The sequence below is a fragment of the Mustelus asterias genome, unplaced genomic scaffold (assembly GCF_964213995.1).
Source record: "Mustelus asterias unplaced genomic scaffold, sMusAst1.hap1.1 HAP1_SCAFFOLD_1983, whole genome shotgun sequence".
Taxonomy (NCBI): domain Eukaryota; kingdom Metazoa; phylum Chordata; class Chondrichthyes; order Carcharhiniformes; family Triakidae; genus Mustelus; species Mustelus asterias.
This window is the reverse complement of record NW_027591928.1, coordinates 2,729-65,000: the sequence shown is the minus strand read 5'-3', so window position 1 is coordinate 65,000 and position 62,272 is coordinate 2,729. Positions and strand designations below refer to the sequence as shown.

The 62,272-nt window shown below is 49.1% G+C and overlaps 1 protein-coding gene across 1 annotated transcript; it reads right to left on the bottom strand.

Moving 5' to 3' along the window:
* Nucleotides 1-15,366: 15,366 nt before the first annotated feature.
* Nucleotides 15,367-29,649, bottom strand: LOC144489072 (AP-1 complex subunit sigma-1A). The gene is made up of 5 exons (XM_078207020.1): nt 29,471-29,649; nt 24,556-24,664; nt 21,022-21,159; nt 19,017-19,933; nt 15,367-18,091 (listed from the first exon to the last, which is right to left on the bottom strand). Exons 1-4 carry the CDS (start codon nt 29,647-29,649, stop codon nt 19,886-19,888), a joined length of 474 nt encoding a protein of 157 aa, XP_078063146.1. The 3' UTR covers nt 15,367-18,091; nt 19,017-19,885.
* Between the last annotated feature and the right edge of the window lie 32,623 nt (nt 29,650-62,272).

The window sequence follows — 62,272 nt, the reverse complement described above, 5'->3', positions numbered from 1 at the left end:
AGAACAAAGAACAGTACAGCACAGGAAACAGGCCCTTCGGCCCTCCAAGCCTGTGCCGCTCCTTGGTCCAACTAGACCAATCGTTTGTATCCCTCCATTCCCAGGCTGCTCATGTGACTATCCAGGTAAGTCTTAAACGATGTCAGCGTGCCTGCCTCCACCACCCTACTTGGCAGCGCATTCCAGGCCCCCACCACCCTCTGTGTAAAAAACATCCCTCTAATATCTGAGTTATACTTCGCCCCTCTCACCGTGAGCCCGTGACCCCTCGTGAATGTCACCACCGACCTGGGAAAAAGCTTCCCACCGTTCACCCTATTTTTCCCTTCATTATCTTGTACACCTCTATTAGATCTCCCCTCATTCTCCGTCTTTCCAGGGAGAACAACCCCAGTTTACTCAATCTCTCCTCATAGCTAAGACCCTCCATACCAGGCAACATCCTGGTAAACCTTCTCTGCACTCTCTCTAACGCCTCCACGTCCTTCTGGTAGTGCGGCGACCAGAACTGGACGCAGTACTCCAAATGTGGCCTAACCAGCGTTCTATACAGCTGCATCATCAGACTCCAATTTTTATACTCTATACCCCGTCCTATAAAGGCAAGCATACCATATGCCTTCTTCACCACCTTCTCCACCTGTGTTGCCACCTTCAAGGATTTGTGGACTTGCACACCTAGGTCCCTCTGTGTTTCTATACTCTTGATGACTCTGCCATTTATTGTATAACTCCTCCCTACATTATTTCTTCCAAAATGCATAACTTCGCATTTATCCGGATTAAACTCCATCTGCCACCTCTCCGCCCAATTTTCCAGCCTATCTATATCCTGCTGTATTGCCCGACAATGCTCTTCGCTATCCGCAAGTCCAGCCATCTTTGTGTCATCCGCAAACTTGCTGATTACACCAGTTACACCTTCTTCCAAATCATTTATATATATCACAAATAGCAGAGGTCCCAGTACAGAGCCCTGCGGAACACCACTGGTCACAGACCTCCAGCCGGAAAAAGACCCTTCGACCACTACCCTCTGTCTCCTATGGCCAAGCCAGTTCTCCACCCATCTAGCCACTTCTCCTTGTATCCCATGAGCCTTAACCTTCTTAACCAACCTGCCATGTGGGACTTTGTCAAATGCCTTACTGAAATCCATATAGACGACATCCATGGCCCTTCCTTCATCAACCGTTTTTGTCACTTCCTCAAAAAACTCCACCAAATTTGTAAGGCACGACCTCCCTCTTACAAAACCATGCTGTCTGTCACTAATGAGATTGTTCCATTCTAAATGCACATACATCCTGTCTCTAAGAATCCTCTCCAACAACTTCCCTACCACGGACGTCAAGCTCACCGGCCTATAATTTCCTGGGTTATCCCTGCTACCCTTCTTAAACAACGGGACCACATTCGCTAACTTCCAATCCTCAGGGACCTCACCCGTGTCCAAAGAAGCGACAAAGATTTCCGTCAGAGGCCCAGCAATTTCATCTCTTGTCTCCCTGAGCAGTCGAGGATAGATGCCATCAGGCCCTGGGGCTTTGTCAGTTTTAATGTTCCCTAAAAAACCTAACACTTCCTCTCTTGTAATGGAGATTTTCTCTAACTATAGTTAAGAAGGCCCCACCAACGCCTCCACTTTCTCAGAAGACTAAGGAAATTTGGCATGTCAGCTCCAACTCTCACCAACTTTTACAGATGCACCATAGAAAGCATCCTTTCTGGGTGTATCACAGCTTGGTATGGGGCTTCTGCTCTGCCCAAGACCGCAAGGAACTACAAAAGGTTGTGAATGTAGCCCAATCCATCACACAAACCAGCCTCCCATCCGTTGACTCTGTCTACACTTCCCGCTGCCTCGGGGAAAAGCAGCCAGCATAATTACGGACCCCACGCACCCCGGACATTCTCTCTTCCACCTTCTTCCATCGGGAAAAAGATACAAAAGTCTGAGGTCACGTACCAACCGACTCAAGAACAGCTTCTTCCCTGCTGCTGTCAGACTTTTGAATGGACCTACCTCGCATTAAGTTGATCTTTCTCTGCACCCTAGCTATGACTGTAACACTACATTCTGCACTCTCTCCTTTCCTTCTCTATGAATGGTATGCTTTGTCTGTATAGCGCGCAAGAAACAATACTTTTCACTGTATACTAATACATGTGACAATAATAAATCAAATCAAATCTTAACTTTACTCAGTGACTTGGCCTCCACAGCCTTCAGAATCCCACAGGGTCAACACCCTCTTAGAGGGAGGCAATGGCCTAGTGGTATTATCACGAGACTATTAATCCAAAAACTCAGCTAATGTCCTGGGGGACCGGGGTTCGAATCCCGCCACGGCAGATGGTGGAGTTTGAATTCAGTAAAAAATATCTGGAATTAAGAATCTACTGATGACCCATTGTCAGGAAAACCCATCTGGTTCCTTTAGGGAAGGAAATCTGCCGTCCTTACCCGGTCTGGCCTACATGTGACTCCAGAGCCACAGCCAATGTGGGTGACTCTCAACTGCCCTCCAAGGGCAACTAGGGATGGGCAATAAATGCTGGCCCAGCCCAGTGATGCCCATGTCCCAGGTATGAATAAAAAACGCAGCTAGTCCCATAGAAACTGGAAGCAGGAGGAGGCCATTCGGCCCTTCAAGCCTGCTCCGCCATTCATTTTGATCATGGCTGATCATCGAATTTAATATCCAGCTCCCCCCATATCCCTCGATCCCTTTCGCCCCAAGAGCGAAATCTAATTCCTTCCTGAAATCACACAACGTTTTGGCCTCAGCTACTTTCTGTGGGAGTGAATTCCACACATTCACCACCCTCTGGGTGAAGAAATTTCTCCTCACCTCAGTCCTAAAAGGTTTACCCCTTATCCTCAGACTGTGACCCCTAGTTCTGGACTCCCTCACCATCGGGAACATTCTTTCTGAATCTACCCTGTCTAACCCTGTTAGAATTTTATAAGTTTCCATGAGATTCCCCCTCTCACTCTTCCAAACTCCAGTGAATATAGAAGTCCCACCCCTGCCTTTCCCACATAGCCTGATAAATATTTCCCGTTTGATAGTTATCTACCCCCCATTTGAACAATGTGATTGAATCTCCCTCCAGCCTGCTCAGATAACACATTCCACATCCCAGCCACTCGCTGCGTAGACAAGTTTCTGCTCGTGTGGCTGACAATTCCTTCACCAGTTGTTTTATATCAACGTCCCCGATTCTCCACCTTTCTGCCAATGGGAAAACTATCTCCCTGTCTCCTGTGTCCAGTGTCCCCAGGGTGTTGGATATCTTCCTGCAAGATATTCTTCAGTGTAACCCAGTTCCCTTGCTACAGAGCCTCGACGTGTTTTTGCTGGAGGATAGCTAAGCTACCCACAGCGGCAGGGTTAATGCATTGCACCAGTAGTCAGCCCTCCGGGTGCTCTGGTTTCCTCTCACAGTCCAAAGATGTGCGGGTTAGGTGGATTTCACATGCTACATTGCCCCTTAGTGCCCAAGGTGTGCAGCTTAGGTGGATTGGCCGTGCTAAATTGCCCCTTAGTGTCCAAAGATGTGCAGGTTAGGTGGATTGGCCATGCTAAATTGCCCCTTAGTGTCCAAAGATGTGCAGGTTAGGTGGATCGGCCGTGCTAAATTGCCCCTTCGTGTCCAAAGATGTGCAGGTTACGTGGATTGGCCATGCTAAATTGCCCCTTAGTGTCCAAAGATGTGCAGGTTAGGTGGATCGGCCGCGCTAAATTGCCCCTTCGTGTCCAAAGATGTGCAGGTTACGTGGATTGGCCATGCTAAATTGTCCCTTAGTTCTGAAGATGTGCAGTTAGGTGGATTGGTCCTGCTAAATTGTCCCTTCGTCTCCAAAGATGTGCGGGTTAAGTGGGATTGGCCATGCTAAATTGTCCCTCAGTTCTAAAGATGTACAGGTTAGGTGGATTGGCCATGCTAAATTGCCTCTTGATGTCCAAAGATGTGCAAGTTAGGTGGATTGGCCATGCTAAATTGTCCCTCAGTTCTAAAGATGTACAGGTTAGGTGGATTGGCCATGCTAAATTGCCTCTTGATGTCCAAAGATGTGCAAGTTAGGTGGATTGGCCATGCTAAATTGTCCCTCAGTTCTAAAGATGTACAGGTTAGATGGATTGGCCATGCTAAATTGCCCCTTAGTGTCCAAAGATGTGCAGGTTAGATGGATTGGCCATGCTAAATAGCCCCTTAGTGTCTAAAGATGTGCGGGTTTGGTGGATTGGCCATGCTAAATTGTCCCTTAGTGACCAAAGATGCACAGGTTAGGTGGATTGGCCATGCTAAATTGCCCTTTAGTATCTAAAAATATGCAGTTAGGTGCATTGGCCATGCTAAATTGCCTCTTAATATCCAATGATGTTCAGTTAGGTGGATTGGCCATGTTAAATTGTCCCTTAGTTCCAAAGATGTGCAGCTTAGGTGGATTGGCCGTGCTAAATTGCCCCTCAGTGTCCAAAGATGTGCAGGTTAGGTGGATTGGCCATGCTAAATTGCCCCTTAGTGTCCAAAGATGTGCAGGTTAGGTGGATCGGCCGTGCTAAATTGCCCCTTCGTGTCCAAAGATGTGCAGGTTACGTGGATTGGCCATGCTAAATTGCCCCTTAGTGTCCAAAGATGTGCAGGTTAGGTGGATCGGCCGTGCTAAATTGCCCCTTCGTGTCCAAAGATGTGCAGGTTACGTGGATTGGCCATGCTAAATTGTCCCTTAGTTCTGAAGATGTGCAGTTAGGTGGATTGGTCCTGCTAAATTGTCCCTTCGTCTCCAAAGATGTGCGGGTTAAGTGGGATTGGCCATGCTAAATTGTCCCTCAGTTCTAAAGATGTACAGGTTAGGTGGATTGGCCATGCTAAATTGCCTCTTGATGTCCAAAGATGTGCAAGTTAGGTGGATTGGCCATGCTAAATTGTCCCTCAGTTCTAAAGATGTACAGGTTAGATGGATTGGCCATGCTAAATTGCCCCTTAGTGTCCAAAGATGTGCAGGTTAGATGGATTGGCCATGCTAAATAGCCCCTTAGTGTCTAAAGATGTGCGGGTTTGGTGGATTGGCCATGCTAAATTGTCCCTTAGTGACCAAAGATGCACAGGTTAGGTGGATTGGCCATGCTAAATTGCCCCTTAGTATCTAAAAATATGCAGTTAGGTGCATTGGCCATGCTAAATTGCCTCTTAATATCCAATGATGTTCAGTTAGGTGGATTGGCCATGTTAAATTGTCCCTTAGTTCCAAAGATGTGCAGGTTAGGTGGATTGGCCATGCTAAATTGCCTCTTCGTATCCAAAGATGTGCAGGTTAGGTGGATTGGCCATGCTAAATTGCCCCTTAGTGTCCAAAGATGTGCAGGTTAGGTGCATTGGTCATACTAAATTGTCCCTCAGTATCCAAAGCTGTGTTGGTTAGGTGGATTGGCTGTGCTAAAATCTGAGTGCCAGGGGGATTAGCAGGATAAATATGTGGTGTTATGGGGATAGGTTTTCACTGGGATTGCGTTCGGTGCAGGCTCAATGGGTTGAATGGCCTCCTTCCGTACAAAGAACAAAGAACAAAGAACAATACAGCACAGGAACAGGCCCTTCGGCCCTCCAAGCCCGCGCCGCTCCCCGGTCCAGGATTGAATCCTGAATCCAGGATCCCCGCCCAATTTTCCAGCCTATCTACATACCAATATCCTATCTACCGAGCTGTCCCTCACAGCTACGATGCTTTGTTCATTACAACCTATTAACTCACCCCCACCCCCCCATTCCAGACCATGTGATCTCCAGGGAGAGGCGAAAACCCAGAGTGAAAAGCCCCAGGGCCAATATGGGGAAAAAAAATCTGGGAAATTCCTCTCCGACCCCCTGAGGCGATCGAAACGAGTCCAGGAGATCACAATGGCCCCGATCGGAAAATGCTTCCCAACCCTAGTCATTTCCACTTCCACGAACACCATATGAATTCCCTGCCCCCGAGACAGGTTCCCAACTATCCGCAGTCTCACTCTGTACTGGCACCAGCAAGATGATCATAGAATGAAGCCTTGAAACGAGAAACCAGGAACAATTAGCCCGCGCCGCTCCCTGGTCCAAACTAGACCACTCTTTTGTATCCCTCCATTCCCACTCCGTTCATATAGCTGTCTAGATAAGTCTTAAACGTTCCCAGTGTGTCCGCCTCCACCACCTTGCCCGGCAACACATTCCAGGCCCCCACGACCCTCTGTGTGAAATATGTCCTTCTGATATCTGTGTTAAACCTCCCCCCCTTCACCTTGAACCTATGACCCCTCGTGAACGTCACCACCGACCCGGGGAAAAGCTTCCCACCGTTCACCCTATCTATGCCTTTCATAATTTTATACACCTCTATTAAGTCTCCCCTCATCCTCCGTCTTTCCAAGGAGAACAACCCCAGTTTCCCCAATCTCTCCTCATAACCAAGCCCCTCCATACCAGGCAACATCCTGGTAAACCTCCTCTGTACTCTCTCCAAAGCCTCCACGTCCTTCTGGTAGTGTGGCGACCAGAACTGGACGCAGTATTCCAAATGCGGCCGAACCAACGTTCTATACATTTGCAACATCAGACCCCAACTTTTATACTCTATGCCCCGTCCTATAAAGGCAAGCATGCCATATGCCTTCTTCACCACCTTCTCCACCTGTGACGTCACCTTCAAAGATCTGTGGACTTGCACACCCAGGTCCCTCTGCGTCTCTACACCCTTTATGGTTCTGCCATTTATCGTGTAGCTCCTCCCTGCATTATTCCCACCAAAATGCATCACTTCGCATTTATCAGGATTGAACTCCATCTGCCATTTCCTTGCCCAAATTTCCAGCCTATCTATATCCTTCTGTAGCCTCTGACAATGTTCCTCACTATCTGCAAGTCCTGCCAGTTTTGTGTCGTCCGCAAACTTACTGATCACCCCAGTTACTCCTTCTTCCAGATCATTTATATAAATCACAAACAGCAGAGGTCCCAATACAGAGCCCTGCGGTACACCACTAGTCACAGGCCTCCAGCCGGAAAAAGACCCTTCCACTACCACCCTCTGTCTTCTATGACCAAGCCAGTTCTCCACCCATCTAGCCACCTCCCCCTTTATCCCATGGGATCCAACCTTTTTCACTAGCCTACCATGAGGGACTTTGTCAAATGCTTTACTAAAGTCCATATAGACAACATCCACGGCCCTTCCTTCGTCAACCATTTTGGTCACTTCTTCAAAAAACACCACCAGGTTCGTGAGGCATGACCTCCCTCTCACAAAACCATGTTGACTATCGTTAATGAGTTTATTCCTTTCTAAATGCGCATACATCCTATCTTTAAGAATCTTCTCCAACAACTTCCCCACCACGGACGTCAAGCTCACCGGCCTATAATTACCCGGGTTATCCTTCCTACCCTTCTTAAATAACGGGACCACATTGGCTATCCTCCAATCCTCTGGGACCTCACCTGTGTCCAGTGACGAGACAAAGATTTGCGTCAGAGGCCCAACGATTTCACCTCTCGTCTCCCTGAGCAGCCTTGGATAGATTCCATCAGGCCCTGGGGATTTGTCAGTCTTTATATTCTCTAACAAACCTAACACTTCCTCCTTTGTAATGGAGATTTTCTCCAACGGTTCAACACTCCCCTCCGAGACACTCCCAGTCAACACATCCCTCTCCTTAGTGAATACCGACGCAAAGTATTCATTTAGGATCTCCCCTACCTCTTTGGGCTCCAAGCATAAGTCCCCACTTTTGTCCCTGAGAGGTCCGATTTTTTCCCTTACAACCCTTTTGTTCCTAACGTATGAATAAAATGCCTTGGGATTCTCCTTAATCCTGTCTGCCAAGAACATTTCGTGACCCCTTTTTGCTCTTCTAATTCCCCGTTTGAGTATTTTCCTACTTTCATTATACTCCTCCAGAGCTCCCTCCGTTTTTAGCTGCTTGGACCTAACATACGCCTCTCTTTTCCTTTTGACCAGTCCCTCAATTTCCCTGGTTATCCACGGTTCTCTAATCCTACCCTTCCTATCCTTCTTTTTTACAGGCACATGCTTGTCCTGTAGCCTTAACAACCGTTCCTTAAAAGACTGCCACATACCAGATGTGGATTTACCCTCAAACAGCCTCTCCCAATCAAGAGCTGCCAATTTCTGCCTGATCCCAATAAAGTTAGCCTTCCCCCAATCCAACACCTTACCCTTGGGACACCACTCATCCTTTTCCATCACTATCCTAAAGCTAACAGAATTGTGGTCACTATTTGCCACATGTTCCCCAACCAAAACTTTGAAGACCTGACCGGGCTCATTCCCCAGCACCAGGTCCAGTATAGCCCCCTCTCTAGTTGGGCTGTCCACATATTGTTCCAACGAACCCTCCTGTACACATTTTACAAATGCCTCACCATCCAGAGTCCCTGCCCTCAGCGATTTCCAGTCTATACCAGGGAAATTGAAGTCTCCCACTACAACAACCCTATATTTCCTGCACCTATCCAGTATCTCCTGACATATCCATTCTTCCACTTCCCTTGGGCTGTTGGGGGGCCTGTAGTACACCCCCAACATAGTGACTGCGCCTTTCCTGTTTCTAAGCTCCACCCAGAGTGACTCGCTACACGACTCCTCCGAATTGTCCTCCCTCTGCACCGCTGTAATATGCTCTCCAACCAATACCGCTACTCCCCCACCTCTTTTGGCCCCTCCTCTGTCTCGCCTAAAACACTTGTACCCTGGAATATTCAGCTGCCAGTCCTGTCCCTCTTTCAACCAAGTCTCTGTCACCGCAACCACATCCAAATTCCTCGTGCGCATTAAGGCCCCAAGTTCGTCTGTTTTACCTGCTACGCTCCTTGCATTGAAGTATAAGCACTCCAGACCCCCAGGCTCAGTGAGGTCGTCCTCCCCCAGAGTGCTCTTCTTCTTTGCCAGCCTTGTCCCAGCCCCAAGCTCGTCCCCAGCCACCACACTTATAGACCTAATAGTTTGATCCCCACCCCCCTGCCATACTAGTTTAAACCCCCCCGAACTGCATTAGCAAAGCTCCCAGCCAGGATATTTGTGCCCTTCCAACTTAGTTGTGACCCCTCCCTCTTGTACAGGTGCCATCCTCTCCTGAAAACCTCCCATTGGTCTATGAAAATAAAGCCCTCCCTCCTGGACCAGTCCTTTAGCCAGGCATTCATTTGAACCAACTCCCTATTCTTATCCTCACTGGCACGAGGCATTGGGAGCAGCCCAGAGATGGCCACCCTAGTGACCCTACTTTTTAACCTATTTCCCAACTCCCTGAATTGCTCTCTTAGGACCCCCCTACTCTTCCTATCTACGTCATTTCCACCAATGTGTATAATGACATCCGTTTCTTTATCTTCCCCTTTTAAAATGCCTCCTATCCGCTCGGAGACATCCGTGACCCCAGCACCAGGTAGGCAGACTACCATCCTGGAGTCCCGTTCGCCCCCACAGAATCGCCTGTCTGTCCCTCTAACTGACGTATCCCCCACCACTATCGCTCTCCTAACCCCTCTCTTCCCTTTCCGGGCCACAGAGCCTGACTGTGTGCCAGTGACCTGGTCACTGTGTCTTACCCCTGGAGAGGCACACTCCTCCACACTATCTAAAACAATGTACCTGTTTTGGAGTGGGACAACCACAGGTGACCCTTCTTCTAACTGTCCACTCCCCTCCCCTCTCACACCTGTCACCAAGCCCTTCCTATTTTGAGACACCTCTGGAGACCTCCCTTGTACTTTACCCTTCTGCCCTTTACTCCTCCTAACTGTGACCCACGTGTCATTCTCCCGATGCCCCGGTGTAACTAGTTGCCTATAACTGCTGTCAATTTTTCTCCCATTTTCCCTGACTAGGCTAAGGTCAGCGATCTGCAGCTCCAGTTCCCTAACACGGTCCCTCAAGAGCTGCAGTTCCACGCACCTGGCACATATGTGAACCTCTGGGAAGCTCGGTGTTTGCAGGAACTCCCACATCCCACATCGGAAGCACTGAACTGGCCGATCACTCATACCTGCCCTTATCCTTTATAGGGTTGGGTAAAAAATAACTAGCCTTGCCTCGCCCTTTTAGCCCAAGCCCTGTGAGCCAAAGCCCTTATAATGCACACTCTGCTCCCCACTCACTCCACTGCCCGCTCCCGACGCTGCCCGCTGTATAGTGCAGACGGCTTTTTATGCTCCCGACGAACCCCCCAAGTAACTGCCTTTTATACTAAGACTCAACCTCCCAGAATCCCCTTCAGCTGACCTCACTTCCTCAATTCAAAACCCTGAAAAAAGCCCGCGAAATATACTAGGAATACCCTTAAATGAATAAATGAATAATTAAATCACTTCTTAGCTTACTCTCAGCACTCCTGCTAAGACTCTCTCCCCCACTCTCACTCCAGTTAAACAAAGTTCAGTCGGGCAGCTTGGTGGGCCGAAGGGCCTGTTCCTGTGCTGTAATTTTCTTTGTCCAGTGCCGTTTAGGTTAGATGGACTGGCCATGCTACGATACCCCTTGGTGTCCAAAGATGTGTAGGTTAGGGGGACCAGCCATGGGAAATGTATGGCTTTACTGGGATAGGGCCTGGGTAAGATGTCTATCAAAGAGTCGGTGCAGGCTCGATGGGCTGAATGGCCTCTTGTAGGGATTCTATGATTCTCTGATATTCTGTCAACAGCCTGAAAATCACAGTCCAAGCTTGAAAGAAGTCACTCATATGTGAAAATTGATGACATGGGTTGTAGATCATTCGCTTCGGAAGATATTATTAAACTAAACTAGGAAGAGTGCGGAAAAGATTAACTAGGATGCTACCGGGACTTGAGAGTTTGAGTTATAAGGAGAGGCTGGATAGACTGGGACTTTTTTCTCTGGAGCGTAGGAGGCTGAGGGGTGATCTTATAGAGGTCTATAAAATAATGAGGGGCACAGATCAGCTAGAAAGTCAATGTCTTTTCCCAAAGGTAGGGGAGTCTAAAACTAGAGGGTGAAAGGGGAGAGATACAAAAGTGTCCAGAGGGGCAATTTTTTCACACAGAGGGTGGTGAGTGTCTGGAACGAGTTGCCAGAGGTAGTAGTAGAGACGGGTACGATTTTGTCTTTTGAAAAGCGTTTGGACAGTTCCATGGGTAAGATGGGTATAGAGGGATATGGGCCAAATGCGGGCAATTGGGATTAGCTTAGGGGTTTAAAAAAAAAAGGCAGCATAGACAAGTTGGGCCGAAGGGCCTGTTTCCATGCTGTAAACCTCTATGATTCTAAGAGTAATGGGTGTTGGAAATCCATCTGACGTTCTTTGTGTTTTGTTTTGCGTCCGTAGTTTTTCTCGTCTCCTCCTGAGCCACGGCCCACTAAGATGGCCAATCCACCTAACCTATACACCTTTGGGCACTCGGGGGCAATTTAGCATGGCCAATCCACCTAACCCACACATCTTTGAACACTAAGGGGGCAATTTAGCATGGCCAATCCACCCAACCTACACATCTTTGAACACTAAGGGGGCAATTTAGCATGGCCAATCCACCCAACCTACACATCTTTGAACACTAAGGGGGCAATTTAGCATGGCCAATCCACCCAACCTACACATCTTTGAACACTAAGGGGGCAATTTAGCATGGCCGATCCACCCAACCTACACATCTTTGAACACTAAGGGGGCAATTTAGCATGGCCAATCCACCCAACCTACACATCTTTGAACACTAAGGGGGCAATTTAGCATGGCCAATCCACCCAACCTACACATCTTTGAACACTAAGGGGGCAATTTAGCATGGTCAATCCACCTAACCTACACATCTTTGGACACGAAGGGGACAATTTACCATAGCCAATGCACCCAACCTACTCACCTTTGGACACTAAGGGATAATTTAGCACGGCCAATCTACCAAATCGACATCTTTGTGAATGATTGAAGCCTCTGCGCGGCTGGATAAAGAGAGACAGACAGACACAGAGAGAGAAAGCAAGTCAGATTCTCCGTCCACTCCACGCATCGGCACACCAGCCAGCACACAGTGTTCCAGGCCTTACCTGCACATCATTGGACACTAAGGGGGCAATTTAGAATGGCCAATCCACCTAACCTGCACATCTTTGGACACGAAGGGACAATTTAGCATAGCCAATCCCACTCAACCTACAGATATTTGGACACTAAAGGGCAATTTAACACGGCCATTCCACCTCACCTGCACATCTTTGGACACTAAGGGGGCAATTTAGCATGGCCAATCCACCTAACCCGCACATCTTTGGACACTAAGGGGCAATTTAGCATGGCCAATACACCCAACCTGCACATCTTTGGCACTAAGGGGCAATTTAGCATGGCCAATCCACCTAACCTACAAACCTTTGGATACTAAGGGACAATTTAGCATGGCCAATCCACTTAATGTAAATATCTTTGGGCACTAAGGGGCAATTTAGCATGACCAATCCCCCTAACCTGCACATCTTTGGAGTGCGGGAGGGAACCGGAGCACCCGGAGGAAACCCACGCAGACACAGGGGAGAACGTGCAGACACCGCACAGTCACCCAAGGCCTGGCGCTGTGAGGCAGCAGTGCTAACCACCATGGATGACCAAATGTCTGCACGTTCTTCCTAAATGTCGTTGCTTCGCGGTCGCTGGGTCAAAATCCTGGAATTCCTTCCCTGATGGCATTGTTGGTCAACCCACAGCACGTGGACTCCAGAGATTCAAGAAAGCAGCTCACCACCACCTTCTCAAGGGGCAACTAGGGATGGGTAATAAATGCTGGCCAGTCGCGACGCCCATGTCCCACGAATGAATTTTTAAAAAATGTGGTGCCCAGAACTGTACACAATACCCCAATTGAGGCTGAAAAGTGTGTTATGCAGGTTTACCCTTGCCTTTGTACTCTGCGACTCTATGGATAAAGACCGAATAACCTCTTTCTCAAGCCATCATCTTCAGTGAATTGGCGAAGGGTCCTTCTGATTCAGAAGAGGTGGCTGGTGACTTTGCCATGAGTTGGGCTTCTGAATCATGCGAATTATGAGCAGGAGTAAGGCCACTCAACCCCCTCAAGCCTGCTCCGCCATTCAATAAGATCATGGTTAATCCGATTGTCATCACAATCCCGCTGAACCTGCTCACCTTTGACCCCGTGACCTTTGACCACCCCCCTCGTTAACCAAGAATCTATCTCGCTCTGGCTTAAAAAGTATTCACAGTCCCTGCTCCCACTGCCTTTTGAGTAATTTATTCGTGTCACAAGTCGGCTGACGTTCACACTGCAATGAGGGTGGGTGGCACTGTGGGTTAGCGCTGCTGCCTCACAGCGCCAGGGACCCGGGTTCGATTCCCGGCTCGGGTCACTGTCTGTGCGGAGTCTGCACATTCTCCCCCCCCATGTCTGCGTGGGTTTCCTCCGGGTGCTCCGGTTTCCTCCCACAGTCCGAAAGACGTGCTGGTTAGGGTGTATTGACCCGAACAGGCGCCGGAGTGTGGGCGACTCGGGGAATTTCGCAGTAACTTCATTGCAGTGTTAATGTCAGCCTTACTTGTGATTGATAAATAAATACACTTTAAGTTACTGTGAATATCCCCTAGTCGCCCACACTCCGGTGCCTGTTTGGGCAACGTTGAGGGAGAATTTAGCACGGGTAACGCAACTAACCAGCACGTTTTTCGGACTATGGAAGGAAACCGGAGCACCCGGAGGAAACCCACGCAGACACGGGGAGAACGTGCAGACTCCGCACAGACAGTGACCCAAAGCTGAGAATCGAACCCGGGTCCCTGGTGCTGTGAGGCAGCAGTGCCAGGGGACAGTATAGAGGGGCCTTTACTCTGTATCTAACCCCGTGCTGTACCTGTCCTGGGAGTGTTTGATGGGGACAGTGTAGAGGGAGTTTTACTCTGTATCTAACCCCGTGCTGTACCTGTCCTGGGAGTGTTTGATGGGGACAGTGTAGAGGGAGCTTTACTCTGTATCTAACCCTGTGCTGTACCTGTCCTGGGAGTGTTTGATGGGGACAGTGTAGAGGGAGCTTTACTCTGTATCTAACCCCGTGCTGTACCTGTCCTGGGAGTGTTTGATGGGGGACAGTGTAGAGGGAGCTTTACTCTGCCAGTGCTGTACCTGTCCTGGGTCTGTTTTATGGGGACAGTGTAGAGGGAGCTTTACTCTGTACCGAACTCTGTGCTGTACCTGTCCTGGGAGTCTTTGATGAGGACAGTGTAGAGTGAGCTTTATTCTGTATCTAACCCCGTGCTGTACCTGTCTTGGGAGTGTTTGATGGGGGACAGTGTAGAGGGAGCTTTACTCTGCCAGTGCTGTACCTGTCCTGGGTCTGTTTTATGGGGACAGTGTAGAGGGAGCTTTACTCTGTACCGAACTCTGTGCTGTACCTGTCCTGGGAGTCTTTGATGAGGACAGTGTAGAGTGAGCTTTATTCTGTATCTAACCCCGTGCTGTACCTGTCTTGGGAGTGTTTGATGGGGACAGTGTAGAGGGAGCTTTACTCTGTATCTAACCCCGTGCTGTACCTGTCGTGGGAGTGTTTGATGGGGGCTAGTGTAGAGGGAGCTTTACTCTGTATCTAACCCCGTGCTGTACCTGTCGTGGGAGTGTTTGATGGGGGCTAGTGTAGAGGGAGCTTTACTCTGTATCTAACCCCGTGCTGTACCTGTCCTGGGAGTGTTTGATGGGGACAGTGTAGAGTGAGCTTTATTCTGCATCTAACCCCATACTGTACCTGTCCTGGGAGTGTTTGATGGGGGACAGTGTAGAGGGAGCTTTACTCTGTATCTAACCCCGTGCTGTACCTTGTCCTGGGAGTGTTTGATGGGGGACAGTGTAGAGGGAGCTTTACTCTGTATCTAACCCCGTGCTGTACCTGTCCTGGGAGTGTTTGATGGGGGACAGTGTAGAGGGAGCTTTACTCTGTATCTAACCCCGTGCTGTACCTGTCCTGGGAGTGTTTGATGGGGGACAGTGTCGAGGGAGCTTTACTCGGTATCTAACCCTGTGCTGTACCTGTCCTGGGAGTGTTTGATGGGGGACAGTGTCGAGGGAGCTTTACTCGGTATCTAACCCCGTGCTGTACCTGTCCTGGGAGTGTTCGATGGGGGACAGTGTCGAGGGAGCTTTACTCGGTATCTAACCCTGTGCTGTACCTGTCCTGGGAGTGTTTGATGGGGGACAGTGTCGAGGGAGCTTTACTCGGTATCTAACCCCGTGCTGTACCTGTCCTGGGAGTGTTGGGGACAATATAAATTTCACAACATGCGTTTGCTTCACCTTAGAGCTGCTGACAAGACGGTTTCGATTGTGAATCAAAGCTCGGGACACGTGAAAGGCACCTGTTTAATGTTTAATAAATAAAAACTCCAATTTCACAGATTTACATGGATTTTTTTTCACTTCACAAGCAATTCAAAAATAAACATTCAAAGCTCTGGTAAGACACGGGTGGAGGCCTGAAGTCAAGGGAAATCTTGCACCATTTTGGCCGTGTGATGGGGGAGTAATATTTAAAAACACACTCAATTTCAGCTGTCGTTACTTGTCCTGTTGCCTTGTTGGAAACACTCTGTATCATTCTGCAGCACCAGAGGTCTATATTGAAACATCCTTGAAGCCCCCTGCCTCCTCCCAAGCCTCGACGGCGCTCACAAGCTGTGGCGCCTGGATGTGGCTGCAATACTCCAGCCGGGGCTTAGTCCGCCAATAACTCTTAAAGACCAGTGGTTCCCAGCCTTTTATATGTCACGACACACCCCGATACTTGCGAAACATTTTGAGGGACACCTATTTTCCCCCTTCCTGGGAACTTCCTGTTTTGAAACTTGGATTGAATTCGTTCGTGGGACATGCTGCTTGGGCCCAGCATTTATTGTCCATCCCTAGTTGCCCTTGGAGGGCAGTCCAGAGTCAGCCACAGCTCTGAAGCCAGCATGGGGGCGCCACGGCAGCACAGTGGGTTAGCACTGCTGCCGAGATTCATGTAATTAAACTAAAACTAACCCACGTCTGCAGCCCTGTTGTTGGGTTCTCCCAAGACCCCAATGAACCGAGTGCCCCCCCCGCCCCCCCAGCCTGCTTGGCAGACAGCCATGCATCCGCGGTTCAGATGTTTTTTACGCTGGTTCAACCCCATGGGATTAGACTAGGGGCAATTTAGCATGGCCAATCCACCTAACTCACACATCTTTGGACACTAAGGGGCAATTTAGCATGGCCAATCCACCTAACCCACACATCTTTGGACACTAAGGGGCAATTTAGCATGGCCAATCCACCTAACCCACACATCTTTGGACACTAAGGGGCAATTTAGCACGGCCAATCCACCTAACCTGCACATCTTTGGACACTAAGGGGCAATTTAGCATGGCCAATCCACCTAACCTGCACATCTTTGGACACTAAGGGGCAATTTAGCATGGCCAATCCACCTAACCTGCACATCTTTGGACACTAAGGGGCAAGTTAGCATGGCCAATCCACCTAACCTGCACATCTTTGGAGGAATCCGGAGCACCCGGAGAAAACCCACGCAGACACGGGGGAGAATGTGCAAACTCCGCACAGACAGTGACCCGAGCCGGGAATCGAACCCGGGTCCCTGGTGCTGTGAAGCAGCAGTGCTAACCCACTGTGCCGCCCTTCCTTGGGGGGGGGGGAACGGTCACGCTCACCTTCTCAAGGGAGTGAGACCTGAACCTCTTTCGAAAATGGGTGCAAGTTCACCGTTGCGGTCGCCGCTACAATCGTTGCAGTGAGTTGCCGGGGGGAAGGGGGGGAGAGGGGGAGTGAGAAGTCCCACAGTGAAGGCTCTTCCATTCCGGACTCTGTGTCCCGTAAGATATAGGAGCAGAACTAGGCCATTCGGCCCATCAATCGTGGCTGATACGTTTCCCAACCCCATTCTCCCTCGCCTTTTCCCCGTAACCTTTGATCTAAACCGCGGGCGTACGGCTCTCTCCCCAAGCAGGCCGGGAGGCCCAAGATTCAACGGCTCTTGGGAGAACCCAACCACACGCCTGCAATTAGTTTTAGTTTAATTACGCGGAATTTTGAATCTTTTTCATGGCAAACCAGCAGCGGCACTCTGGGGAGGAACCACTGGCATTAACTGAACAGAGACCGCTCCCATTCATGCCCTTTGAACCCCAAACACAGCAGCGCAGAAGGCAAACGGGTAAAGTGCACAGGGCCGTGGTTCCTGAACTGTGGGTCACGACCCCAACAGGAATGGGGGGGCGGGTGGGGGGGGGGGGGGGGGGGGGGGGGGGGAGGGCCATGGAAAGGGCCAGTGGGGTGCTTTTGAGAAATAAAAATCACGTCAACCTTTGACCCCCCCCCTCACCAATCAGGAACCCCTATCTATCTCTGTCTTAAAGACATTCAATGACCCGGCCTCCTCTGGGCAGTGAATCCCACAGATTCACCACCCTCTGGCTGAAGAAATTCCTCCTCCTCATCTCGGTTCTAAAGGGTCGTCCCTTTGCTCTGAGTTTGCACCCTCAGATCCTGATCTTTCTGACTGATGGAAACATCCTCCCGGCAGGACACTGACAAGGAAATGCATCTCCCTCCCAACTTGCAATGCCGAACATGCGCCCCCAGTTAAGATCCCTGGTTACAAAGAAAGTTATTTTGTGGGACACACGGTTCTCGTCGCCACAATTTTGTTGGGTGGACATTATTTTTTTTTGGCCAGGTGGCCAATCGCGCCCATGCAGTGGCGGGCTCCGCTCGCTGGGTTGCAGTGGGAGGGGATCTCCGCCAACAGCCTCCCAGCGCCAATCTTGCCCACCAACTCGAAACACCACCTGGCCACGGCTCTCAAAACGTAAAATAGCTAAGGGATCCCTCCACCCCCTCCCCCGCCCACAACCACTCCCCCCTATCCGTCTGGGGTTTGCTGAGTGCCCAGGAACACCCCGTGGAGGCAGGGAGGGAATAGGCGGGTGGGGAGGAGTGGCAGGTGGCCACAAGCCTGGAGGGTGAAGGAGCTGCATTGTCAACGCCAACTGCAGCAAGACCAGGGGAACCTTCCCATCTTTCCAAATGGTCTCTCAAAATGCACGCACACACACACACACCAAATACACACACACACCAAATACACACACACACCAAATACACACACACACCAAATACACACACACACACACCAAATACACACACACACACACCAAATACACACACACACACACCAAATACACACACACACCAAATACACACACACACCAAATACACACACACACACACCAAATACACACACACACACACCAAATACACACACACACCAAATACACACACACACCAAATACACACACACACACACCAAATACACACACACACACACCAAATACACACACACACACACCAAATACACACACACACACACCAAATACACACACACACCAAATACACACACACACCAAATACACACACACACCAAATACACACACACACACACCAAATACACACACACACACACCAAATACACACACACACACACCAAATACACACACACACACACCAAATACACACACACCAAATACACACACACACCAAATACACACACACACACACACCAAATACACATACACACACACACCAAATACACACACACACACCAAATACACACACACACCAAATACACACACACACACCAAATACACATACACACACACAATACACACACACACCAAATACACACACACACACACACACCAAATACACACACACACCAAATACACACACACACCAAATACACACACACACCAAATACACACACACACCAAATACACACACACACACACCAAATACACACACACACACCAAATACACACACCAAAAACACACACATACACACCAAATACACACACATACACACACCAAATACACATACACACACCAAATACACACACACACACCAAATACACACACATACACACACCAAATACACACACATACACACCAAATACACACACACACCAAATACACACACACACACACCAAATACACACACACACACCAAATACACACACACACACACACCAAATACACACACCAAAAACACACACATACACACCAAATACACACACATACACACACCAAATACACACACACACACACCAAATACACACACATACACACACCAAAAACACACACATACACACCAAATACACACACACACACACACACCAAATACACACACACACCAAATACACACACACACCAAATACACACACACACCAAATACACACACACACACACACACACACACACACACACGCACACACACACGCACACACACACACACACACACGGGAACAGATTCAGGGATAGAAAGTTTTTCTGCACAGGCCCCTTCGTTCAAACGAGGCGCCCGAGACAAGAGTATCTCGCCCGTCTGTCTGGAATAAAGATTCCATTTCCCCCGCGACCCCCTCCCCCACTCACCCCACCTAGTTTTAAGTCAGTCCCCACTCCCGCCTCCCAAGAACTATCCCAGTCCCGCTCCCCACCATCTCCCAGTTAATTCATCAGGTCAGGTCCTTCCACAGCGCTTGGCATTGCCTGAGGCTCGGAACTCAAATTGCACCCCATTCCCTTAAACCCATGGATGAAGGGGCGGGGATGGAGGGGGCGGTGGGGGGGGGGGGGGGGGGGGGGGGGGGGGAGACAGACAGACAGTGACTCCACGGGATCCATATAAAACGCATGGTAGTGTCTTTATTTACGCCCACCAACCCACACCCAACCCCCCTCCCCCCCCTCTCCACCCACCACCAACCCTCCCCCAAGTCAACCAAGACCTCCCTCTTTAAATCGGCTGCGTGTTGGGTTTGTGGGGGGGCTAAGCCAACCCCATCTCCTCCAGGACACTGCGGGGAGATTCGTCATCCTGCAAAGGGAGGGGGGGAAGAGAAAAAACACCTAATTAAACGCCGCAATGATGCCAAATTTGTAATTAAATCCAAGACAAATGCAATTCAGGTTTTACCAGTTCCTCTTATCAAAGGGAGATAGACAGTGGTGGTGGTCACAGCAGAGTGGCAATGTCATTAGGGTGGGTTTCGCTCAGTTGGTTGGACAGCTAGTTTGCGAGGGGGAGCCACGCCAGCACCCCGGGTTCAATTCCCCGTGCAGCTGAGGTCATTCAACCGCCTTCTCAATCTTTTTTTTTACTATTTTATTTATTAGTGTCACAAGTCGGCTTACATTAACACTGCAATGAAGTTACTGTGAAAATCCCCAAGTCGCCCCACACTCCGGCGCCTGTTCGGGTGACACTGAGGGAGAATTTAGCACGGCCAATGCACCCTAACCAGCACGTCTTTTAGATTGTGGGAGGAAACCGGAAGAAACCCACGCAGACATGGGGAGAACGTGCAGACTCCACACAGACAGTGACCCAAGCCGGGAATCGAACCCGGGTCCCTGGCGCTGTGAGGCGGCAGTGCTAACCACTGTGCCACCTTGAAGATAATAAGAATGAGGACAGGTTAATGGACAATAAAAAAGGGGATGCGTGACTAAGCAAGCTTGCTCGTTCGCAGACCTAGTACAGGCAGGGCGGGTTGAATGGCCTCCCTCCGTCTGTGACCCAACTTTCTGGCACTCTGAAACTTTCCAGGGATATGAAGCCTGTTCTCCGTTTGGGCTCTCCCGGAACAGCACCCGGCTTCAGGTGAGCCGAGACATTGCGGCGCACAAGGCACCTTGGCGGCAAGGGGCAGAGGGCGTCTTTCCCGGATTTGCCCCAGTTCTGGTGTTCACCACATCAGCGTATGCCATCCGGGCAGACCAGCTGTCGAGCAGTGCCGCCTCAGTTAGGCAGAAAGGTTGACACAAACCCCTGCACGCGGCCTTCACCTGCCGCCAACTCCTCTGCCAGGCCTTTGGCACTTTCCTGCTTCAACTGGCACGGAGAGGGGCCCACGGTGCCACAGTCATAAGGTGCCCAACCGTGGATGCCAATCCCACACCTACCTCCTGCATGAGGTCCGCCTGTTCGATGGCCTTCAACACGTTCTTCTTAGACGTATCTTGGATCTCTCCCCCCATGATAAACTCGTCCAGGATGAAATAGGCCTTCTCAAAGTTGAAGATTATATCCAATTCACATACCTGCAAATAAACAGGAATTACGAGCAGTTAAGATAATGAATCATATTGGCAGTGGGGAAGGAGGTCACTCCCCCCCAAGCCAGGTTTCTCCAACCCATTTTTTTGTTATTAATTCGCGGGACATGGGCGTCGCTGGCTGGGCCAGCATTTATTGCCCATTCCTAGTTGACCCGAGTTGCCCCAGTAGTAGAGGCGGGTATAATTTTGTCTTCTAGACAGTTACATGGGTAAGATGGGTATAGAGGGATATGGGCCAAACGTGGGCAATTAGCTTAGTGGTTAAAAAAAAAGGCGGCATGGGCAAGTTGGGCCGAAGGGCCTGTTTCCATGCTGTAAACTTCTATGACTGCGCGGAGTTTGCACGTTCTCCCCGTGTGTGCGTGGGTTTCCTCCCACAGTCCAAAGTTGGCCCGAGGACAGTTGGGAGTCAACCACAACCATACTCTCTGGCAGAGCATCTTTAAGAAGTTAAACAACACCAGGTTAAAGTCCAACAGGTTTATTTGGTCGCAAAAGCCACACAAAATAAACCTGTTGGACTTTAACCTGGTGTTGTTAGACTTCTTACTGTGTTCACCCCAGTCCAATGCCGGCATCTCCACATCAGAGCATCTTTAGCCAGGCCCACCCCCCACTATCCCTGTAACCCTGCGCATTTACACCGCTAATCCTCCTAACCTCCACATCTTGGGACTGTGGGAGGAAACCAGAGCAGCCGGAGCAAACCCACGCAGACACGGGGAGAACGTGCAAACTCTGCACAGACAGTCATAGAGGTTTACAGCATGGAAACAGGCCCTTCGGCCCAACTTGTCCATGCTGTTTTTTTTTAAACCCCGAAGCTAGTCCCAATTGCCCGCGTTTGGACCATATCCCTCTATACCCATCGCACCCATGTAACTGTCTAAATGCTTTTCAATAGACAAAATCGTAGCCGCCTCTACTATTACCTCTGGCAGCTCGTTCCAGACACTCACCATCCTTCCACTGTGTGAAAAAAACTGCCCCTCTCGACCCTTTTGTATCTCTCCCCTCTCACCTTAAACCTACGCCCTCTAGTTTTAGACCCCCCTACCTTTGGGAAAAGATGTTGACTATCTAGCTGATCTATGCCCCTCATTATTTTATAGACCTCTATAAGATCACCCCTAAGCTTCCTACACTCCAGGGAAAAAAGTCCCAGTCTATCCAACCTCTCCTTATAACTCAAACCATCAAGTCCCGGTAGCATCCTAGTAAATCACCCCGAGGCCTGGAACTGTGAGGTGGCAGTGCTAACCATTGTGCCACTGTGCCATCCCATACAAATAGTGCCTTTCAAAGGAGGGATTAGATATGGCCCTGAATATCAAAGTACTGCAGAAAAGGGTAGTGGGACTTACTTTCCAATTTATTGTTGCAAGGGATGTGGGCATCGCTGACAAGGCTAGCTTTTGTTGCCCATCCCTAGTTGCCTAACAACCATGATGGTTGTTAAGCCTTTTCAGAGTCTGGGTACATTACTGTGGCTCTGGAATCGCATGTAGGTCAGACCAGGTAAGGACAGCAGATTTCCTTCCCTGAAGGCCATTAGTGAACCAGATGGATTTCGATGATAATCAACAATGGTTTCATGGGCATCATTAGACTTTTATTTCAGATTATTTGAATTGAAGTTCAATGGCTAGCCAGCACTTATTGGCTGAGGGCAGTTGAGAGTCAACCAGATTGCTGTGGCTCTGGAGTCACATGTAGGCCAGACCGGGTAAGGACGGCAGATTTCCTTCCCTAAGGGACATTAGTGAACCAGATGGGTTTTTCCAACGATTGACAATGGGTTTCATGGTCATCAGTAGATTCTTAATTCCAGATTTCTGGGGAGGGCGATGACCCAGTGGTATTATTGCGAGACTATTAATCCAGAAACTCAGCTAATGTCCTGGGGGACCCGGGTTCGAATCCCCGCCACGGCAGGCGGTGGAATTTGATTCAATAAAAATAAATCTGGAATTAAGAATCTACTGATGACCCATTGTCGGAAAAACCCATCTGGTTCCCTTTAGGGAAGGAAATCTGTTGTCCTTACCCCGGTCTGGCCTACATGTGACTCCAGAGCCACAGCCAATGTGGTTGACTCTCAACTGCCCTCCAAGGGCAACTAGGAATGGGCAATAAATGTTGGCCCAGCCAGCGACGCCCATGGCTCACAAATGAATAAAACAAAAATTAGTCACAAGCCCAAGAGTAGCTCCCCAAATTAGCCCGTGCTCCAAAGCATAGACCGCTGTGGTACTCCGCGACGTGGTCCCAAGATCTGTACTTGGACTTTAAATCGATGTTCAGTTGACATATTTCTCAGAATTCTTTCACAGAATTCCCAGTGTCACTCCCATACCCTGCGCCTCCCTGTTCTCAAATTGGCAGCTGCTGTTAACAGGGTCCAAGCCATGTTGTTGAAGCAGAAACCAAGCCACAGAGTTTTTCTTTGTTGAGGGAGCTTATTTTAACTTGCACCTCCCACACAACCCAGCTATCCCCAACCGAGATGGACTCCCAAGACAATTAATACCCGTCACTTGTTTCTCTGAACAGTAGCTATGCAATTCATCGAGTCCCCACAGTGCAGAAGGATGCCATTCGGCCCATCAAGCCTGCATGCACCAACAACAATCCCACCCAGGCTGTATCCCCGCAACCCCATGTATTTACCCGAGCTAGTCCCCCTGACACTAAGGGGCAATTTATCATGGCCAATCCACCTAACCTGCACATCTTTGGACACTAAGGGGCAATTTAGCATGGCCAATCCACCTAACCTGCACATCTTTGGACACTAAGGGGCAATTTAGCATGGCCAATCCACCTAACCTGCACATCTTTGGGCACTAAGGGGCAATTTGGCATGGCCAATCCACCTAACCTGCACATCTTTGGGCACTAAGGGACAATTTAGCATGGCCAATCCACCTAACCTCCACATCTTTGGGCACTAAGGGGCAAATTAGCTCGGCCAATCCACCTAACCTGCACATCTTTGGGCACTAAGGGGCAATTTGGCATGGCCAATCCACCTAACCTGCACATCTTTGGGCACTAAGGGACAATTTAGCATGGCCAATCCACTTAACCTCCACATCTTTGGGCACTAAGGGGCAATTTAGCACGGCCAATCCACCTAACCTGCACATCTTTGGGCACTAAGGGGCAATTTGGCATGGCCAATCCACCTAACCTGCACATCTTTGGGCACTAAGGGGCAATTTGGCATGGCCAATCCACCTAACCTGCACATCTTTGGGCACTAAGGGGCAATTTAGCACGGCCAATCCACCTAACCAACCTGCACATTTTTGGAGTGTGGGAGGGAACCGGGGCACCTGGAGGAATCCCACGCAGACACGCGGAGTGATCACTTACACTTCCAAAGTATTTGTCCAGCAGCTCCACATAGCGATGGATCAGCTCCAGAGTCAGGAGTTCGTTGTCTTGGTCCTCAATGGCACAACAGAAATACAGACTGGCGTACCTGTCAGAGCAAGTCAAGGGCAACCTTCAGTATCCAACAGCAACAAAATCATTTACAAAAGTTATCTTCAGCCCTATGCATGTCCTCGCGCACATCCATGGAAATTTGGTATGTCCGCTACGAATCTCACCAACTTTTACAGGTGCACCATAGAAAGCATCCTTTCTGGTTGTATCACAGCTTGGTATGGGCTCCTGCTCTGCCCAAGACCGCAAGGAACTACAAAAGGTCGTGAATGTAGCCCAGTCAATCACGCAAATCAACTTGTCCATGCCGCCCTAGTTTTTTAAACCCCAAAGCTAGTCCCAATTGCCCGCATTTGGCCCATATCCCTCTATACCCATCGTACCCATGTAACTGTCTAAACGCTTTTTAAAAGCCAAATTGTACCCGCCTCTACTACTACCTCTGGCAGCTCGTTCCAGACACTCACCACCCTCTGTGTGAAAAAATTGCCCCTCTGGACACTTTTATATCTCTCCCCTTTCACCCTCTAGTTTTAGACTCCCCTACCTTTGGGAAAAGATATTGACTATCTAGCTGATCTACGCCCCTTATTATTTTATAGACCTCTTTAAGGTCAGCCCTAATTAAGCCTCCTACACTCCAGGGAAAAAAGTCCCAGTCTATCCAGCCTCTCCTTATAACTCAAACCATCAAATCTCAGTAACATCCTGGTAAATATTTTCTGCACTCTTTCTAGTTTAATTCTTTTTCTATAATAGGGTAGCTGTTTTTGATTTGATTTGATTTATTATTATCACATGTATTGGGATACAGTGAAAAGTATTGTTTCTTGCGTGCTATACAGACAAAGCATACCGTTCATAGAGTACATCGGAGAGAGTGCAGAATATAGTGTTACAGTCACAGCTAGGATGTAGAGAAAGATCAACTTAATGCGAGGTAGGTCCATTCAAAAGTCTGACAGCAGCAGGGAAGAAGCTGTTCTTGAGTCGGTTGGTACGGTGACCTCAGACTTTTGTATCTTTTTCCTGATAGAAGAAGGTGGAAGAGAGAATGCCCTTGAGAAGGTGGTGGTGGGCGTTGATACAACTGAGTGTCTCACTCGACCACCTCAGAGGACAGTTGGGGAGTGAACCACATTGCTGTGGCTCTGGAGTTAGATGTAGGCCAGGCCGGGTAAGGACGGCAGATTTCCTTCCCTGAAGGACATTAGTGAACCAGATGGGTTTTTCCAACAAAGTTTATTTATCAGTGTCACAAGTAGGCTTACAATGCAATGAAGTTACTGTGAAAATCGACAATGGTTTCATTGTCATCAGTAGATTCTTAATTCCAGATTTTTTTTTATTGAATTCAAATTCCACCATCTGCCGTAGGCGGGATTCGAACCCGGGTCCCCAGAACATTAGTTGAGTTTCTGGATTAATAGTCAAGCGATCATACCACGAGGCCATAACCTCTCTTAGCATGGAGATGAAGACCATGCATAGTACTCCAGGTGCGGTCTCACAAGTGCCCTGTACCGTTATAGCAAGACTACAGGAGGAAGAGGCGATTGCTAGACTATCTAAAAATCCAAAAAGGTCGGAAACGGGGGCGATTAGAAGGGAGAAAAGCAGCCTGAAAACTGCCAATGAGAAATCAAAATCAATCTCGAGTGACCTGAAGAGCCAACCAGTTTGAGAATGGGGAGTGTTGTCGAACTGAGAGACCCTAGGGAGGCGGCTGGTACATAGTTCCTCGAAAGTGGCTGTGGTGGACTTCAGTTGTGCCTTTGTCCGGCCTGGACCACCGTTGTGTGTTTGTTCTGCCTGGACACATCCCCCTGCCGGCTCGGCTCCTCCCCTTGTCACCTAGTATAAAGGTGGCTGTCTCCTCCCCCTTGTTCAGTCCGGGTCGGTTACCTGTTGGGATGTGCTCCTGATTCTGTTATGAATAAGTTGTATGCCAATGTGCGCCAATACAGTTGTGAGGCAGCAGTGTTACCCATGTGCCAACCTGGTCAAGAACTGCCCCAGTTGTATTGGCACACAAGTAGTCTTTTGCCCAATTGATAGGGCATCAGTGGCATCACAGGTGGACAGGGCGGTGAGGAAGGGGTCTGGCATACTTACCTTCAACGGTCAGGGGACTGTAGCACAGGAGTTGGGACATTCTGTTACAACTGTACAAGACATTGGTCACATTTGGAGCACTGCATACAATTCTGGTCACCCCTGCTGTAGGAAGGATGTTATTAAACTGGAAAGAGGGCAAAAAGAAAAGGATGTTATTGGGGGCTGGAAGGTCTAAATTATAAGCAGAGGCCGGATAGGCTGGGACTTTTTTCCCGTGACCCTGGGAGGATGAGGGGTGACCTTATGGAGGCTTGTAAAATCATGAGGGGCAGACATAAGGTGAATAGCCGAGATCTTTTCCCCAGGGTAGGGGAGAGTCCAAAACCAGAGGGCGTAGGTTTAAGATGAGAGGATAAAGGGACCCGAGGGGCAACATTTTCACACAGAGGGTGGTGGGGGTATGGAATGAGCTGCCAGGGGAGGTGGTAGAGGCGGGTACAATGACAAGATTTAAAAGACATTTGGACAGGTACATGGATGGGAAAGGTTTAGAGGGGTATGGGCCCAAACGCAGGCAAATGGGGCTAGTTCAGTTTAGGAAACCTGACCAGCATGGACAAGTTGGGCCGAAGGGCCTGTTTTTCCCCTGCTGTATATTTCTGTAACTGTAATGAGGATGAAAAACCAAACAGATCATTCCGTAAGACACTGGAGCAGAAGTAGGCCATTCAGCCCATCGAGTCTGCTCCGCCAATCAGTGAGATCGTGACTGATCTGGTGTGATCATCCTCAACTCCACTTTCCCGCCTTATCCGCGTAACCCTCGATTCCCTTTACTGGTTAAAAATCTATCTCAGCCTTGAACATATTTAACGACCCAGCCTCTACAACCCTCTGCGGTAAAGAATTCCACAGATTCACCCCCCTCCGAGAGAAGAAATTCGTCCTCTGCTCCATCTTCAATGGGGACCCCCTTACTCTGAGGTGATGGGTGGCATCGTGGCACAGTGGTTAGCACTGCTGCCTCACAGCACCAGGGACCCGGATTCGATTCCTGGCTTGAGTTACTGCCTGTGTGGAGTTTGCATGTGCTCCCCGTGTCTGCGTGGGTTTCCTCCAGGTGCTCCGGTTTCCTCCCACATCCGAAAGATGTGCAGATTAGGTGGATTGGCCGCGCTAAATTGCCCCTTAGTATTAGGGAGACTAGGTAGGGTAAATGCATGGGGTTATGGGGCTAGGACCTGGGTGGGAATTGAGGTCGGTGCAGACTCGATGGGCCGAATGGCCTCCTTCTGCACTGTAGGATTCTATGATTCTATGATGGCCTCTTGTCCCAGACTCTCCCACAAGAGGTAACAACTTCTCAGTCTCTATCCTGTCAAGCCCTCCCTCCCCCCACCGAGAGTCCGATATGTCTAAATAAGGCCACCTCTCATTCTTCCAAACTCCAATGAATACAAGGCCCCAAACTGTTTCACAATAAACTTTTGCTGGTCGTATTTTGCACTCAGAGTCAGATCTCACACTCAAGGAGTGGCAATCTTGACAAAATAATATGGAGTGGCTCGTGCCTGTGGACTTTCCTCACCAGCCCCCCCCCGCAACCCTCGAAGGAGGGAAAAGGCTCCAGGAGGCGAGGAAGAGAAGGAGCTGCATCTTTATAGCACCGCTTGAGATATCCCAAAGCGATTTACAGCCAATTTACAGCCAACAAGGCAACCAATTTGCGAACAGCAAGATCTCGCAAAAGCAACGTGATGTTTACCGGATAGTTTTTAAGCAATGCCAGTTGAGGGATATAAACTGCCCGGAAGACCATGCAGAATTGCCATAGAATAGAAACCGTACAGAAGAGGCCATTCGGCTCATCGTATCTGCACCAACTCTCCGAAGACAATCCCATCCAGGTCCTCCCCTCCGCTCTATCTTTCTAACCTCACGTACTTACCATGGCCAATCCACCTAACCTACATCTTTGGACATTAAGGGGCAATTTAGCATGGCCAATCAACCTAACCCGCACATCTTTGGACACTAAGGGGCTATTTAGCATGGCCAATCCACCTAACCTACACATCTTTGGACATTAAGGGGCAATTTAGCATGGCCAATCAACCTAACCCGCACATCTTTGGACACTAAGGGGCAACTTAGCATGGCCAATCCACCTAACCTACACATCTTTGGACATTAAGGGGCAATTTAGCATGGCCAATCCACCTAACCCGCACATCTTTGGACACTAAGGGGCAATTTAGCATGGCCAATCCACCTAACCTACACATCTTTGGACATTAAGGGGCAATTTAGCATGGCCAATCCACCTAACCCGCACATCTTTGGACACTAAGGGGCAATTTAGCATGGCCAATCCACCTAACCTACACATCTTTGGACATTAAGGGGCAATTTAGCATGGCCAATCAACCTAACCCGCACATCTTTGGACACTAAGGGGCAATTTAGCATGGCCAATCCACCTAACCTACACATCTTTGGACATTAAGGGGCAATTTAGCACGGCCAATCCACCGAACCCGCACATCTTTGGATTGTGGGAGGAGACTGGAGCACCCGGAGGAAACCCAAGCAGACACGGGGAGAACGTGCAGACTCCGCACAGCCAGTGACCCGAGCCGGGAATCGAACCCGGGTCTCTGGCGCTGTGAGACAGCAGTGCTGAGCCACTGTGGACCAGAGATACAGTGCGGGCCAGTTGGGAGTCAAGGGGAGAGCTCCCCATACCTCTGGGAGTACTTTGTAATGCTTTATTGGAACGCACCTTTTGTAAACTATCTTCAGGTCCTTCCACTCCAAGAAGCTGCACATCTTGGGCTTGCGCCCCAGCACGATTTGCATCAACTCTCGCCCCAGCTTCTTCTTCTCCTTCTCCGAGATGGCGATGTACCATTTCTGCAACCTCAGCTTCCCCTGACGGCTAAATAGCAGCATGAAGCGCATCTGTGGAGCCAGAGCAGAGCAGGGTGAGCCAGCGATGAACTTTACGATGCAACCCTGCCCACCATCATAGAATCATGTCATGGAATCATAGAACACCTACAGTGCACAGAAAGAGGCCATTTGGCCCATTGGGTCTGACGACTCATAGCCAGGCTTAACCTGCCACCTCATGTATTTATCTCGTTAATCCCCCTGACCTACACATGTTTGAACACTAAGAGGATATTTAGAATGGCCACACTCCAGGCGCCAGTTCGGGTAACACTGAGGGAGAATTTAGCACGGCCAATGCACCCTAACCAGCACGTCTTTCGGACTGTGGGAGGAAACCCACGCAGACACGGGGAGAACGTGCAGACTCCACACAGACAGTGACCCAAGCTGGGAATCGAACCCAAGTCCCTGGCACTGTGAGGCAGCAAGTGCTAACCACTGTGCCACCGTGCCGCCCACCCAGTAACTTCATTGCACTGTTAATGTAAGCCTGCTTGTGACTAATAAATAAAATAAATAAACTGAACATCTTTGGACACTAAGGGACAATTTAGCATGGTTAATCCACCTAACCTGCATATCTTTGGACACTAAGGGGCAATTTAGCATGGCCAATTTACCTAACCTGCACATCTTTGGACACTAAGGGACAATTTAGCACGGCCAATCCACCTAACCTGCATATCTTTGGATACTAAGGGGCAATTTAGCATGGCCAATCCATCTAACCTGCACATCTTTGAACACTAAGGGACAATTTACCATGGCCAATCCACCTAATCTGCACATCTTTGAACAATAAGGGGCAATTTAGCACGGCCAATCCACCTAATCTGCACATCTTTGGACACTAAGGGACAATTTAGCATGGCTAATCCACCTAACCTACACATCTTTGGACACTAAGGGGCAATTTAGCATGGCCAATCCACCTAACCTGCACATCTTTGGACTGTGGGAGGAAACCGGAGCACCTGGAGGAAAGCCACACAGACGTGAGGGGGACCCACAGTCTCCGCACAGTCAACCAAGGTCGGAATCGAACCCAGCTCCCCGATGCTGAGAGGCAGCAGTGCTAACCACTGTGCCGCCATGCCACCCATCCACACGCCCACCCCCGCTACTCCTTCCTTCCCCCCCCCTCCCCTCCCCTCCTCTGGGGGGGGGGGGGTGGGGGGGTGGTCCTGAGGCCATTATTTATCGAGCATCAGTTCGACAGGAAAAAATAAAATCTGGGTCATTTATCACACTGCCATTTGCGGGATCTTGCTGTGTATAAATCAGCCGCAGCACTTTCCCACATTGCAACAGCGGATAAGCTTCAAAAAGTCATTTATCGGTCTCAAAGTGTGCCGAGATATCTCCGGGGTGCGTAAGCAGTGTCATTTTTCTGTTTGCTTGAATTATCTGGGAAAAGTTGCTGGAAATTGGGAAATTGGGAAATTGCCAACCTCCGGGGTGAATCCAGTGAACAAGTAGCATTGAAAATAAATAATCACACACAGCTTCACCAACCTGCTGGCAATGTAGTTTTGAAATGAAATAGCGCTGTATGTATTCACAAACTGGACTAATTCTAGGTGACGAGGCACTGAGGCGGGGAGAGGATTTCTTTCTCATCCTCAATCGCAATGCATTTTATTCATTCACAGGAAGATGATGGCCTAGTGATATTATCACTGGACGTTTAAAGCTTATTTATTTATTCATCGCAAGTAAGGCTGACATTCACACTGCAATGAAGTTACTGTGAAAATCCCCCCGAGTCGCCACACTCCGGCACCTGTTCGGGTAACACTGAGGGAGAATTTAGCACATAGCCAGCACGTCTTTCGGACTGTGGGAGGAAACCGGAGCACCCGGAGGAAACCCATGCAGACACGGGGAGAACGTGCAGACTCCGCACAGACAGCGACCCAAGCTGGGAATTGAACCCGGGTCCCTGGCCGTGTGAGGCAGCAGCGCTAACCACTCAGCTTTTGGAGTTAAAGCTCAGAGGAGAAATGCGTCAGAGGGGAATTCTTTAAGGTTCGAATCCCTCCATGGTAGATGGCACAAGTTGCATTCACTAAAAAATATCTGGAGTTAGGAAGCTATTGATGACTGTAAAATCATTGTCGATTGTGGGGAAATACCCATCTGGTTCACTGTCCTCTTGAGGGGAGGAAATCTGCCGTCCTGACCTGGTCTGGCCTATGCGTGACACAGTAAGAGTTTTAACAACACCAGGTTAAAGTCCAACAGGTTTATTTGGTAGCAAATACCATTAGCTTTCGGAGCGCTGCTCCTTCGTCAGATGGAGTGGAAATGTGCTCTCTCACAGGGCACAGAGACACAAAATCAAGTTACAGAATACTGATTAGGATGCGAGTCTCTACAACCAGGTCTTAAAGATACAGACAATGTGAGTGGAGGGAGCATTAAGCACAGGTTGAAGAGAGATGTGTATTGTCTCCAGACAGGACAGCCAGTGAGATTCTGCAAGTCCAGGAGGCAAGCTGTGGGGGTTACAGATAGTGTGACATTAACCCAACATCCCGGTTTACGACAACGGACGAATGAACACCGCTCGACAATCAGCAGGCAAGACTGTTCTCTTCCTGTGGGGGAAGCACTTCAGCGGTCACGGGCATTCAGCCTCTGATCTTCGGGTAAGCGTTCTCCAAGGCGGCCTTCACGATACACGACGGCGCAGAGTCGCCGAGCAGAAACTGATAGCCAAGTTCCGCACACATGAGGACGGCCTAAACCGGGATGTTGGATTTATGTCACACTATCAGTAACCCCCACAGCTTGCCTCCTGGACTTGCAGAATCTCACTGACTGTCCTGTCTGGAGACAATACACATCTCTTTAACCTGTGCCTAATACTCCCTCCACTCACATTGTCTGTATCTTTAAGACCTGGTTGGTTGTAGGGATTCGCATTTTAATCAGTATTCTGTAACTTGATTTTGTGTCTCTGTGCCCTGTTTGAGAGTAGATTTCCACTCCATCTGATGAAGGAGCAGCGCTCCGAAAGCTAATGGCATTTGCTACCAAATAAACCTGTTAGACTTTAACCTGGTGTTGTTAAAACTCTTACTGTGTTTACCCCAGTCCAACGCCGACATCTCCACATCATGACTATGCGTGACTCCAGAGCCACAGCCTGAGGGCAGTTGGGAATCAGTAGTTGACTCTCAACTGCCCTCAGGCAACTAGCAATTGGCAATAAATGTTGGCCAAGCCAGCGACGCCCATGTCCCACGAATGAATAAATACAAAATTCACCTTCTAAGCCGAACCCAGGCTGTACCTGTTCGTAGGGGCATTTGATAGGAAAAATGTAGAGGCAGCTTAAAGAACAGGAAATGCTAGAAATACTTAGCAGGTCTGGCAGCATCTGTGGAGAGAGAAACAGCTAATGTTTCGAGTCGATGTGACACTTCTTTGGACTCGACACGATAACACTGCCTCTCTCTCCACAGATGCTGCTAGACTTGCAGAGAATTTCCAGTATGTCTTGTTCGTATTTCAGGCTTCCAGCATCTGCATATTTCTTTTACTATAGAGGGAGCTTTACTCTGTATCTAACCCCGTGCTGTACCTGTCCTGGGAGTGTTTGATGGGGACAGTGTAGAGGGAGCTTTACTCTGTATCTAACCCCGTGCTGCACCTGTCCTGGGAGTGTTTGATGGGGACAGTGTAGAGGGAGCTTTACTCTGTATCTAACCCCGTGCTGTACCTGTCCTGGGAGTGTTTGATGGGGGACTGTGTAGAGGGAGCATCACTCTGTATCTAACCCCGTGCTGTACCTGTCCTGGGAGTGTTTGATGGGGACTGTGTCGAGGGAGCTTTACTCTGTATCTAACCCTGTGCTGTACCTGTCCTGGGAGTGTTTGATGGGGACTGTGTAGAGGGAGCTTTACTCTGTATCTAACCCCGTGCTGTACCTGTCCTGGGAGTGTTTGATGGGGACTGTGTAGAGGGAGCTTTACTCTGTATCTAACGCCGTGCTGTACCTGTCCTGGGAGTGTTTGATGGGGACAGTGTAGAGGGAGCTTTACTCTGTATCTAACCCCGTGCTGTACCTGTCCTGGGAGTGTTTGATGGGGACAGCGTAGAGGGAGCTTTACTCTGTATCTAACCCCGTGCTGTACCTGTCCTGGGAGTGTTTGATGGGGGACAGTGTAGAGGGAGCTTTACTCTGTATCTAACCCCGTGCTGTACCTGTCCTGGGAGTGTTTGATGGGGGACAGTGTAGAGGGAGCTTTACTCTGTATCTAACACTGTGCTGTATGTTAGGGATGGGTCAACAGACATTCCAATTAAGTCCTAATTTAATGTCAATTATTCAGTAGAAGTCACTGATATATAAAGGGGCCACAGGTGGCGCTATTTGTTGATGGAGAATAGTGTGTGGAGTTGGATCAAAGAAATAAAGGTATTTTATAAAGAAGCAGAACTCGGATCTCCTTCACTGAACTGCAACCGAGAGGATCAAACACTGTACCTGTCCTGGGAGTGTTTGATGGGGGACAGTGTAGAGGGAGCTTTACTCTGTATCTAACCCTGTGCTGTACCTGTCCCGGGAGTGTTTGATGGGGGACAATGTAGAGGGAGCTTTACTCTGTATCTAACCCCGTGCTGTACCTGTCCTGGGAGTGTTTGATGGGGGGATAGTGTATAGGGAGCTTTACTCTATATCTAACTCCATGCTGTACCTGTCCTGGGAGTGTTTGATGGGGACTATGTAGAGGGAGCTTTACTGTGTATCTAACCCCGTGCTGGACCTGTCCTGGGAGTGTTTGATGGGTCAGTGTACAGGGAGCTTTACTCTGTATCTAACCCCGTGCTGTACCTGTCCTGAGAGTGTTTGATGGGGGACAGTGTAGAGGGAGCGTTACTCTGTATCTAACCCCGTGCTGTACCTGTCCTGGGAGTGTTTGATGGGGACAGTGTAGAGGGAGCTTTACTCTGTATCTAACCCCGTGCTGGACCTGTCCTGGGAGTGTTTGATGGGTCAGTGTACAGGGAGCTTTACTCTGTATCTAACCCCGTGCTGTACCTGTCCTGAGAGTGTTTGATGGGGGACAGTGTAGAGGGAGCTTTACTCTGTATCTAACCCCGTGCTGTACCTGCCCTGGAGTGTTTGATGGGGGACAGTGTAGAGGGAGCTTTACTCTGTACCTAACCCCGTGCTGTACCTGTCCTGGGAGTGTTTGATGGGGGACAGTGTAGAGGGAGCTTTACTCTGTATCTAACCCCGTGCTGTACCTGTCCTGGGAGTGTTTGATGGGGGGACAGTGTAGAGGGAGCTTTACTCTGTATATAACCCTGTGCTGTATCTGTCCTGGGAGTGTTTGATGGGGGACAGTGTAGAGGGAGCTTTACTCTGTATCTAACCCGTTGCTGTACCTGTCCTGGGAGTGTTTGATGGGGGACAGTGTAGAGGGAGCATTACTCTGTATATAACCCCGTGCTGTACCTGTCCTGGGAGTGTTTGATGGGGGACAGTGTAGAGGGAGCTTTACTCTGTATCGAACACTGTGCTGTATGTTAGGGATGGGTCAATAGACATTCCAATTAAGTCCTAATTTAATGTCAATTATTCAGTAGAAGTCACTGATATATAAAGGGGCCATAGGTGGCGCTATTTGTTGATGGAGAATAGTGTGTGGAGTTGGATCAAAGAAATAAAGGTATTTTATAAAGAAGCAGAACTCGGGTCTCCTTCACTGAACTGCAACCGAGAGGATCAAACACTGTACCTGTCCTGGGAGTGTTTGATGGGGGACAGTGTAGAGGGAGCTTTGTCCCCATCGAACACTCCCAGGACTGGTACAGCACGGGGTTATATACAGAGTAAAGCTCCCTCTACACTGTCCCCCCATCAAACACTCCCAGGACAGGTACAGCAAGGGGTTAACTACAGAGTAAAGCTCCCTCTACACTGATCCCCCATCAAACACTCCCAGGACAGGTACAGCACGGGGTTAGATACAGAGTAAAGCTCCCTCTACACTGTCCCCCATCAAACACTCCCAGGACAGGTACAGCACGGGGTTAGATACAGAGTAAAGCTCCCTGTACACTGACCCATCAAACACTCCCAGGACAGGGACAGCACGGGGTTAGATACAGAGTAAAGCTCCCTCTACACTGTCCCCATCAAACACTCCCAGGACAGGTACAGGACAGTGTAGAGGGAGCTTTACTCTGTACCTTACCCCGTGCTGTATCTGTCCTGGGTGTGTTTGATGGGGACAGTGTATAGGGAGCTTTACTCTGTATCTAACCCCGTGCTGTCCCTGTCCTGGGAGTGTTTGATGGGGACAGTGTAGAGGGAGCTTTACTCTGTATCTAACCCCGTGCTGTACCTGTCCTGGGAGTGTTTGATGGGTCAGCATACAGGGAGCTTTACTCTGTCTCTAACCCCGTGCTGTACCTGTCCTGAGAGTGTTTGATGGGGGACAGTGTAGAGGGAGCTTTACTCTGTATCTAACCCCTTGCTGTACCTGTCCTGGGAGTGTTTGATGGGAGGGACAGTGTAGAGGGAGCTTTACTCTGTATCTAACCCCGTGCTGTACCTGTCCTGGGAGTGTTTGATGGGGGACAGTGTAGAGGGAGCTTTACTCTATCTATCCCTGTGCTGGGAGTGTTTGATGGGGGAGAGTGTAGAGGGAACTTTACTCTGCATCTAACACTGTGCTGTATGTTAGGGATGGGTCAACAGACATTCCAATTAAGTCCTAATTTAATGTCAATTATTCAGTAGAAGTCACTGATATATAAAGGGGCCATAGGTGGCGCTATTTGTTGATGGAGAATAGTGTGTGGAGTTGGATCAAAGAAATAAAGGTATTTTATAAAGAAGCAGAACTCGGGTCTCCTTCACTGAACTGCAACCGAGAGGATCAAACACTGTACCTGTCCTGGGAGTGTTTGATGGGGGACAGTGTAGAGGGAGCTTTGTCCCCATCGAACACTCCCAGGACTGGTACAGCACGGGGTTATATACAGAGTAAAGCTCCCTCTACACTGTCCCCCCATCAAACACTCCCAGGACAGGTACAGCAAGGGGTTAACTACAGAGTAAAGCTCCCTCTACACTGATCCCCCATCAAACACTCCCAGGACAGGTACAGCACGGGGTTAGATACAGAGTAAAGCTCCCTCTACACTGTCCCCCATCAAACACTCCCAGGACAGGTACAGCACGGGGTTAGATACAGAGTAAAGCTCCCTGTACACTGACCCATCAAACACTCCCAGGACAGGGACAGCACGGGGTTAGATACAGAGTAAAGCTCCCTCTACACTGTCCCCATCAAACACTCCCAGGACAGGTACAGGACAGTGTAGAGGGAGCTTTACTCTGTACCTTACCCCGTGCTGTATCTGTCCTGGGAGTGTTTGATGGGTCAGTGTACAGGGAGCTTTACTCTGTACCTTACCCCGTGCTGTACCTGTCCTGGGAGTGTTTGATGGGGGACAGTGTAGAGAGAGCTTTACTCTGTATCTAACCCCGTGCTGTATCTGTCCTGGGTGTGTTTGATGGGGGACAGTGTTGAGGGAGCTTTACTCTGTATCTAACCCTGTGCTGTACCTGTCCTGGGAGTGTTTGATGGGGACAGTGTAGAGGGAGCTTTACTCTGTATCTAACCCCGTGCTGTACCTGTCCTGGGAGTGTTTGATGGGGACAGTGTAGAGGGAGCTTTACTCTGTATCTAACCCCGTGCTGTACCTGTCCTGGGAGTGTTTGATGGAGACAGTGTAGAGGGAGCTTTACTCTGTATCTAACCCCGTGCTGTATCTACTTTGGGAGTGTTGATGAGGTTGCGTTTTACTGACCTCGAATAACAATTTCAATAAATTTGTGCAACATGAGAGATATAATGAAGGGCTTGCAATGTTATCCAAAGAACTTGGCTGTGCTGAGTTTAGTTCAGCTGCAATAAGTTGTGCAGGCAAATACAGTTATTGTTACCTGCCCCGACTGACAGCAATAAGTCGAACACCCAGTTAATCTGCGTTTAATGATATTGCCCAAAGCGGTTGCAGACTTTTCCAACATTACCACAGCTACTGCACACCCAATCAGTCCTGCACTGGCTGTGAAGTGCTTCTGGGTCTCCCAGAGGTCGTGACCAGCGCTGCAGAAGGGCAAACAATTCATGACTGGTTGAGGGAAATTAAATTCAGCAAGGAGCTGCAAAGCAAGATTGTTCCCTTGCTAGTGGTGTACCGCAAGGATCTGTTTTGGGGCCACTGCTGTTTGTCATTTTTATTAATGACTTGGATGAGGGCGTAGAAGGATGGGTTAGTAAATTTGCGGATGACACTAAAGTCGGTGGAGTTGTGGACAGTGCGGAGGGAAGTGGCAGGTTACAGAGGGACACAGATAAGCTGCAGAGCTGGGCTGAGAGGTGGCAAATGGAGTTTAATGCGGAAAAGTGTGAGGTGATTCACTTTGGAAGGAGTAACAGGAATACAGAGTACTGGGCTAATGGTAAGATACTTGGTAGTGTGGATGAACAGAGGGATCTGGGTGTCCATGTGCATAGATCCCTGAAAGTTGGCACCTAGGTTGATAGGGTTGTTAAGAAGGCGTACGGTGTGTTAGCTTTTATTGGTAGAGGGATTGAGTCTCGGAGCCAGGAGGTCAACTGTACAAAACTCTGGTGCGGCCGCATTTGGAGTATTGCGTACAGTTCTGGTCGCCATATTATAGGAAAGATGTGGAAGTGTTGGAAAGGGTGCAGAGGAGATTTACCAGGATGTTGCCTGGTATGGTGGGAAAATCATATGAGGAAAGGCTGAGGGGCTTGAGGTTGTTTTCGTTAGAGAGAAGAAGGTTAAGAGGTGACTTAATAGAGGCATACAAGATGATCAGAGGATTAGATAGGGTGGATAGTGAGAGCCTTTTTCCTCGGATGGTGTTGGCTAACACGAGGGGACATAGCATTAAATTGAGGGGTGAGAGATATAGGACAGATGTCAGAGGTAGGTTCTTTACTCAGAGAGTAGTAAGGGCGTGGAATGCCCTGCCTGCAGCAGTGGTGGACTCGTCAACGTTGAGAGCATTCAAGTGGTTATTGGATAAACATATGGATGATATTGGAATAGTGTAGATTAGAGGGGCTTTAGATTGGTTTCACTGGTCGGCACAACATCGAGGGCCGAAGGGCCTGTACTGCGCTGTAATGTTCTATGTTCTACATGCATCGGCAGAAAGAGGTCGATTCAGCGGTCAATTCTCGGCTACCTTCGGAAACCCAGCAAGAGTTAGGTCTGAGTTGACCCACACGCAAATGGAAATGGTGAAGAGCTTCACGTTTCTAGGTGTCCAGGTCATGTTCTCCGCGTGGATTTCCTCCGGGTGCTCCGGTTTCCTCCCATAGTCCAAAAGACGTGCTGGTTAGGGTGCATTGGCCGTGCTAAATTCCCCCTCAGTGTTACCCAGACAGGCACCGGAGTGTGGCGACTAGGGGGATTTTCACAGGAACTTCACTGCAGTGTTAATGTAAGCCTACTTGTGACAGTAATAAATAAACTTTAATCTTTAAAAACTTTATAGTCAGTAATTTCATTGCAATGTTAAATCCCCCCCTAGTCGCCACACTCCGGCGCCTGTTCGGGTAACACTGAGGGAGAATTTAGCACGGCCAATGCACCCTAACCAGCACGTCTTTCGGACTGTGGGAGGAAACCGGAGCATCTTAGAAACCCTACAGCACAGAAAGAGGCCATTCGGCCCATCGAGTCTGCACCGACCACAATCCCACCCAGGTCCCTACCCCCATATCCCTACATATTCTATCCACTAATCCCTCTAACCTACGCATCCCAGGACACTAAGGGGCTATTTTAACCTGGCCAATCAACCTAACCCATGCATCTTTGGACTGTGGGAGAAAACCGGAGCACCCGGAGGAAACCCACGCAGACACGAGGAGAATGTGCAAACTCTCCACACAGACAGTGACCCGAGCCGGGAATCGAACCCGGGTCCCTAGCGTTGGGAGGCAGCAGCGCTGACCCACTGTGCCGTGAACCAGAGATGCAGTGCGGGCCAGTTGGGGGGTCAAGTGGAGGGCTCCCGACCCGCGCATCTTTGGAGTGTGGGAGGAAACCGGGAGCACCCGGAGGAAACCTAGTCAGACACGGGGGGGGGGGGGGGGGGGAGAAGATGCAGACTCCGCACAGACGGTTACCCAGGAATCGAACCGGCGTGCATGGCGCCGTGAGGCAGTAGTGCTAACCACTGTGGCAGCCCATATGGGTCAAACCATCTGGCTCACGGATGTTGGTTTGGGGGAGGGAGAGAGGGGGGAGAAAGAGGGAGGGAGCCTGGCATCTTCATCCAGCCTGAGGCGACACGTGACTCCAGTCCCACAGCAATGTGGTTGATGAAGAATGCCCTCATGGGATGGGCAATAAATGCTGGCATGCAAATGTCACCCACATTACAAGAGAAGGATGATCAAAAACACTCTCCAAGTCTCCAGACATCTGTTTGACTAAACATTGTAGATGAAATGGCAGAACATGAAGGCGACCTCTGATGCCCCAGCCCAAGTCTGGCACTTCACCATCATCACCCGAGCTATTTGCAAATGTGTTTTGTTTTTGCACGAGTGAGTGTACTGCAAAGGTCAATCATCGGTGGTAAAGCACTTTCATAAAGGCCCTCTTTCTTCCCCCCCCAAATCTCTACACAGAGATTAACCCGTCTGCCCATCTCCCCCAGCCCGCCCGAGATACCACGCTCCTCCAATTCTGCTCTCTTCAGTGACCCTCTCGCTTTAATCACTTCACCATTGCTCTTCAGTGGCTGCCAAGGGCTGAATATCACCCCCCCCCACCACCACCACCACCACACCCGAAATCTCTCCACCTCTTCCTTTAAAGATGTCCAGGAACACCCACCACTGGGACTGGACCAGCATTAACGTAACACCTTGAATGGAGTCAGGTGTCCCAGAGTGGGTGGCACGGTGGTTAGCACCACTGCCTCACAGCGCCAGGGACCCCAGGTTCAATCCCAGCCTCGGGTCACTGTCTGTGAGGAGTTAGAAACATAGAAAAACTCCAGCACAATACAGGCCCTTCAGCCCACAAAGTTGTGCCGAACATGTCCCTACCTTAGCGATTACGAGGCTTACCTATAACCCTCTATCTTACGAAGTTCCATGTACTTATCTAAAAGTCTCTTGAAAGACCCTATCGAGTTTGCCTCCACCGCCGTTGCTGGCAGCCCATTCCACGCACCCACCACCCTCTGAGTGAAAAACTTACCCCTGACATCTCTTCTGTACCTACGCCCCAGCACCTTAAACCTGTGTCCTCTTGTGGCAACCATTTCAGCCCTAGGAAAAAGCCTGACTGTCCACTTGATCAATACCTCTCAACATCTTATACACCTCTATCAGGTCACCCCTCATCCTTCGCCTCTCCAAGGAGAAAAGGCCGAGCTCACTCAACCTATCCTCATAAGGCATGCTCCCCAACCCAGGCAACATCCTTGTAAATCTCCTCTGCACCCCGTTCTATGGCTTCCACAACCTTCCTGTAATGAGGCGACCAGAACTGGGCACAGTACTCCAGGTGGGGTCTGACCAGGGTCTTATATAGCTGCAACATTATCTCACGACTCCTAAACTCAATTCCTCGATTGATGAAGGCCAGTGCACCATACGCCTTCTTAACCACAGCCTCAACCTGCACAGCTGCTTTGAGCGTCCTATGAACTCAGACCCCAAGATCCTTCTGATCTTCCACTCTGCCAAGAGTCCTACCATTAATATTATATTCCGCCATTCTATTTGACCTGCCAAAGTGAACCACCTCACACTTATCTGGGTTAAACTCCATCTGCCACTTCTCCGCCCAGTCTTGCATCCTATCAATGTCTCGCTGCAACTTCTGACATCCCTCGACACTATCCACAACACCTCCAACCTTTATGTCATCAGCAAACTTACCAACCCATCCCTCCACTTCCTCATCCAGGTCATTTATAAAAATCACAAAGAGTAAGGGTACCAGAACAGATCCCTGGGGCACTCCACTGGTGACCGACCTCCATTCAGAATATGACCCATCTATAACCACTTTTTGCCTTCTGTGGGCAAGTTAGTTCTGGATCCACAAAGCAATGTCCCCTTGGATCCCATGCTCCCTCACTTTCTCAATAAGCCTTGCATGGGGCACCTTATCAAATGCCTTGCTGAAGTCCATATATACATATACTGCTCTTCCTTCATCAATGTGTTTAGTCACATCTCCCCCGGGTCAGCATGGGTTTCCTACGGGTGCTCCAATTTCCACCCGCACTCCAAAGATGTGCAGGTTAGATGATTTGATTTGATTTATTATTGTCACATGTGTTAACACACAGTGAAAAGTATTGTTTCTTGCGCGCTATACAGACAAAGCATATCGTTCAGAGAGAAGGAAAGGAGAGAGTGCAGAATGTAGTGTTACAGTCATAGCTAGGGTGTAGAGAAAGATCAACTTAATGCGAGGTCGGTCCATTCAAAAGTCTGACAGCAGCAGGGAGAAGCTGTTCTTGAGTCGGTCGGTACTCAGACTTTTGTATCTTTTTCCCGACGGAAGAAGGTGGAAGAGAGAATGTCCGGGGTGCGTGGGGTCCTTGATTATGCTGGCTGCTTTTCCCGAGGCAGCGGGAAGTGTAGACAGAGTCAATGGATGGGTGGATTGACCATGCTAAATTGTCCCTTAGTGTCCAAAGATGTGCAGGTTAGGTGGATTGGCCATGCTAAATTGTCCCTTCGTGTCCAAAGATGTGCAGGTTAGGTGGATTGGCCATGCTAAATTGTCCCTTAGTGTCCAAAGATGTGCAGGTTAGGTGGATTGGCCGTGCTAAATTGTCCCTTAGTGTCCAAAGATGTGCAGGTTAGGTGGATTGGCCGTGCTAAATTGTCCCTTAGTGTCCAAAGATGTGCAGGTTAAGGGGATTTGCGAGGTGGATGAATAGGGTTACGGGAATAGAGCATATTCCGTGGGTGGGCCTGAGAGGGTAGCACAGTGGTTAGCCCTGCTGCCTCACAGCGCCAGGGACCCGGGGTTCGATTCCCGGCTTTGCTCACTGTCTGTACTGACTCTGCACATTCTCCCCATATCTGCATGGGTTTTCTCGGTGTACTCTGGTTTCCTCCCACAGTCCGAAAGACATGCTGGTTAGGGTGCATTGGCCGTGCTAAATTCTGCCTCAGTGTTACCCGGACAGGCGCCGGATTGTGGCGACTCGGGGACGTTCACAATAACTTCATTGCAGTGTTAATGTAAGCCTATTTGTCACACAAATAAAACAAACTTTAAACTGAAAGCCAGTGGTGATGATGAAAGCCACAGGCTCGATGGGCCGAATGGCCTTCTTCTGTAGTGATCCTACGGTTATCTCCTTAAGCTGCCTGTTCCGTTTAGCTTTTACAAAGGGTCACTGGGACTCGAAATATCAGCTCTTTTCTCTCCTCACAGATGCTGCCAGACCTACTGAGATTTTCCAGCATTTTCTCTGTTGTACTGTCCTGAGAAGTGCCTTTGGGTCCCCTCCTACATTCAAGACGGTCTGTAAATGCGCGCTACTGTTGACTGTAGTGTGTTCCTTTATGGTGCCTCACCCACGTTTCATAGCATCATAGAATCCTACAGTGCAGAAGGAGGCCATTTGGCCCATTGAGTCTGCAGTGACCCAGGCCCTATCCCCCTAAACCCCATGCATTTAGCGTAGCTAGTCCCCCTTTCACTAAAGGGTTAATTCAGCACGGCCAATCCACCTAACCCGCACACCTTTGGACTGTGGGAGGAAACCGGAGCACCCGGAGGAAACCCACTCAGACACGGGGGGGGGGGGAAGAACATGCAGACTCTGCACAGAGAGTGACCCCTAAGTTGGGAATTGAACCCGGGTCCCTGGTGCTGTGAGGCAGCAGCGCTAACCACCGTGCGGCAGCAGGTTTCACACGCACACAGCAAGATTAGCAAAATGCTAAGGGCACTGAGGACTATTTACACCCTTATGACGCTTGTGTTTTACTAGCGGTTAGAGATTGCAATTAATCAGTAACATCTAGTCATCTATTAGTGGCTGGGTTCACAGAACTAATCATTGCCAGGAACCTCATGTCGCAAGATTTCAATGTAATCGGGGTCTCTCCGCAGTAATGGAAGTTGGAATCCGGTGGACGGTGAACCATGTTTGTCCCTCTCCTGCCTTCCCCAAGTTGGCGAAGAGCAGGCAGGGGGACATTTGGTTTCATAACCTCCACCCTTCCACTGAGGCCGAAATAGGAAACTCCAGGCAATGGCACATTCTTGGTCAAGGACACTGGTTTGTACATAACAGAACTGCGGCTTCTTCTGAAACACTGACACATGTAATTAAAAACAGAATTGTTCTTACTCGGGCAGGCCTGCAACCACTGTTCATACATCGGAATGCGACAAAACCATTGGAACAAACCCTACTTATGACTGCTGGAGCTCAGAGGAGAAATGTTTATTCATTGGTGGGACATGGGCGTCACTGGCTGGCCAGCATTTATTGCCCATCCCTAGTTGCCCTTGGAGGGCAGTTGAGAGTCAACCACATTGGCTGTGTAGCTCTGGTAAGGATGGCAGATTTCCTTCCCTAAAAGGACATTGGTGCAGGAAGGTAGCACCGTTGGAAATGTGTTAAACTGAGGTGGCCTCTCAGGAGGACGTAAAAGATCCCGTGGCACGACTTTGAAGAGCTCTCCCTGACAAATATTTACCCCTCAATCTACATCACCAAAATAGGTTCTCTGGTCATTAAGGATATAAGAACTAGGAGTGGGGGGAGGCCATTTGGCCCCTCGAGCCTGCTCCGCCATTCACTAAGATCATGGCTGATCCTTTTGCGGACTTTCCCCACAATGATTTTGTGGTCATCAGTATATTCTTAATTCCAGATATTTTTTATTGAATTCAAATTCCATTTGAATTAGGTGGATTGGCCATGCTCAATTGTCCCTTAGTGTCCAAAGATGTGCGGGTTATGTGGATTGGCCATGCTAAATTACCCCTTAGTCTCCAAAGATGTGCAGGTTAGGTGGATTGGCCATGCTAAATTGCCCCTTAGTGTCAAAGATATGCAGGTTAGGTGGATTGGCCATGCTAAATTACCCCTTAGTCTCCAAAGATGTGCGGGTTAGGTGGATTGGCCATGCTAAATTGCCCCTTAGTGTCAAAGATGTGCGGGTTAGGTGGATTAGCCATGCTAAATTCTCTCTCAGTGTTACCCGGACAGGCGGCAGAGTGTGGTGACTGGGGGACTTGTGATTTATTAGTCTTACCCCAGTAACACTAATAAATAACCTTAAACTTACTTCGTAAAGGATAGGATTACGTAGACTTTACATCATCGAAATAGGCCGTTTGGCCCAAGTGGTCCATAATCAGTGGTTACCCTCCGTAAAACCCATTCCATCTCACCTGGTTGATATTACCTTTTATTCCTTTCTGCCTCGTGTGTTTATCTAGCTTCCCATAAGTGTCTTTAAACTCAACCACTCCCTGTGGTAACGCGTTCAACATTCCCGCCACTCCTCTCTGGGTTTCCTCCCAATTCCCAATTTGGGTTGATCGGTGACTATCTTACAAAAGTTTAAAGTTTGTTTATGAGTGTCACAAGTCGGCTTACATTAACACCGCAATGAAGTTACTGTGAAAATCCCCTGGTCGCCACACGCCCGGCACCTGTTCGGGTAACACTGAGGGAGAATTTAGCACGGCCAATGCACCCAAACCAGCACGTCTTTCGGACTGTGGGAGGAAAAGGTTTATTTATTAGTTACAAGTAAGGCTTACATTAACACTGCAATGAAGCTACTGTGAAAATCCAGCTCTTGTGCCAACCACCATCACCATTTTCTAATTCTTCATCACCACGGCAGGGTAGTAACCAAACATTGTTCTGAGCTGCCAGTATGTTGGTGAGCTCACTACAGCCTCAGAGTCACACTTAGATCATAGATCAAAGAAACTCCACTTAACCACAGCGCAGAACGAGACCATTCGACCCATCGAGTCCGCACCAACCACAATCCCACCCCCGCGACCCCACACATTTGCCCTGCTAATCCCCCTGACATTAGGGTCAATTTAGCATAGCCAATCCACCTAACCCACATATCTTTGGACCGTGGGAGGAAACCGGAGCACCCGGAGGAAACCCACGCAGACACGAGGAGAATGTGCAAACTCCACACAGACAGTGACCCAAGGCCGGAATTGAACCTGGCTCCCTGGCGCTGTGAGGCAGCAGTGCTAACCACTGTGCTACCCATATGAATAAAGGAACACCATTCAGCATAATACAGTCAGCGGTGGCTCGGTGGATGGTACTCACGTTCTCCTCCCCCCGTGTTGACGGTTGTAGGTTCAGCTCCCATCCCACAGACTAAAACTAGTCTTGACACTCCAGAAGGAAGGTAGCACCGTTGGAAATGTGTTAAACTGAGGTGGCCTCTCAGAAGGACTTAAAAGATCCCATTGCAGTACTTTGAATAGCTCTCCACGGTACCCTGACAAGTATTTATCCCTCAAATCTACATCACCAACATAGATTCTCTGCGAATTAAGAACATAAGAACTAGGAGCAGGAGTAGGCCATCTGGCCCCTCGAGCCTGCTCCGCCATTCAATAAGATCATGGCTGATCTTTTCGTGGACTCAGCTCCACTCACCATAACCCTTCATTCCTTTACTGTTCAAAAATCTATCTTTCCTTGCCTTAAGAACGTTCAGTGAAGTAGCCTCACTGGGCAGGGAATTCCAGACTCACAATCCTTTGGGTGAAGAAGTTCCTCCTCAACCCAGTCCGAAATCTGCTTCCCCTTATTTTGAGGCCCTGCCCGCTGGTTGTAGTTTCACCCGCCAGTGGAGACAACCGTTACATTGCTGTTTGTGGGATCTTCCTGTGCACAAACTGGCCGCCGTCTCCACCGACATTACAACAGTGGCTATGCTTCAAAGCCGGATGATTAAATGTTGGGCCTTTCGTGATGTCACAAGCTTTGTTTGTTGAGCGTTTTGGGGTGTCACAGGTGTGCGAAAGTCACTAAGTCAGCGAGAGATTTTCTTTCTAATCGACACGTCATGGGCAGCAGCTTCTGAGGTCCAGGGCAGGCCCCCCCCACCTCGCCACCCCCCCCCCCCAACCGCCCCCATGCCTCCCAAAAGGTGCGATGGGAACTCCCTCTGCACCTTCATATAAAAGCAAAATGTTGCAGATGCTGGAATAGAGTCAGAGAGTCATCGAGGTTTACAGCATGGCAACAGGCCCTTCGGCCCAACTTGTCCATGCTGCCCTTTTTTTAAACCCCTAGGCTAGTCCCAATTGCCCGCGTTTGGCCCATATCCCTCTATACCCATCTTACCCATGTAACTGTCTAAATGCTTTTTAAAAGACAAAATTGTACCCGCCTCTACTACTGCCTCTGGCAGCTCGTTCCAGACACTCACACCCTCTGAGTGAAAAGATTTCCCCTCTGGACACTTTTGTATCTCTCCCCTCTCACCTTAAACCTATGCCCTCTAGTTTTAGACTCCCCTAACCTTGGGAAAAGATATTGACTATCCAGCTGATCTGTGCCCCTCATTATTTTATAGACCTCTATAAGATCACTCCTCAGCCTTCTACGCTCCAGAGAAAAAAGTCCCAGTCTATCCAGCCTCTCCTTATAACTCAAACTCTCAAGTCCCGGTAGCATCCTAGTAAATCTTTTCTGCACTCTTTCGAGTTTAGTAATATCCTTTCTATAATAGGGTGACCAGAACTGTACACAGTATTCCAAGCGTGACCTTACCAATGCCTTGTACAACTTCAACAAGACGTCCCAACTCCTGTACTCAATGTTCTGACCGATGAAACCAAGCATGCCGAATGCCTTCTTCACCACTCTGTCCACCTGTGACTCCACTTTCAAGGAGCTGCGAACATGTATCCCTAGATCTCTTTGTTCTGTAACTCTCCCCAACGCCCTACCATTAACTGAGTAAGTCCTGCCCTGGATCAATCTACCAAAATGCATCACCTCGCATTTATCTGAATTAAACTCCATCTGCCATTCGTCAGCCCACTGGCCCAATTGATCAAGATCCCGTTGCAATCCGAGATAGCCTTCTTCACTGTCCACTATGAATCTGAAAAAGAGGGTCATCCAGACTCGAAACGTTGGCTCTATTCTCTCCCCACAGATGCTGTCAGACCCGCTGAGATTTTCCAGCATTTTCCGTTTTTGTCCCTTCCCTTCCCCGGACATTCCCAAGGTAAGGAGCGCGTGGCATTTGCCCGAGAGTTCAAACTCCCAGTGGCCAATAGCCTTGCACTGGGAACCATCCGAAAATGCAATTTCGTTTCCAAACCTTGGACAGTAACAGCCGCATTATAGCAATAGTTATCCAGAAAAGGGAGAAGAATAAAAACCACACCCCACACTCAACAATTTTAAAAGTGTTAGATCGTACAAGACTTGCTCATTGCTGAAAAGAGGCACACGCCTTCCTTCTGAGCTTTTCATCCACTATGACTCTCACCAACCTTTACAGATGCATCGTAGAAAGCATTCTTTCTGGTTGTATCACAGCTTGGTCTGGGCTCCTGCTCTGCCCAAGACCGCAAGGAACTACAAAAGGTCGTGAATGTAGCCCAGTCCATCACGCAAACCAACCTCCCATCCATTGACTCTGTCTACACTTCCCGCTGCCTCGGGAAAAGCAGCCAGCATAATCAAGGGCCCCACGCCCCCCGGACATTCTCTCTTCCACCTTCTTCCGTCGGGAAAAAGATACAAAAGTCTGAGGTCACGCACCGACCGACTCAAGAACAGCTTCTTCCCTGCTGCCGTCAGACTTTTGAATGGACCTACCTCGCATTAAGTTGATCTTTCTCTACACCCTAGCTGTGACTGTAACACTACATTCTGCACCCTTTCCTTCTCTATGAACGGTATGCTTTGTCTGTATAGCGCGCAAGAAACAATACTTTTCACTGTATCCCAATACATGTGACAATAATAAATCAAATCCTTCTCCCCTGTGTACTCTATGAACGGTATGCTTTGTCGGTATAGCGCGCAAGAAACAATACTTTTCACTGTATCCCAATACATGTGACAATAATAAATCAAATCCTACTCCCCTATGTACTCTATGAACAGTATGCTTTGTCTGTATAGCGCGCAAGAAACAATACTTTTCACTGTATCCCAATACATGTAACAATAATAAATCAAATCCTTCTCCCTATGTACTCTATGAACAGTATGCTTTGTCTGTATAGCGCGCAAGAAACAATACTTTTCACTGTATCCCAATACATGTGACAATAATAAATCAAATCCTTCTCCCTATGTACTCTATGAACAGTATGCTTTGTCTGTATAGCGCGCAAGAAACAATACTTTTCACTGTATCCCAATACATGTGACAATAATAAATCAAATCAAATCTTTTCAGGACAAATGCAGGAATGCCAAATTTCAAGCAATCGCAATTTATGTGACAGGAGAATAGGCTGCCGATTGGTTGGTAAGTCGACTCAAGATTGGCCGAGGAGAAAGCAACGGGTTTGCCCAAAAGACACAAGGCTTGAACAAATTCTTCTCCTTTGCTGAGAACTGGTTTCTGGATCTGACTTCCAGCAAGTCCAAATCAGCCACGTCACGAGTTTGACTGATTGTTTTAAATTGGCTGTGAGTGCGAGCGCACTCAGGATTGTTCGGCAAGTGCTGCCCAATCACAGAATCGCATTAAACAGCGTACATTTTGTTTTGGGTTTTGCAACCAGGGACTGGTTGAGCGTGGTCTGTACTCTTGCCAATGGCGAACAGCCGGAGGAACACGCGGTACTATTCGATCAGTCAATGGGACATAGAGCCTACCCAACAAGCGTAAAACTGAGGGAGATACAGATGCAAGGTGGGACGGGAATTGAGCAGAACCAGGTTCCTTTCCTTGGCAGTGAACTCACATGTCTAAACGTTAATGTTCTGACCCCATTGCAAATGCCTGAAGGAATGAGTACTCTGCCCAAGTAGGACAGAGGAACTATTTCTGGTGTCTGTCTCACTGGTTTAGCGCACTTTGATTTATTGCTGCCATCAGTTTCCGCTTCCCAGAGGAGTCTTTATCTTCAGCGGACGTCCATCGAGCTGGGCTTCAATGTATTCCCTTCCCGACCGGGAAGATAAACATTGGAGCGGCACGGTAGCACAGTGGTTAGCACTGCTGCCTCACAGCGCCAGGGACCCGGGTTCAATTCCCGGCTTGGGTCACTGTCTGTGTGGAGTCTGCACCTTCTCCCCGTGTCTGCGTGGGTTTCCTCCGGGAGCTCCGGTTTCCTCCCACAGTCCGAAAGACGTTCTGGTTAGGGTGCGTTGACCCAAACAGACGTCAGAGTGTGGCGACTTGGGGAATTTCACAGTAACTTCATTGCAGTGTTATGTCAACCTCACTTGTGACTAATAAACATTACTTTAAACATAGTGTCCTGTGCATTATAAAGTTGAGTAAACCAAGGCAAAGAAACCATAGAAAGCATCCTTTCTGGTTGTATCACAGCTTGGTCTGGGCTCCTGCTCTGCCCAAGACCGCAAGGAACCACAAAAGGTTGTGAATGTAGCCCAATCCATCACACAAACCAGCCTCCCATCCATTGACTCCGTCTACACTTCCCGCTGCCTCGGGGAAAAGCAGCCAGCATAATTAAGGACCCCACGCACCCCGGACATTCTCTCTTCCACCCTCTTCCATTGGGAAAAAGATACAAAAGTCTGAGGTCACGTACCAACCGACTCAAGAACAGCTTCTTCCCTGCCGCTGTCAGACTTTCGAATGGACCTACCTCGCATTAAGTTGATCTTTCTCTACACCCTAGCTATGACTGTAACACTACATTCTGCACTCTCTCCTTTCCTTCTCTATGAATGGTATGCTTTGTCTGTATAGCGCGCAAGAAACAATACTTTTCACTGTATCCCAATACATGTGACAATAATAAATCAAATCAAATCCTTCTCCCCTATGTACTCTATGAACGGTATGCTTTGTCTGTATAGCACGCAAGAAACAATACTTTTCACTGTATCCCAATGCATGTGACAATAATAAATCAAATCAAAAAGAGAAGCCCTGAGGTGTGGACCTGGGTCTTTGGAAGTTTGCTTGATTTTCCATTCAGGATTCGGAGGAGAATTATTTACCAAGAGAGTCCTAAATGGACTGACATCAGTGTCCTTTTGTTTTGGTTTTCCTAGTAAGTGGGGAAGGATTATTTGGCGCACAATGTTAGTCAGGAACAAGCATGTATCTCCGCCTCAAATGGGAGACTGCTTACTTTGAAACAGTGACTGTTTTCTCCATGAATGTTCCAGGATTTTGATTTGATTTATTATTGTCACATGTACTGGGATACAGTGAAAAGTATTGTTTCTTGCGCGCTATGCAGACAAAGCATACCGTTCATAGGATAGGATAGGGCGCAGAATGTAGTGTTACAGCCATAGCTAGGGTGTAGAGAAAGATCAACTTAATGCGAGGTAGGTCCATTCAAAAGTCTGACAGCAGCAGGGAAGAAGCTGTTCCTGAGTCGGTTGGTACGTAACCTCAGACTTTTTCCCGACGGAAGAAGGTGGAAGAGAGAATGTCCGGGCTGCGTGGGGTTCTTGGTTATGCTGGTTGCTGTGCCGAGGCAGCGGGAAGTGTAGACAGAGTCAATGGATGGGAGGCTGGTTTGCGTGATGGGACTGGGCTACATTTGTAGTTCCTTGTGGTCTTGGGCAGAGCAGGAGCCGTACCAAACTGTGATACAACCAGTAAGGATGCTTTCTGTGGTGCATCTGTAAAAGGTGATGGGAGTCGTAGCTGACATGCCAAATTTCCTTAGTCTTCTGAGAAAGTTTTGATTTGATTTGATTTATTATTGTCACATGCATTGGGATAGAGTGAAAAGTATTGTTTCTTGCGCGCTATACAGATAAAGCATACCATTCATAGAGAAGGAAAGGAGAGGATGGGAGGCTGAATACTTGATACTTAATGGGAAGAGTGAATACTAAATGCGTTGGATTAATTATTTTACATCTGAGCTTGGTAGACAATGGCATAAAAATATATAAAACCAAGATGGGTGGATGGAATCCATAGAAGACCAACCATGTTCTAATTGAATGGCACAGAACAGGCTGGAGGGGCTGAATGGTCTTTTTCCCTCTTAGGTTGTGTCTTACACCACTCAAGGGGATCATTGCACCTGTTGGAATATTTAGCAGGAATACTGAGGTGAGTAACTCACAACCTGACTACCCAAAGCCTGTCCACCATCTACAAGGCACAAGTCAGGAATGTGATGGAATACTCCCCACTTGCCTGAGCGAGAGCTCCAACAATACTCTAGAAACTCGATACCATCCAGGACAAAGCAGCCCCACTTGATTAGCACCCCATCCACAAACACCCACTCCCTCCACCACCGACGCTCAGTAGCAGTGTGTGTACCATCTACAAGATGCACTGCAACAATCTACCAAAGATCCTTAGACAGCACCTTCCAAACCCATGACCACTTCCATCGAGAAGGACAAGGGCTGCAGATACATGGGAACACCAACCACCTGCAAGTTCCCCCTCCAAACCATCACCATACTGAACTGGAAATATATCACCGTTCCTTCACAGTCGCTGGGAATTCCCTTCCGAATGGTAATATGGGTCAACCCACATGCACTGCCGCGGTTCAAGAAGGCAACTCACCACCACCTTTCCATGGGCAACCAGGGATGGGTAATAAATGCTGGCAAGCTGGCGACGGCCATGTCCCACGAATGAATTTTTTAAAAAAGCGATCCAAGGGTCAAGGCGATGGAATCAAGATGCAGTTACTTGGTCGGTTGGTTGGGTAAGAGTTCACGTTTAATGGGATGAATGGTCCTTTCAGATCCACTTTTAACTATGCCTATATCCTTAATTTGATGCAGGGCACATATTTATTTAAATGAGTGATTTAAGCGGGGGTCCAATTGTCCTTTGGGGAAAGAAATCTGCCATCCTTCCCTAATCTGGCTTGCATGTGGCTCCAGAGCCACGGCAATGTGGTTGACTCTCAACTGCCCTCGGGCAACTAGCAATGGGCAATAAATGCCGAGCGACGCACATGTCCCATGAATGAATAAAACATTTAGTTAAATTGTACTCACTTTAGCTGCTCTTTTGATGTTTTTAAAAATAAAATCTCAACATTTAAACTTCCTGATGGCTAAAGAGAAATGATTTGGGGAGGACAAGGTGGTCTCTGCCTCCAATGGACAGTAGCAATTCAGAAGTGGTGTGACAGGGGAGGTGTGGGACTTGCATTCAAAATAATATAATTTGCAAACAAAATAGATTGAATTATTTTTTTAAAGGTTATTTTTTTAGTATCACAAGTAAGGTTTACATTAACACAGCAATGGAGTTACTGTGAAAATCCCCCTAGTCGCCCTCACTCCGGCGCCTGTTTGGGTAACACTGAGGGAGAATTTAGCATGGCTAATGCACCCTAACCAGCACGTCTTTTATAATGTGGGAGGAAACCGGGGCTCCCGGAGGAAACCCACGCAGACATGGGCAGAATGTGCAGACTCCGCACAGACAGTGACCCAAGCCGGGAATCGAACCCGGGTCCCTGGCGCTGTGAGGCAGCAGTGCTTACCACTGTGGTACCAAAACTTTTCACTGTATGCTAATACATGTATCTACTCTGGTTTCCTCCGGGTGCTCCGGTTTGGGAGCACCCGGAGGAAACCCACGCAGACACAGGGAGAATGTGCAGACTCTGCACAGACAGTGACCCAAGCCGGGAGAGAAACCCGGGTCCACGGCACTGTGAGGCAGCAGTGCTAACCACTGATTTGATTTGATTTATTATTGTCACATGTATTAGCATACAGTGAAAAGATTTGGTACCGCAGTGGTTAGCACTGCTGCCTCACAGCGCCAGGGACCCGGGTTCGATTCCCGGCTTGGGTCACTGTCTGTGTGGAGTTTGCACGTTCTCCCCGTGTCTGTGTGGGTTTCCTCCCACATTATAAAAGACATGCTGGTTAGGCGCATTAACCCAAACAGGTGCTCGAGTGTGGCGATTAGGGGAATTCGACAATAACTTCATTGTAGTGTTAATGTAAGCCTTACTTGTGACTGATAAATAAAACTTTTACTTTACTTTTTCTTGTCTAGACAGACAAAGCATACCGTTCATAGAAAAGGAAAGGAGAGAGTGCAGAATGTAGTGTTACAGTCATGGCTAGGGTGTAGAGAAAGATCAATGTAATCAACGTAAGATCAGGGCGGCACGGTAGCACAGTGGTTAGCACTGCTGCTTCACAGCTCCAGGGACCTGGGTTCGATTCCCGGCTCGGGTCACTGTCTGTGTGGAGTTTGCACATTCTCCTCGTGTCTGCATGGGTTTCCTCCGGGTGCTCCGGTTTCCTCCCACACTCCTAAGATGTGCGGGTTAGGTTGATTGGCCGTGCTAAAAATTGCCCCTTAGTGTCCTGAGATGCGTAGGTTAGAGGGATTAGTGGGTAAAATACGTAGGGATATGGGGGTAGGGCCTGGGTGGGATTGTGGTCGGTGCAGACTCGATGGGCCGAATGGCCTCTTTCTGTACTGTAGGGTTTCTATGATTTCTAATGCGAGGTAGGTCCATTCAAAAGTCTGACGGCAGCAGGGAAGAAGCTGTTCTTGAGTCGGTTGGTACGTGACCTCAGACTTTTGTATATTTTTTCCCAGGGGAAAGAGCAGGAGCCATACCAAGCTGTGGTACAACCAGACAACCACGGTGCATCTGTAAACGTTGGTGAGATTTGTAGCGGACATACCAAATTTCTTTAGTCTTCGGAGAACGTCAGGGAGACAAATGAAGGTGGTTGAGGGAGGGAGGAAGGAATGGAACCAAGAGCATAAAATGGCTGGAGGAAGCATTAGTGTTGGCACGCACACTTGGGCCAGACGTGCTGTTTCTATGCTGCAGACTCAATGTAGCACAAAGAGGAGCTCATGTTTAATTAAATTATCCCTCAATAGTTTTGTTTCAGGGCAATGGCTATAATAAGACCACTGCTGGCATTTGGGCTGTTTGCTGCCACATTAGCTCTCGCTCTGCAGTGCCTGGGAAAGAAAACACACAAAACTATGCCAACACAGGGGAGATGGTAGGAAGGAGGCAAGAAATGGGGGCAGGGATGGGCCATTGGTGGCACAGTGGTTAGCACTGCTGCCTCACAGCGTCAGGGACCCGGGTTCGATTCCAGTGACTGACTGTCTGTGTGGAGGTCATAGAATTCTACAGTGCAGAAGGAGACCATTTGGCCCATCGAGTCTGCACCAACTACAGCAGCGACTACAATCCCAACCAGGCCCCATCTCCGTAACCCCATGCATTTCCCCGAGTTAGTCACCCTGACACTAAAGGGGCAATTTAACATGGTTAATCCACCTAACCTGCACATCTTTGGACACTAAGGGGCAATTTAGCATGGCCAATCCACCTAACCTGCACATCTTTGGACACTAAGGGGCAATTTAGCATGGCCAATCCACCTAACCTGCACATCTTTGGATGTTCAAGGTGAGAGGGGAAAAATCTAAAAGGGGCCCCAAGGGGCAACTTTCTTTTCTCCCCACACAGAGGGTGGTGCGTGTATGGAATGAGCTGCCAGGGGAGGTGGTAGAGGCGGGTACAATGACAAGATTTAAAAGACATTTGGACAGGTACATGGATAGGGAAAGGATGAGAGGGATATGGGCCAAACACAGGCAAACGGGACTAGTTCAGTTCAGGAAAGCATGGAGGACTTGGGCCGAAAGGCCTGTTTCCCTGCTGTATAGGCCTGTGACTCTGTCAGGTAGCAAATTTCAACTTTATAAAGTATTTATTCATGGTTACGAGTGTCATAGAATCCCAACAGTGCAGCAGGAGGCCATTTGGTCCATCGAGTCTGTACCGACAACAATCCCACCCAGGCTCTATCCCTGTAACCCCACATATTTACCCTGCTAATCCCTCTAACCTCTACATCTTCGGACACTCATGGACAATTTAGCATGGCCAATCCACCTAACCAGCACATCTTTGGACTGTGGGAGAAAACCGGAGCACCCGGAGGAAACCCACGCAGACCCAGGGGAGAACGTGCAAACTCCGCACAGACAGTGACCCAAGCCGGGAATCGAACCCGGGTCCCTGGCGCTGTGAGGCAGCAGTGCTAACCACTGTGCCACCGTGCCGCCCCCACAGGTTAGGCCAGCATTCATTGCTCATCCAGCGAGAGGGCGGTGGCGAGCTGCCTACTCGAACCCGCTGCAGTCCGCCAGGTGTCAGTACACCTCGCGGGCGCTGTTCGGGAGGCAGTTCTGGGAATTCAATCCAGCGACAGTGAAGGAATGGCTGATGAAGAGATTAAAAAAAAAATTTTAAACTTGCAAATGGGTGGAGAAACGTCCACAGAAGTGAACTGTTTCAAAGTGATTGAGGGTCTACAATAAGGGAGCACGGTTACATAGATTAACCGCAAGAGCTTCAAAACTACAGACAACCCACGGGATCTTGCTGTGCATGACTTCTCACGCGAAAAACACACTTCAAAAAGTATTTTGTCTGAGAGTGAGGGGGTCTAAATAAGCTGAGATTTTCGACAGACAGCTGCAGAAACATGTTTGGACCGGAGTGTTGGAAAGCTGTGGAATGCGTGACTCTTGAGAAACCACGTCAACACTCAAAGAACCGATTAGATATGTGGTTGAAGAAGGCAGCAGGCCAGTAAAGAGATACAGGTATATGGCAGGATCATGAGATTAGCTTACTGCTCAGTTAGAAGATAAACACAAACGGTTCAGCTGAGCCAAACAACCAAATTCTATGGGCAGTACGGTAGCACGGTGGTTAGCGCTGCTGCCTCACAGCGCCAGGGACCCGGGTTCGATTCCCGGCTTGGGTCACTGTCTGTGCGGAGTTTGTACATTCTCCCCGTGTCTGTGTGGGTTTCCTCCGGGAGCTCCAGTTTCCTCCCGAAAAACATGCTGGTTAGGTGCATTGGCCATGCTAAATTGCCCCTTACTGTCCCAGGATGTGTAGGTTAGGTCGATTAGCCATGCTAAATATCCTTAGTGTCCAAAGATGTGCAGGTCAGGTGGATTGGCCATGCTAAATCCCCCATAGTGTCCAAAGATGTGCAGGTTGGGTGGATTGGCCATGCTAAATTGTCCCTTAGTGTCCAAAGATGTGTAGGTTAGGTGGATTGGCCATGCTAAATTGTCCCTTAGTATCCAAAGATGTGTAGGTTAGGTGGATTGGCCATGCTAAATTGTCCCTTAGTGTCCAAAGATGTGCAGGTTGGGTGGATTGGCCATGCTAAATTGCCCCTTAGTGTCCAAAGATCATAGTATCCCTACAATGCAGAAGGAGGCCATTTGGCCCATCGAGTCTGCACTGACCACAATCCAACCCAGATCCCATTCCTGTAACCCCCACATATTTACCCTAATAATCCCCTAACATTAGAGTGAATTTATCATGTCCAATCAACCTAACCCGCACATCTTTGGACTCAGATGTGCAGGTTATCTGGATTAGCCACGCTAAATCCCCCTGAGTGTCCCGGGATGTGTGGGTTTGGGGGATCAGCTGGGTAAATATGTGGGGATAGGGTCTGGCTCAGATGCTCTGTTAGAGAGTCAGTGCAGACTCAACGGCCTCCTTCTGAATTGTCGGGTTTCTACGAAAAAAAGAGGACAGAATGAATCAGCTCAGAGCTGACCCAGATTCTGCCCCTGACTCAGCACTACTCACTCACAATCTGGGGAGGAATATTCAATATCCAGACCGTTTTGCTGGTGAAACGTTCAAACCCAAATGACAAGTTGTCCTCCGATAATCAGAAGTTGGGCCTTGGGCCGAGAATGAAACGAACTGTGTTCCCGACAAGTTTTGCAGGGATATTTGACCCCCAGGGAGCAGTCGAATTCGATTCCGCTGCCATGGATGAGACAAGATGCAGTGAAAGGCAAGACGCTGTCACTTCCTATTACCCAGGGCACTCGGTAATCGCCAGGGAAATGAGCAGTGGTTGTTGCATAATTGGAAACACACTCCCGCTTGCTTACAACACGCCATGCTGCCCGACTGAACTAAAACCCACTAACCCTTCCGGGGACCATCTCCCTCCATTCCCATCCTAGTCATGTATTTGTCCAGGCGCCCCTTAAAAGTCACTATCGTATCCGCTTCCACTCCCTCCCCCCCGGCAGCGAGTTCCAGGCACCCACCACCCTCTGTGTAAAAAAAACACACACTGACCCAACCTTTCCCAAGAACGGAATCATTCAGATCTGCAGCACAGAAGGGGACCACTGGGCCCATCACGTCCGTACCAGCTTTCTGAAGGAGGGCGGCACGGTGGGCACAGTGGGTTAGCACTGCTGCCTCACAGGGCCCAGGGACCCGGGTTCGATTCCCGGCTTGGGTCACCGTCTGTGCAGTCTGCATATTCTCCGCCCCCACCCCACCACCCCCCCCCCCACCACCCCCCCCACCACCCCCCCCCACCACCACCCCCCCCCCACCCCACCACCCCCCCACCACCACCCCCCCCACCCCCCCACCACCACCCCCCCCCCCCCGCCCCAACCCCCCGTGTCTGAGTGCGTTTCCTCCCACAGCCCAAAAGATACAGTAAGAAGCCCCACAACGCCAGGTTAAAGTCCAACAGGTTTATTTGGTATCACGAGCTTTCGGAGCGCCGCTCCTTCGTCAGACGAGTGAAGGAACAGCTGTCCAAAAACTCGTGATTCCAAATAAACCTGTTGGACTTTAACCAAGTGTTGCGAAACTTCTTACTGTGCCCAACCCACATCTCTACACCATGGCTACAGCCCAAAACACGTGCTGGTTAGGGTGCATTGGCCGTGCTAAATTCTCCCTCAGGTGTTACCCAAACAGGCGCCAGGAATGTGGCGACTAGGGCGTTTTCACAGCAACTTCATTGCAGTGTTAATGTAAGCCGACTTGTGACACTTACACATAAACTTCAAATAAATAAACTTTAAAAATGAATTCAATCTATCTAATTATTTTGTACACAAATTCCACACCTCCTCTGCTGCACCGCTTGCCGTGGAACATCTCCGCTATTTCCCCGAGAATGAGAGGAAGCAATTATTTCCCCCAGAACTAAAGGGGGCATAGATCTAAGGTGATTTGCCAATAAAAGGACGTAAATGGGGACGCGAGCTTATTCACACAGCGAGTGGTTGGGGGTCTGGAACACACCGGCTGGAAGTGTAGTGGAGGCAGGTTTAATCGAGGCATTGGAGAGGGCACAAGGTGATTACCTGAATCGAAACAACGTGCAGGGGTTACGGGGAAAAGGGCTGAAGATTGGCACTGAGTCATAGTGCTCATTTCATAGAAACCCTACAGTGCAGAAGCAGGCCATTCGGCCCATCGAGTCTGCACCGACCACAATCCCACACAGGCCCTACCCCCATATCCCTACATATCTACCCGCTAATCCCTCTAATCTGCGCATCCCGGGACACTAAGGGGCAATTTTTAGCACGGCCAATCAACCTAACCCGCACACCTTTGGGCTGTGGGTGGAAACCGGAGCACCCGGAGGAAACCCACGCAGACACGAGGAGAATGTGCAAACTCCACACAGACAGTGACCCAAGCCGGGAATCGAACCCAGGTCCCTGGAGCTGTGAAGCAGCAGTGCTAACCACTGTGCTACCGTGCCGCCCTTTGGAGAACATTTGGAGAACAGGTACAGACATGATGGGCCGAAGGGCTGCCTTCTGGGTCGTAACAATTCTGCGATTCCTACTCTATCCTCTCCTCGTCAACTTGCGATTTTATCTTTTCGAGTGATGATCCAATTTACATCGAAACATAGAACGTTACAGCGCAGTACAGGCCCTTCGGCCCTCGATGTTGCGCCGACCTGTAAAACCAATCTAAAGCCCATCTAACCTACACTATTCCATATGTTTATCCAATGACCATTTAAATGCCCTTAATGTTGGCGAGTCCACTACTGCTGCAGGCAGGGCATTCCACGCCCTTACTACTCTCTGAGTGAAGAACCTACCTCTAACATCTGTCCTATATCTCTCACCCCTCAATTTAAAGCTATGTCCCCTCGTGCTAGCCAACACCATCCGAGGAAAAAGGCTCTCACCATCCACCCTATGATGTGGACTGGAAAACCTTTAGATCTCAGAGCTAGTAAAACGGCCTTCCAGACTGTCGCGTTCTCCCTCTCCACCTGTCCGTTCCCCCTGGGGTTGTAGCTGGTGGTCCTACTCGAGGCTATGCCTTTGGAGAGCAGGTACTGTTGCAGCTCATCACTCATAAAGGAGGATCCCCGGTCGCTATGGATATAGCTAGGGAAACCGAACAGGGTGAAGAGGCTGTGCAGGGCCCTGACGACCGTGGCCGAGGTCATATCCGGGCAGGGAATAACGAAGGGGAAACGTGAATATTTGTCAATGACGTTGAGGAAGTATATGTTGCGCCACGGTAGCACAGTGGTTAGCACTGCTGCTCCACAGCTCCAGGGACCTGGGTTCGATTCCCGGCTCGGGTCACTGTCTGTGTGGAGTTTACACATTCTCCTCGTGTCTGCGTGGGTTTCCTCCGGGTGTTCCGGTTTCCTCTCACAGTCCAAAGATGTGCGGGTTAGGTTGATTTGGCCATGCTAAATTGCCCCTTAGTGTCCTGGGATGCGTCGGTTCGAGGGATTAGCGGGTAAAATATGTAGGGATATGGGGGTAGGGCCTGGGTGGGATTGTGGTCGGTGCAGACTCGATGGGCCGAATGGCCTATTCCTGCACTGTAGGGATTCTATGATTTCTAATCCTTTGATCATCTTGTATGCCTCTATTAAGTCACCTCTTAACCACCTTCTCTCTAACGAAAACAACTTCAAGTCCCTCAGCCTTTCCTCATAAGACCTTCCCACCATACCAGGCTTTCTGAGGGTCACTCCTCAATTTGCTTCCAGTGCCATTCAGACGCTGCACTCCGTGTTATCAATCCCACAGTGTCAAGTGTTCGGGTCCCTGAACCACAATCCCAAATTACGTTAGGAAGCCCAACAGTTTTTCTGTTTGTGGCACAGTGGTTAGCGCTGCTGCCTCACAGCGCCAGGGACCTGGGTTCAATTCCGGCCTTGGGTCACTGTCTGTGTGGAGTCTGCATGTTCTCCCCGTGTCTGCGTGGGTTTCCTCCGGGTGCTCCGGTTTCCTCCCACAGTCCGAAAGACGTGCTGGTTAGGGTGCATTGGCCATGATAAATTCTCCCTGTGTTACCTGAACAGGTGCCAGAGTGTGGCAACTAGGGGAATTTCACAGTAACTTCAGTGCAGTGTTAATGTAAGCCTACTTGTGATATTATTAGATAGACTTAAACAAGGAACAAAGAAAATTACAGCACAGGAACAGGCCCTTCGGCCCTCCAAGCCTGTGCCGACCATGCTGCCCCGACTGAATTAAAACCCCCTACTCTTCCGGGGACCATATCCCTCTATTCTCATCCTATTCATGTATTTGCCAAGATGCCCCTTAAAAGTCACCATCATATCCGCTTCCACTACCTCCCCCTTAAGGGCGGCACAGTGGCACAGTGGTTAGCACTGCTGCCTCACAGCGCCAGGGACCCGGGTTCGGTTCCCGGCTTGGGTCACCGTCTGTGCAGAGTCTGCACATTCTCCTCGTGTCTGCGTGGGTTTCCTCCGGGTGCTCCGGTTTCCTCCCACAGTCTGAAAGACGTGCTGGTTAGGGTGCATTGAGGGAGAAGTTAGCATGGCCTGTGTACCCAAACAGGTACCGGGAGTGTGGCGACTAGGGGATTTTCACAGTAGCTTCATTGCAGTGTTAATGTAAGCCTACTTGTGACACTGATAAATAAACTTAAACGTGAGGAATGCTTAAATGCTTCACTGCAGAAATAATTCTGCTGATAAATTAGGGATTTTTTACAGTAAAAACAAATTTTATTTAATAACAGAGTTTAACTATAACACCAGCAAAGCAGTTTAAATATTTCCCATTTAACAATGTTTAAACATGAAAAGAAACAACTCTAATTTCTAACTTATCACTGTTTCAGTTCCAAATGAGCAACATTTTTCTTACAGACTCAAGAAGTTACCAACAATAACTATACCTGCTTTAAGGGTATGAACAGCCTTGAAGCGTTCAGAGAGATTTTGTGGAGAGAGTAGCTTGGAGACCTCCGTCTTTAAACAAAGCCCAGTCAGAACTGAAACCTGTTTTTACCCTGCTACATACCTCACCCAAAGAACATATAAAATTACAGCACAGGAACAGGCCCTTCGGCCCTCTAAGCCTGCACCGACCATGCTGCCCGACTGAACCAAAACCCCCTACTCTTCCGGGGACCATATCCCTCTATTCCCATCCTAGTCATGCAGTTGTCCAGACGCCCCTTAAAAGTCATTATCGTGCCTGCTTCCACTACCTCCCCCGGCAACGAGTTCCAGGCACCCACCGCCCTCTGTGTTAAAAAAACTTGCCTTGTACATCTCCTTTAAACCTTG

Bases quoted from the DNA above. Each gene is read 5' to 3' on its own strand.
- LOC144489072 (XM_078207020.1), bottom strand. From the start codon at position 29,649: ATGCGCTTCATGCTGCTATTTAGCCGTCAGGGGAAGCTGAGGTTGCAG. The intron at 21,160-24,555 runs GTAAGTGATCAC...GTTTATTTGCAG, and splicing joins TGGACAAATACTTTGGAAGT to GTATGTGAATTGGATATAAT. The intron at 19,934-21,021 runs GTAGGTGTGGGA...CTCCCTTTGCAG, and splicing joins AGGCGGACCTCATGCAGGAG to GATGACGAATCTCCCCGCAG.